The 66,475-nt window shown below is 44.5% G+C and overlaps 2 protein-coding genes across 2 annotated transcripts; both read right to left on the bottom strand.

Annotated features, from left to right (window-relative positions):
• Positions 1 to 3,523: 3,523 nt before the first annotated feature.
• On the bottom strand, positions 3,524 to 16,158 carry TMEM240 (transmembrane protein 240). The gene is made up of 4 exons (XM_043994368.1): positions 16,059 to 16,158; positions 15,261 to 15,367; positions 6,334 to 6,542; positions 3,524 to 3,806 (listed from the first exon to the last, which is right to left on the bottom strand). The coding sequence occupies exons 1-4, from the start codon at positions 16,107 to 16,109 to the stop codon at positions 3,658 to 3,660; spliced, it is 516 nt and encodes a 171-aa protein (XP_043850303.1). The 5' UTR covers positions 16,110 to 16,158; the 3' UTR covers positions 3,524 to 3,657.
• A 2,580-nt stretch (positions 16,159 to 18,738) lies between these two features.
• Positions 18,739 to 66,244, bottom strand: SSU72 (SSU72 homolog, RNA polymerase II CTD phosphatase). Its single transcript, XM_043991822.1, has 5 exons — positions 66,016 to 66,244; positions 50,504 to 50,647; positions 24,153 to 24,292; positions 22,616 to 22,734; positions 18,739 to 20,273 (listed from the first exon to the last, which is right to left on the bottom strand). The coding sequence occupies exons 1-5, from the start codon at positions 66,093 to 66,095 to the stop codon at positions 20,172 to 20,174; spliced, it is 585 nt and encodes a 194-aa protein (XP_043847757.1). The 5' UTR covers positions 66,096 to 66,244; the 3' UTR covers positions 18,739 to 20,171.
• Between the last annotated feature and the right edge of the window lie 231 nt (positions 66,245 to 66,475).

The raw sequence follows: 66,475 nt of genomic DNA, 5'->3' as shown, positions 1-66,475 counted from the left end.
GCCCAGGGGAATTCTGGCCCCATACACAGCCTTTCTAGCCAGGACCTGCTGCCGCTCCCCTCCCTACCCCCTCGTCCCTCCTGGGATCCCTGACCAGAACAGAGCCTGCCCCCCCCACTGCCCAGCCCCCTTCCTGCTGCCGTCCTCACTTCATGGGGCGCCCTCTCTATCCCTGCACATGGCTTCCTCCTCCACTGGTGCTGACAGCTCATCTCCCCTTAGTGTGCACAGGCCTCACCTCCGCCCCTCCCAGCTAAATGCCCCAAAGGCCAAACTGGTTCTCAAAGGACTTGAAAAATGATCCCCCAGGCTAGAAGATGACGGGACCCCTGACTGTGCCCCACCTCCCCCTAACTACTTGTCCTCCCTAGACCCTGCCTACATCATTCAGAGGAGGGGATGAATGGAGGGTAGATAGCGGACTCAGCCATCCCTCTGTGCTGGGGCTTAATATGGCTGGCCTAGATAAGTGCCCTTCGAGGGGCTTTGATGGTGCCCGTGATCTGCATTTTGTAAGTTCCAAATGTGTGCCCAGACATCAGGCCAGGAGGAAGAGAGGGCCTTGGTCAATGCTGGGCTGGGCCCGGCCTGGCCCAAGGCTTCCTCCGGGGACTTAGGCTTCATTATTGCCCTGTCCTGCTGTGTGGGTTGTGTTCATCAATGACCATCGGTGCAACTGAGCAAGGTGCCCCTTGCTCTGCCCTGGACTCACCTCATGGGTCATCCCATTGGAAAATTCTACAAGAAAGATTCCTGGGCCTCATCCCTTCTGTGGACATTGGTCTGGCTGGAACCTGCCTCAGGCCCTCGGTGTCCGATCTCTCAGGCTAATGATTGATGACTCTTTATTCCCCCAGGTTGGTGTCTGGGTGGGTCTGTGAAAAGCTCTGAGTCAGGGGAGAGGACGGGGGCGGGGGGCAACCTGCTACTAAAACAGAAGACCTTCCAGAAGACAGCAGGAGGGACCGACCTAGACACTCATCTGGTGTCCAGGTGTGGTGAATATGCCAAACAAGTAAGTGGGAAGATGGCAGCACCCACCTATCACCTACAACTGGGCCCAATCTCGTGGCACTCCCCTAACCAGATAGCCTTCTTCTAGGTAACTTCTAGCTTACCAAGTCTATCCTAAAATGTACACACAGAACTAAACACGATACACCAGGTTCTGGACTATCACCTTCAAGTCGGGAACACCCGAGTTCAAATCCAGCCTCAGACACTTGCTAATTGGGTGACCTTGGCCAAGTCGCTTAACTTGTCTTTCTCAGTTTCGTCATCTGTAAAGTGGCACCTACTTCCCAGAGTTCTGAGGATGAAATGAGATCTCATGAAGCACTTTGCCAACATAGTGCTGAAAATTGTCTCCCTAACTGCAGCTTAAGTTGGCATTTGGGGGGTGGGGGCTGTCACATCATCCTGTGGTTACATATCAAGGTCAGGGACCATGGAACCCCCAAATCTCAGTCAAACTGCTGCCCATCTTGTCCTTGTGATTCTTTGAACCCAAGGGTGAGGCGCCATTTATCCCTATTTGACTTCATCTCAGATCTGGCGCAGCAGTCCAGGCCAACGTGCAATCACTAAAATAGCTAAATCCTGCGAGATAAGAGTAAGCCAAGCAGAGCAAAGGTTACCCCACCTCCCACCCCCAGTCCTGGGTGCACAGGAAGCAAAGGAAGAGGCAGACTCAGGACATGCCCCAAACGTTTTTACTAACTGAGGCAACCAGGCCCAGGGAGAGGAAGGGATGAAGTCATGGCGGGCAGGCTGGTAGAGGTGATCACAGTGAAAGGCCACGGGGCCTGAGGCAGCTCTGGTCTGAGCCTATGCTAAAAAGCCTTGAGATGAGGGGATTGTCTGCGGGTTGACAGGTACTCTCCTGTGCGACCAGATCCAGGTACCCAGAAGACCCCTAGCTTGCTGATGACAAAGGGGAGAAGGCTAACCCTCCTGCCTCTCCCTTAACGTGTGCATACTCCACGTAGACCCCGTGAGGTCGTGGGCACCCATTTCATACATGTGTTCACACATGCACACATTGGCAACAGGCATCTACCCCAATGTAGATCCCAATGGAGCCCTACTCAGCCCCCATCACTCTCTCCTTTGGCACAGGACTGTGACCCTTACCTACCATGCCCCTGCCCCATTGGTGATGCACTGGCTAATGCCCTTGTCCACAAGAGGGGCCTGGGGGCTTGGAGGGCAGGGAGATGGAACTGACGCCCTGGCACTGCCTCCCCGTCCTCTAGACACCCTGTCCCCTACATCCCTCATCTTGCCTGGACAGTGGGTCTTCCCACAGACCAGGGTCCTCTCTGAGGCCCCAATACCTTCCCCTGCCAATCAGCTCCCCAGACAGCAGAACATAAATGTGGACAGGAAACACGCAGACACCGGCCATTAAAAAAAAGTAACAGCTGTGATCCCAGACAGAGGAGCTGACCAGAAACAAATTAAACCAATGGATGGAGTGGACCAGGGGCTGGCTCCACGTAGTGGGCAACCCCCAGGGCCCTGAGGGGCTTAGTGCTGGACAGAGCCCAGAGTCAGGATGGAGTATGGGGAGGAAGATGGGGACTGACCAGAAATAGACACAACCAGGTACTCACTGTAAAAACCACACCTGGGACTGAGCTGTCTCAACCCCCCTCTCCCCTCCTGCTAAGTTCCCATTCCCCTTTCCACTTACCCAGCACTCTGGAGCCAATTTTTTAAAACCTAAACACCATGGATCACCCACACATATCCTACACACACACACACACACACACACATACACACACACTCTCACACTCACACTCGCTCTCCCCTCCCCTGCCAGGGGTCCGAAGTCACCCAGCTGCCGCCCTACCCTATCTGGCTGTAGCACCTTCCTGCTTGATGTTGTACCTATGACACCCCTCTTCTCTCCACCCTCCCAGGCTTCTTCAGGGATTTGCCAGCATGGCATTCCTCACCTACTTCTAGTTTGGGAAACAGGTGCAGCATAGCAAAACAGCCTGGTTATTATCCCAGATACAAGGGAGGGATACCCCCTCCCCTGGGGTCCTACCCTATCTCTGCTGAACCATCCCCCCTCCCCAGTTTTCTTCCCTGGACTTTCTTTGACCTACAGTCAGATGACCCCAGCTCAGCACAAGCCCTAGGGGGACTCCATCCTATCCCCTCCCACCCCAAACCCTATGCCCCTAAAAAAAAGAGAAAAGACACAGCACCTTCTGGGAGCCCCACCCAAGTGCAGGATGACCACCCAGGCTGCCCAGGCAGCAGACACCCTGGGCCCAGGGGCCAGGAGAGGGCTGGGGCCCTAGAGAGGTGCTGTCCAGGGTCTGAGGGGGCAGGAGGCAGGAGGCAGGGCCATCCTGGGGTGGGGCTCTATAGCCCCCAGAGTTGGGGGAAGGGTTTATAAGCAAAGATCCTTCTTACATATGTACAGAGGTCCAGTGCAGGAGCCCAGGCAGGCCAGGGTCAGGGCCAGGCTGGCTCCTGGGCCACATGGGGTGGGCCCTGCCAGTCGTAGGTCCATAGGGCTTGGCCCCAGGCCCCCAGGAAATATAGCCATAGACACCAGGCAATGTCCACCCTGTGGTCCAATGCTCTGTCCATGTGTCCCAAGTCCCTCCATGGGCTTAGCCAAGCCAGGGCTGGGGCTCAGAGGTGCCGGGGGCTAGGATGGCCATTGTGGTAAAGCTTCTGTTTGATGTGCACCATGTTTCCTGTGGGCTCCTCATATGGCCGGTGGGGTCGTTTCCGGAAGTCCTTCAGGCTACAGAATTTGGGGAGCCAGGACCATGAATTATCTGCAGGAGGGAAAGGAGAGGGAAGGAGAAAGGGGAAAAGAGGGCCAAAAGAATTTAACAACCCATAGCTGGAATGTAATGTAATGTAACAACCCATAGTTAGAATATAATGTAACAACCCATAGAATATGACAACTGCTTCATCAAGGAAACACTCCATGTTCCTCGAAGAAACAAAGGGGGGAATGTGATAAAATAATGGAATTTGGCAGATGCCCAGGAGTCCCACCTGAATGATCTAGTATTATTTGGGAAACCAGCTAGGTGCCTACTTGGGATGATTGTATATGGGCCACACCTGGCCTGCCCTGAGTGACATATGCTGCTCATGCAGCAGGGGAACCACTCTGACATCCAGCTTGAAGGACTTCCTTTTTGGGGGACGGATAGTAAAAGTAGAAAAGGGGATGCTCCCCGAGAGGAACATTCTTGTCGGTGAGCTTCTGAGAGCAGACTACAGAGGGGCTGCACTGCTGTTTCCTATTGAAACTACAGACCCCAGGTGTTGAGTCAATAATAACGAGTCCAGCTCTTTGAATTAGCTGAGCTGGAAGCAAGTTTAGGGATTGTGTCAGTCTTTGTTAGAGCCAGGGAGCTTATCCGTTTTTCTCTTTCCCTATTTCTCTTGTCCTTGACTTAATTAATTAATTTCACATTTGATGTGTATTTTATTCCCATTAATAAAACCTGATTTGTTTGTGGAAAAGAGGCTGTTAAACTCCTTTCTTATTGGCCTGGGCGAAATAACTAAAAAGGCAGTTTGGAAGAGAGGAAACTTTGGACCTAGAGGTCCCTCATTATTTTCTGAACCCTAATATTATGGCAAGCCACCCAATTAACTCTCCCCATATTAAATTTGGCCCCTACACAACCCATAGCTAGAATGTAATGTAACAACACATAGAATATAATGTAACAACCCATAGAATGTAACATAACGACCCATAGCTAGAATGTAATGTAACAACCCATAGATAGAATGTAATGTAACAATCCATAGACTGTAAATGTAATTATGAATAGAACCTAAGCTCCTTGTAGGGGGAGGAGGTTGTTTCACATTTGTCTTTGGATCTCATAGTAAGCACTTAGCCTACGTGTTGAATAGATCCAACAGATTGGATTCAGAAGTAGCAGTTCTGACAAAATAAGACAACCTCTTTTGCCTCTGTCCCTAGAGCTGAGGTCCAAAATCTAGGGCATAATGCTACTCTGTCCATATTTCTGATGACAACCCACAGAGAAATTGAGCAGGCCACAGGCTACACCATTAAACTATGAGCTCTTTGAGAGCAGGGACTGGTGTTTTAAGGGGTTTTCCTCCCTTTCTTCATATCCCCAGCATTTAGCATAATGCCTAGCACACAGTTGGTGCTCAAGAAATGCTAAGTTGAGGGGCAGCTAGGTGGCGCAGTGGATAGAGCACCGACCCTGGAGTCAGGAGGACCTGAGTTCAAATCTGGCCTCAGACACTTAACACTTACTAGCTGTGTGACCCTGGGCCCATCACTTAATCCCAATTGCCTCACTAAAAAAAAAAAAAAGAAATGCTAAGTTGACTATTTGATCCCCTTGGGGGTGCTAGAGGATGAGAATGGCTAGGTCACATTCTGAAGTCAAGCCTGAGAACAGTCTCTCCCACTGAGGGTCAAACAGGAGATAGATGTGGCAAACATCTTAGGGCCAGAGACTTAGCCTTTCCAAACCAGACTCCAGCCCTGGATGAAGCACATCTCGGTCCCCACAATTGCCTTAGCCTCTTTGTGTGCTAAGCCTCAGCTCTTCAATCCCCTAGTCTCCTGAGTCTATCCCCTTGTATTTCTAGCCTTTTGGTTCCCCCAGGCTTCTCAGTCTCTTGGGAAGGTTGCAACCTAGCTTTCCAAACATTTCATATTGGTCCCTGTTACAAATTTCCCATTCTAGCCAAACTGGCCTGCTGGCCATTTCCCAAACCTGATATGTCATTCCCTATCTCCATGTCTTTGCACAGGCTGTGCCCACCCACTGTCACCCCTATCTAAGGCCTGGAATGTATTACCTCCTCACTTCTATTTCTTAGAATCCTTCAGCTCCTTCAAGCTTCATTCAGTTCAAGCCACCTCCTCCAGGCAGTCTTTCCTGATTCACCTACCCACCCCTCCTCAGATCATCTTGTATTTATCTGCTTGAATTCTGTGTCCTCCAGAAGATCTAAAGCTGGGAGGGAACTTGGAGGTCATCTGGTCCAACCTCATCGTTTTGCAGATGAACAAACTGAGGCTTAGGTGGTTCGACAGGTAGCAAATAGCAGGGCTGGGATGACAATCTCTGTTCTTCTCTGTGTGCCAGGTTGTTTCCATTCTGTGTTTTATTTTCATCACCTCCCCAGTGCCTAGCATGGTGCCCCAAACACAGGAGCTGCTTGATGAGTGCCTGTTACATTGACCTAAATTTATGCCCTGGGCCCCCCTGGGCCCCGGACCCTGCCTCCTGTCTCGACAGCTCCTCCCCTGAGAGCTCTGGCCCCTCGGTGTAGCCCAGTGCTCACCAAAGCGGCGACTGGCCCTCCAGGCCCGCACGGCGCAGTGCAGGACCCCATCCATCCACACCAGGAACCAGCTGATACAGAACCCCAGCAGCAGCCCCAGCATCAGGTCGATCTCCTGCTTGGTCACGTTGTCTGTCACAAAGTAGTTCTCCGAGGAGTCCACCACAGACTGGTCACCGTCGTAGGGGATCACGTAGTGGATGTGATGCCTGAGGATGGCAATGGGACAAGGGCCACAGTGAGGCATGGTGGGGGGGGAGGAGCTGCCCACTCCCCAAAGATAGGCTGGCAGGGGCCCCCACAATCCAATATGGGGCCTGGGAACAAAGGGATGGTGGGAAGGAAGGGGCTATCCATCCCCCAAAGATGGCCTGGCAGGGGCACCCCACAATTCATTATCAGGTGTGGGAACAAGGGCATCATTAAAGGAGGGGTCACCTCACACCAAAACCCCTCAGCCCTGCTCTCCCTCTGACTTCATGGGCAAAGGAAAAGGCAGGCAGTCAGTCTTTCAGCCACCAGGGATCCCTCACTGTTGTGCCCCCAAACAACTAAGACCGTCCCCCTCAGCACAGAGACCCCCCCCCACCATGCATGGACTTCCATAGTGGAGAGACAGCACCTTCACTACAGAGCTCCTCTAGACCCAGATCTGAAGGGGCCCCTTTTCTGGGAACCCCAACTGCTCGTGCCTTCACCTTTCACATGACCTTCTATCCACTTGATGTATGTACACTCTTCCCCCCTTTAGATGGGGACCTCCTAGAGAGCAAGTACCATGTTTTTGCCCTTTTTTGAACCCTCCCCTCTTAGCATGGTGCCTTACACAAAGTAAGTGACAAATGTGCATTGATTTACTACACAACAGAAAAGTCCTCTTAAAACATAGCTTGTTAGGTGGCAGCTAGGTGGTGCAGTGGATAGAGCACCAGCCCTGGAGTCAGGAGGACCTGCGTTCAAATCTGGCCTCAGACACTTAACACTTACTAGCTGTGTGACCTTAGGCAAGTCACTTAACCCCCATTGCCTCACACACACAAAAAAAAACAACAACCACAAAACAAAACATAGCTTGTTTCCAACAGAGACATTCCCAGCTGAGACCACTCAGCCCTGTTGCCCCTATCTAGGCACAACACTTTTTGAGGGGTGGGGCAGGGCAATGAAGGTTAAGTGACTTGCCCAGGGTCACACAGCTAGTAAGTGTCAAGTGTCTGAGGCCGGATTTGAACTCAGGTCCTTCTGAATCCAGAACCAGTGTTTTATCTACTGTGCCACCTAGCTGCCCCCACAATATTCTTCTTGGTACAAAGGCCCCAGCTTGGAAAACTCCAGGCCACATCAAGAGAAGCTCACTATTCCCCACAGGAGGAGCCCTTGGGGCTGCCACCGTGGCTCTTCAGGGGCAGGGGCTGCATTGAGAGGCAGGGAGAGAACTAGTCCTTCCACCACCATCCCGACTCCCACGCCAGTCCCTCTCCCCTCCAGCCCATCAGAGAGTATTCAGGATTCTCTGGTTTTTGAATAATTAAGCCCAAGAAACGTCCAAATATTGATACCAACAAATAACGCTGAAGGAGGGGATGAGGAAACAGATGCCATAGATGGGGGAGGGGAGAGAGGGAAGTTGAGCCTGTGGCGCAGATACACACATACGCACACAAACACAGCTACACAGACCCACACAGAGAGATACACAATTCCACCATACCCCAGTCCAGACTAAGTAGGTTGAGGCACACTGTCACACACAGACACCCCTCCCCCCTTGATTAGAGACACACACTGAGAGGCAGACATCCACAGTCTCCCAGAGTCCCCCAGACACCAGGCACAGCCCCAAGGAGCACTGCAGGCTTTGGGGGGGGGGGCTGGGGAGCCAGGAAGGAGCCATCGGGCTTTGGGGGAATTCTCAGAGTCACACGCCAGCTCTGAGTCACCTCCCAGCCTGGGCCTCCGGTGAGACTTTACTCTGCAGCCACCTAGGACTGAAGTCAAGAGAGACGGGACCCATGACGGTGACACCATCGAGTGCCAATGAGAAAGGAGAGCAAAGGAAGTCACTGGGACAGAAAGCAGAAGGTATCTCTCAGAGAGATCCACCCAGACACTCCCGAAAGGATGGCCCCTCCCCTTGCCCCCCCCCCCCCGCTTGGAGGACTGGAGGGAGAGACAGCACCCGCTGAGTTTCCTGGGTCTCCTGGCATCTGTCCCATTCTCTCCCATAACCCCCAGGCCCAAGGCAGCCCTTCAGCCATCATCTCTGACCTCTACCCCTACGTGCTAGAGGAGGGTGGAGGAGGAACCTGCAGGCTCTCCCCAGGCTCAAACCATGGGGAGCCTTTGCCAAAGGACTTCAACTAGCTCCCCATGGCCCCTGTGATACAATAAAAATATTCTCAGCCTGGCACTGAGCCCTCCAAAATCTGCCCCCACCCCCACCCTGCGATGACCACCCCTCCTAAACTTCCCAGCGTCCTGTCTGTTCCCTGCACATGGGATTCCATCATCTCCATTCACATCTTTCCATATTCTCTTCGTCATAACTACAATCAATGCCTTCTTCACTTCTGGTTAAGGGACTTCCTATATTCCTGAATGGGTCAGGGGAAAGAGTGCTGACTTTGACCTGGTCAAAGGATCTGGGTTCAAATCCTGTCTCTGCTGCTGTCTGTGTGACCTCGGCTTCTCACATGGTCTCTCTGGGCTTCTGTCTTCATGTGTAAAATGAGAGGGTTGGCCTACGTGGCCTCTGGTAGCTCTGTCTGTCATCTAAAGCATAACTCATCTGTCCTCTCTCATGCAAGGCCTTTACTGATCCCGCCAAATAGCTGGTGATCTCTTTTTTTATTGATTTCTTTTTTCTTTTTTTTTCTTTTTTTTTCTTTTTGTGGGGCAATGGGGGTTAAGTGACTTGCCCAGGGTCACACAGCTAGTGTCAAATGTCTGAGGCTGGATTTGAACTCAGGTCCTCCTGAATCCAGGGCTGGTGCTTTATCCACTGCTCCACCTAGCTGCCCCAGCTGGTGATCTCTTGAACTTTCCCTAGACGCTAATTCTCTCTCTCTTCTCTCCCTATCTCCATAACTACCAGAGGCAGCTTGTGGTGCAGTGGATGGAGCACTGGACCTGGAATCAGGAAGACCTGAGTTCGAATGCAGACGCAGACTTCCTAGCTATGTGACCCTGGGCATGTCGATTCACTCAGTTTCCTCATCAGTAAAAGGAGGGTGATAATAGTGTGCAGTTGGGATGATGATCAAATGAGATAATTTTTTTTTAAGTGAGGCAATTAGGGTTAAGTGACTTGCCCAGGGTCACACAGCTAGTGTCAAATGTCTGAGGCTGGATTTGAACTCAGGTCCTCCTGAATCCAGGGTCGGTGCTCTATCCACTACACCACCTAGCTGGCTCGAGCTAATATTTCTAAAGTGCCTGACACACGTTTCCATCCTTCCTGTCCTTTAGGGTCCAACCTTGTCTACAAAGACCTGACAACTCCAGCAAGAATCAACCCTTCTACAGCCCTCAAAGGGAAGGCCCGCACAGTCAAGGATTTAATTTTTTTCTAAATCATCAGAATCTCAGGGAGAGAAGTGTCCTTAGAGGTTTCCAGTCTAACCTTGAGCCCTATGCAAGAATCTCTTCTTGGAGTCAGGGGGTCATCAAAGCCTCTTCCTGAATATAGCACACACTCCATCCAGAGGCAGTCCCTTTCCAAACAACTTTCTTTTTGGGGGGGGGGGGAGGGCGGGACAATGAGGGTTAAGTGACTTGCCCAGGGTCACACAGCTAGTGTCAAGTGTGTGAGGGCAGATTTGAACTCAGGTCCTCCTTTATCCACTGTGCCACCTAGCTGCCCCCTTCCCAAACAAGTTTCACCCATTGCTGGGGCAGCTAGGTGGTTTAGTGGCTATAGCATTAGCCCTGGAATCAGGAAGACCTGAATTCAAATCCAGCCTCATACACTTACTAGCTGGGTGACCCAGGGCAAGTCACTTAACCCTGACTGCCTCCAAAACAAAACAAAAAACACTGCAAATCCTTTCATTCATTGCCACCTGTCCTCTGGGGTCAAGCCAGATGAGGTTAACCCTTCCTCCATGGGACAGCCCTGCTATACTTGAAAACAATGAGCCTGGGAACCCCTCCCCCCAAGTCTGGCCCTCCCAGTGCCTTCCACAGAGTGGCACGTGTCACGATCCCAGCTTACCACCAGCCTGGTCCCCGCGTGCCCCCAGAGCTCTCTAGAGGAGGTCTGAGCAAGGTTGAGCCTCGCAGAACCTCGGCTTCCTTATTCCTGTAGCTCCTGCTCCTTTCTCACACTGTTGAATCACCCTCCACCGAACCATCTGAATTTTTTCCTGACAATATAGGGGAGGAGGCTGGAACCAGTCACCCCGGGGGGGGGGGTTCCTTTCTTTTTCTTTTTTTTCTTTTTCTTTTTTTTTTTTTTTTAGTGAGGCAATTGGTGTTAAGTGACTTGCCCAGGGTCACACAGCTAGTAAGTGTTAAGTGTCTGAGATTGGATTTGAACTCAGGTCCTCCTGACTCCAGGGCCGGTGCTCTATCCACTGCACCATCTAGCTGCCCCCAGGGGGTCCTTTCTAACTGGGGAGTTCTTTGATTCGGTGAATCTGATAAAAATAATTCATGTTTCTCTAGAATTTTAAGACTTTCAAAATCCTTTCCTTTTCTGTGGGTTTCCAAGAGAGCTAGAAGGAAGCCCCACATTGGCAGGGGGGGGGGAACCGACAGGAACTGACATCTCTCCAGGTCAACTGAACATCACAGGTCATGAGCCCCCTCCCCCCGCCCCTGCCGACCCCTTACAATCCTGGCAGACCCTCTTGGACGTGTTTCAGCTTATGAAAGGCCTTCATAAAGTGTAGCACCCACTACTAGGAACAAGGTCTCCTTTGTTCTGGATGAGATTTATCTCAATGCAGATTGAGATCAACTCAGTTTGTGTGTGTGGGGGGGGTGTATGTGTGTGAGCATGCGCATGCATAGACGTGGTTTTGTCTTCTTTGTAACACTCAACTTGGCTTGTGGTCAACTAAAACCCTCTAAGTCTTTCTCTGCTACATGAGCTATTCCCTCAGCTTATATGTATGAAGTTGATTGTTTGAACCCAAATATGAGACTTGGCATTTATCCCTAGAGAATTTTATCTTCTTAGACTCTAGTGCTTTCTCCATCTCAATCTGCCCAGAACTTTTGGACTCAACACCTGAGATCTCAAGATGGAAGACATCACCTTAGAGGTGATCTAGTCTAGCATGCTCACTTTTTGGGGGGTGGGGAGAGAGCAATGAGGGTTAAGTGAGTTGTCCAGGGTCACACAGCTAGTGTCAAGTGTTTGAGGCCAGATTTGAACTCAGGTCCTCCTGAATCCAGGGCTGGTGCTCTATCCACTGCACCACCTAGCTGCCCCTGCTGGCATGCTCATTTGACAGATGAGACCCAGTCTGGCCAAGAGAGCCACAAAGTCAGAAAGTAAACTCGGGTCTTTTGACTCTAGATCCAGCACTGTCCACTACAACTACAATATGCCCAATTTCTAACCATTTGAAAATCTATACCTTTCTTTCTTTCTTTTTTTTTTTAGTGAGGCAATTGGGGTTAAGTGACTTGCCCAGGGTCACACATCTAGTAAGTGTCAAGTCTCTGAGGCCAGATTTGAACTCAGGTCTTCCTGATTCCAGGGCCAGTACTCTATCCACTGTGCCACCTAGCCGCCCCCATTCACCTTTATTTCAAGCATTGAGCAGAGCCAAGGCCAGATACCACCCTCACAACCTCCCCCTCAAGCTGTAACCAGAAGGCCAATCCCCCTCCAGACTGAAATCTAAGGCATTAACCAACACCCTTGGTATTGGGTTTTTCAAGCCAACTGTATTCTGGCATGGCTGTGATAGGGAGAAAGCAAAGAACAGTTGGGTCTTAGTAGGAAATGGAAGGGGAAGGGTTTGCTTTTTAAAATAGCAAATAGAAAGAGGGAAGGAGGGGCAGCTAGGTGGCACAGTGGATGAAGCACCGGCCCTGAATTCAGGAGGACCTGAGTTCAAATCCAGACTCAGACACTTGACACTTACTAGCTGTGTGACCCTGGGCAAGTCATTTAACCTTCATTGCCCTGAAGAAAAAAAGAAAAGAAAAAAAAGGAAAAAAAAGAAAGAAGGAAGGAAAGGATGGGGGCTGAGTCAAGAGGGATGAGATTGGGGAAGCAGATGGCTCATCCCCTCTACCCCTGAAGGTCCCTCCTAGCACCCAGCCTAGGCTTTCTCCCACTCCATGATGGGAGGTCTGACCTTGTCTGTTTGTCTGGGGGTGGGGGAAAGGTAAGTGGCATATCAAGTTGTTTTTGTCATGGGAGATCATACCAATTGCCTAGCAGCCAGAGGCCAAAGTCACAGATGTCGTAGGCTGGAGATGCATCCAATGCAGAGGTATGCATGAGCTTTGTGCCCATGCCTACTCAGCACACTTAGATCCTGGCTAGTCTGAGATCACACAACCAAAAGGAATAAGAGACGGCAAACTATTGTCCCCAAGAACATTGGCGAAGCTTTTTGTCCAGTAGCACGACCAAGACATATATCCCAGTAGGGAGTTTGCTCTGGTGCCTTTCACCAAGTCTGGACCACCCCCACCTCCCCAACAGATCTCAATGGGAATGAAGTGGGAATAGTCCCTTCGTTCTCCTGAAATCTATAAGCAATTAGCACCTGTATCAAACCAGGTCTTAACTCCTGGCCATCCTTCTTTGCTTTTCGCACCAAAGGTCCCCACCCTGGTCCTGGCCCTCATCACTTCTAGTCCAACCTATTATTTAGACTCTCCTAGTATCTCTCCTCCACTCTACCCCTAACATGCCATCAGTTAGCTTCCTAATATCCACTTCTCACCACGTCGTTCTGCTCAAAAAACAGGATAGGTGCCACCGGATGGATGCCAAACCTCTCAAGCCGTCATTCAAGGAAGACATTCCCAAATCTTGTACCACAATCTGGCACACCCCTTCCAGCCTCATCTCCCTCGGCTGCCGTCCATCCATCCACCCTCTGTTCTAGCCAACTAAGATAGCCGAGTGCCCTCAAAACACCCCCCATCCTCCCTCAACCCACTGCCCACAGAATGCCCAACCCCTCCTGGCTGTTCCTGCTTCAAGGTTCCAGTTCTTCTCTTCCATGAAGCTCCACTGATTTCCCAGGAAAAAGTGAAGGTGCTAAGGAGACAAAGCATCTTATGGGTAACCTTCTGTCTGTGTCCAAGTCTCATATCTCCAGCCAGACTGGAAGCTCTCTGAGGTCAGGACCTGAGTCACAGACCTCTCTGTCTTTCCTATAAGGCGCTTGCATAGTCATCTCTTGGGTAACCACAGCATCAGATTATCACCAGTTTAGAGCTGGATAGTCATTTAGACCCAACCCTCTTGTTTTACAGATAAAGAAACTGAGGCCCAGAAAGGGCAAGGTTCCCAAGGACAGTTGTGATGACTATGATGATGGCCAAGTTGTCCAGAGTGGACTACTCAAGGGTCTGAGCACCATCAGCAACACCCCGTGCTAGTCTGGGGTCTGCCTGGCCATGTGTTCACCCCTAACGCAACCTCAGCAGACCAATAGACCTGAGCTGGTGCCATGGCACAAGGCAGACTCACTTCCCAGTGACTCAGTAACCCTACGGGGGAAGACTGGTCATCAGGTCATCAACAACAATGAATAACTGGCAACCGGTCCCCAATTGTCAGTAAATGACACCCAGGGTAAACAGTAACTGACCAGCAACTCCATGAAACATAACTCAGCCAATAACCAAGAATTGATTTATTGTGACCATTTGTTAAGAAGCAATATTAATGACCATTATTAACCAATACTCAACAGCCTTGTCTACATCCTGGATCCTTCTGCCTTAGAGCCCTGGTGCCTAGCAAATGAAGCTTCCCTGGCCGGAGCCTGGCCTGGCCCGGCCCTTGATTCCGCCCAGGGTGCTCCTCGAATACACATCAGATTCTGTGTTCTGGCCACCCAAGGCAATTCTAGGAGGCTGGGGTTGGCCTCACAAGCCCTCAAGCAAACTTCAGAAGGAGGCACTGGGAGTTAGCAGCCCAATGAAAACCTGGAAAACAGTTTTCCTGGCTTGGGTAGAATGAGCCCCAGATATGGCAGTGGGCAGTGGGCAGTAAGGGACCAGGAATAAGAGGGTTACTTCCTGGCTCTTGTTAGGGCCTACTCCACTTTAGTTAATTCCCTTTAAAGTCCTACTGTCCTGGGGAGGGGGTGGCTCCCCTCCTTCAACTGGGTAAATTCTCTGTGGATGCTCCCAATTAGAGTTTGGACAGATTTTCCCCCTGCAGGCTCATCTTCCTCCCCCTCCCCTTAAGGACCCTGGCTGTACCCTTTAACCCTGGTCAAGAAGATCTTTCCCTAGGCCCTCACCCCACCTTGACCCGGAAAAGTGGTTCCGGCTAAAAGAAGCCCCCTTCCTTCCCCGGCCTCCACATTCACCCAAAGGACCAGTGTCAGCCTGCCTGCAGACGCCAGAAGCTGGGGGGCCCAGACCACCTGGCCCTGGCATCTCTGCCCACCAGTGTTTGTCCGAGGGTCTGTGTTTGTCATGACATGTCTTTTGATGGGGTGTGTTTCTGGGCACGTTGTGTGGCCGTGACTGTCAGTGTATGTCTGTATGCTTGTGTCTGTCGATGTGTTTGTATATTGTGTATGTGTCGGGGTGGTTCACGGGTCCCTGCGTGTGTAGGGTGTCTGGGCGGCCCCAGGGTCCTGCCCGAGTCTGAGCTTTGGGCCTTTAATCCTTGTCGGCTGGGGGTGGGGGTGGGCAGAGAGCAGAGGAGGGCTGGCGGGCGGGGACAGGGGCAGAAGGCAGGGAGAGACGCCCTAGCAGCCCCCGCCGGGACTTACCTCCCACAGTTGCAGTGACAGACGCGATCCTCGCCCCGCAGGTGCGGGAGGATGTAATTGTGGAATCTGTCCAGCAGCGCGTTCATGTCCATCAAGCAGGCGATGGCCTGAAAGAGCCCCGAGCCCCCCGCCCCCCGCCGGCCCGGCCCGTCAGCGCCCCCGACGCCCTCGGCCTCAGCCTCCCGGCCTCTCTCGCTCTCTCCCTCTCTCCCGGGAGTGAGGGACCGCGGGAGCCAGAGCCGGGAGCCAGGCCCGGCCCCCAGACCCGCCGAGGGGCGCCCACGGACACGGGCCCTGCGCAGAGCCAGAGGCACCCAGAGACCCAGGAAAAGAGAGAGAGAAAGAGAGAGACACCTGGAGAGACAGCCAGGGCCAGGGCCCGGCGCGCGCGCACACACAGCACAGGACACACACACACACACACACACACACACACATACGGACACGGGCATACACACACACAACACACACACACACACACACACACACACACACACACACACACACACACACACACACACACCCCGAGGCAGGCAGGCAGGCAGGCAGGCAGGCAGGCAGAGAAGAGACACGCAGGGGGAGCGGGGAGCGCGCCAGGCACGGCGGGCCGGCCACAGGGCCCGGGCGCTCGCAGGCGCAGAGACAGGCAGCCAGGCACCCAGCAGGGGACACGCAGGGACAGAGGACAGGGGCCCCCGACCGCCCGAGGGGGCAGCCATACCCGGACCCCCCACCCGCCTCCTCCCCGCGCCCCGCTCCCCCGCGCCTTCCCCCCGCGCCTACCCCCAGCGCGCTCACCATCACTACCGACGCCCCCAGAATCATGAAGATCATCGTGTTTGCGCTCATGGGCAGCCCGCAGGGCCGGCCCGGGCCGGAGCCCCCCGCGCCCACCCCCTCCCCCGCCCCCACGCCGCGGCGGGGGGAGCCCCGCAGAGGTCAGAGCCGCCGCCGCCGCCGCCGCCGCCGCGGACGCCCTCGCGGTGCCTCTGCGTCGTCCGCGGCCGTGGCGCCGGCAGTGTGAGTGAGTGTGACAGGGTGAGCGTGTGCCTGCCTCTGTGTGTGTGTGTGTGTGTGTGTGTGTGTGTGTGTATGTATGCGCGGGTGTGTGTGTGCCTCTGTGTGTGTGTGTGTGCCCGTGTGCGTGTGTGTGTGCCCGAGTGCGTGTATGTGTCTCCCTCTCCAGCCCGGTCCGCGCCGCAATCCCGCCGCCCGGGGGCGAAGGGGGGCCGGGGGGGAGGGCGGCCGGGCTGCGGGGAGGGGGCGCCCGCCTCCGGGCCCGCCAGCTGCTCGGGTCCCCCCCCCCCCAGGCCCGGGCCCGGGCCGGCAGCCGCAGCTGCGCCCCGCCCCCTCCCTCCTATCTGCCCCCTCTTCCCGGCGGTCCGTGGGCGCACAGTGCGCCAGGTGAGGTGTCCGCGCCGCACTACGCCCCCGGAGGCCCGGGGAGGGGGACGAGAGTCCCGGAGCTGTCTGGGGTTGGGCTCTCGGCCCCAGCGGCAAGCTCTTGGGGAGTAGAGGGGAAACCCCTGGAGCCCGACTATGAGTCAGCCCAGAGAGGAGGGGAGCCCCACGAAGGGGAGCCAGAGGTGAGGCGGCGGACCCCCCACCTGCTCCCGCACATCTCGGGCCGGCCCCGGTGCGGCGAGCTCACAGTCCCCGCTCCCATCTTCTCCGGTCCGACACTCCCCACTGCTACCCGGCTCCCCCCTCCCGGGCTGGGCTGCTGCCGCAGGGATGTGAGAGGTGGGTTGAAGCTGATCAGGTCCAGCAGTCCGACCCTTCGGGCTCCCTCCCGGCCGGCAGATCGGAAGCTAACCGCCCAGAGGAAGGGTCCGAGCCCCTGGAGAAGGGGCAGGAGGGGGACACCTGCTGTCTGTCCTTTGCCAACGAGGGGAGTGACCTGGTTTCGTGGTCCCAAGTAGCATCTCGGGGGAGGGCAGTGTTAGGCCCCCAGCACCTCGCCGAGGCTATGACCTTCCCCACAGCTACCTGCCTCCACCCCACAATCCGGATAATTGGGCCATCCAGGACTTTGAACACACTTGTGAAGGGACCCGGCCATATGTCTGGAGATCTGAAAGAGTCGTCAGAAGTAGGACTTGAGGGGCGGGGGAAGAGGAGAAAGGAGTTCTTTTAAAGAGGCAGGAGGGGAAAGGATGTTATTCCCAACAGGAACAGCAAGACTTCCCTCTCCTTCCAGACTCTGGGTTCACCAGCATTATGGTGCTACTTAACTGCCCCATTTCCCCTCAGGGGGTAGTGATCCAGGGCTAAAAGGTCGCTCATTTGTAGCCTAGCCCTTTTTACAGGTAAGATCAAGGTCCAGAAAAGGGAAGTGACTTGTCCGACCTTAAGCAGTAGGGACAGAGCCAGGATCGGAAACCTGACTCCGAATCCAACATGCCTTCTACTTGGGAACACGCTCATTGGTTTCTATCGGAACCGAGGCCCACCACAGCCATCATCTCTTCCCCGCCTTTTTGTTGTTGGGGCCAATAAAACGATCCTGCAGACACCAGACGCCCCCCCACCCCCTCCCCTGATGCATCCCAAACACTCCTCAGCCTTTCCTAATGAGAGCAGAGATCCCAGTCTTCAGAAGCGCTAGGTCAAGAGCAGGGCTGTGCTCAAAGACATGAGTAAAATGTTTTCGGGTGAAAAAGAGGAATCCTTCCAAAGGTGATGGAAGCAGCCAAGCTGTGAGGTAGGGGAATGGACCAGATTGACGTGATGCAGTAGAGTTTACAAAGCAGCCTGGGCGAGATTTGGTACCTCTGAGCCATGTGCTTTGTGCCTATCTCCCCATGAAAAGTCCAAGGATTTCTTTCATGGTTTCCCTCCCCTCACCCTTCCCTTCCCTTGGCCCTAAATAAACTACCACCTTATTCTAACTAAAAAAAAAAAAGCAGCCTGGGAGCTAGGGGATGCAAGTAGGTTTCAGCCCATTTTATAGACTGAAGAAGCTGAAAAGGGGAGTGGCTTCAAACTGAGTGAAGCCAGGAGAAAGTGCAGTGGCAGAGAATGGAAATGCCACCAACTGGTGGAAGAGGTTGTAGATGCTGGGCTGGCAGAGGGAGGGAGTGGGCAATGAGCTTTGTGGAGCCCACCTGTCTCACCTCCCCAAGTTGGTCTTATGCCCCTTCAAGGACAGAGACTGAACCAAGGGTCGATCTTGGAGTCGGGACACAAAGCAGTTTTGGGGAGCTGGGTTATGGGTTGGGAGCCAAGGCTGAGGTTTGGATCTGAAGATCACCTTTCAGGGGAAGAGCCAAAGCTGGGCAAGGGGGGAAGCCAGGAGAGCAGACCTGAGAAGCCCCCAACCTAGCAGGCCTATCCTCAAAGGGGTCTGCAACTCATCTTACCTCAGACTCCCAACCGTGAAGACTCTCCTACCCCAAATCCTAAAAAAGCTAGAAATGCAAGACAGAGCAAGGGTATGGCTGGGGCTTGAGCGCGCATGAATAAAAAAGGCACATGCTTATTATTTATTTAATTTATTAAGTCAGGAGTTTATTACCTCAAGAGGTAACATAGGTTGACACTCTAGACAGGAAAATAGGTGAGCTTGTATTTGACAGATCCAGCAAGGGTTAAGGAAGACAAGGCGTTCTGAAGCCCCATCCTAGACCTTTGGGAGGTGGATGCCAGAGACATGACCACCATCCCCTTCCTGTCAGGGCTCTTCAGCAAATTGCTCACATTCTCTTCTGCAGGCTTCAGAAGAGTTAGGGAGTCAGACCCCAGCATGGACCAGACCTGCCTGGGGAGAGCACCAGGGCTTTAGAATCAAGGCCATCTTCCTGACCTGTGTGGTTTCAGTAAATCATCCTACTCCGCCATCAGGCATGAGGGGAGCATCTTTGTTGCTCCCAGCAGCAAATTGGTTATATACAAAAAACGTGAAGAGAGCTGCAGCCAGAATGAAGTGAACAGAGCGGCCCATCTGTGCCCCTCCAATGAGCAGGGAGGGTGGAGCTCTCCAAGGTGCTAAGGAAGCTTTTGTGGAACAGGCACCCCACTTTCTGAATCTAAGGTGGCTCCTCCTGCTTGGAAGATTCTCTTAAGAATAATAAAACAAGGAACCTTTCTGGGAATTTGTTACTTTTTTTTTTTTAAAACCTAAAAACAAAACCAACCACAAAAAAGTTTGCTCAGAGTCTGTGCTGAACTTCCTAGTGAACCAAAACCAGATCTGTCCAGCAGCAACATCAATTAGCAAGATCTCTGAGCGAAAAGGCAGGCAGGCATCGTGAGGAGGGCCAGGGTCCCTGGGGATGGCTGGGGGCTGTGCTGGCCAGTCAGAATGGGAGCTCTGCCACTGTTCCCCTACCCACTGTCAAACTGATCCTGAATCCAGGCTTTCCATCAACAACCTCCCCTTAGTGCAACATGACTGGATCCAGGTTCAGAAAAGGGGAACAAGGAACCTTCTGTTCTGAAGTCAGACGACAGCGCCAAGTTCATACTTAGCAATATACACTCCACTGTTTCATTCAGAGCTTTGTATACTCTAGCCAATTACAGTAAAGAAAAATGCACAACTAAAGAAATGAAGAAGCTGGGGAAAAAAAGACAATATTAACCTTTTTTTCATTAAAAGAAAAAAATCCTCATTATAATTAATATCCCACTTAGAAGAAGGAAAAGTGGGATAGGAAAAAAAAAACCTTGATTTTTCTCATATGGCCTTTATGTGTATGTGTGTCTCTTCTCATTTTCTATGTACAATTTATTTGGGTAACACTGCCTCCTTGTGGCAGAATACCTGAAAGTAAAAACGAACACCAAGAAGGAAAAAGTATCAACAAAAGGAAGAGTCCAAGGTGGTCTTCAGGGAGAGCAGGGAATAGTCAAGAGAACTTGCCGCACATGCTTCCTTCACCTCCTAGGCCTGGGAAACCAGGGCGAGCTTCAGTAAAAGCAGACCGTGTGCAGGAAAGTCCTGCTGCTTTTCTCTTCAAATTCCTGTAGCAGCTCGTCTATCTCATTCTCCATGTCTTCTGTGTGTTGTATCTAAGGGAAGAGAGAAATACAGGCACACGTGCCATCTTTAGGGAGAAGCTGGAGACTGGGGGTGGGGGGACAGGCAGGCAGTTTGGGGATCATCATTTCAGACCGTGAGGCAGGAAAAGGAGATTTGGGGGCTGGGACCTGAGTTCTGTTGTCTTCCCTTGAGCACAGCCCCCTTGGGTGGGAGCAGAACAGATGGGCCCTGGGCCTGCCTGGACTAGCTAACAAGCTTGAAGTCGAACGACACCTCAGTCTGCCCATATGGACATCAAGAAGGAAGGATCCAGGTTTTTTCTCATGCACTTGGATCAGACTTCTTCCAAACGCATGGGTAAAAGGTCCTATGAATACAAATGATGCAGACAGGAGGGGCAAGAGCCCACAGACCCTATGAGTGCTGGTGCACAGCTGCCATGGGAGTTTAGAAGGCCCCTGAAAGCTATACTTTCATCTGCTAGGGAGCAACACAGCTCAGTGGCAGCATCCATAGCCATTTCCTGACCAGACACCAAAAGGGCTGATCCCAAGTCAGGAGAGCAGCAGCTTCAGGACATGCTCTGCAGACCCCAGGAGCTTTCAAAGACAGGAGAGACAGGGTAATGAGTGCTCCCTCATTTCTAGGATTCAAGGTCAGAGGAAGCCATGGGCTATGCAGAGGTCTGACCTGGAGGTCACAAGCAGCAACCAGGCCAGAGGGATGCTACACCAAGATCTATCAAAAACTGATTATGCAGTATTTCCTGCAAAGGGTGAACCCCAAAACACCAAGGAAATAAATATCTTCTTCCTCATCCTGTCCCCATTCAATGCTTTCATACTCCAGCTTTGCTTTCTAGGATCTTCTGTATAACAAACAATCCAACTGGAGATTAAAAATCTCTGGAACAAAGTACCATAAATAGTAAGAAGATGAACACCTGTTAAAGCCCAAACTGGTTCACGTCACTCTAGAAAAATGGGAAATTTTGCTATTTCCCTTTAGGACAAATGTCGGAACCCTATCAGAAACCTCCAATGTCCCTTTAAGAATCTGGTTCCATGGAGATGACCAGCAGTAGGAAAGCCCACACTGCCTTACATCCAACCCAAGTGTGTGGGTGAGAAATACTTGATCTAGAAACACACAGCAGAGAAGAACAAAATGCCTTTTTTTAGCAGCATCTTCAACTATTCCGGGGAAAAGACATAGCGAGGACAGGCAGAAAACATTTCTCCTGCTTCACAATCAAAAGTTTACAGAGCTGTTTCTGCATTGCCCTTGCTTTAGTTCAGGTAAACCCCTAGTACACCTTGTGAAAGGTACTTTTGTACCTTGTACAAAGTCAGAAACCAAAGGAAAGTCCATGGAAGGGCGACAGTATGACATGATAGTTGGCCTTGGATGTAAAAAATATCCTACCTCCCAGTCCCTGTTCCTAACAGACAGTTGTGTGTGACTAAGTAACTCCTTAAAACTATAAGAAACAAGAGGTAGTTAGGTGGCACAGTGGATAGAGCACCAGCCCTGGATTCAGGACCTGAGTTCAAATCCGACCTCAGATACTTGATACTTACTAGCTGTGTGACCCTGGGCAAGTCATTTAACCCCAACTGCCTCACCAAAAAACCCCAAAACAAACCCCAAAAAACCAAGTAAGTTGTCCATCTGAATTAGTTAAAGAATTTTCTACACTAGGAGTTACTTATACCAGTGAAATCACAGATCTGGACAAAAATGGGAAATAAAAGATGTGAACTGTACTTCTGGGCATCAGCTCTTAATTAAAGCTCAACCACAAAAAGCCAGTTCTTCCATCTGAACACTATGTGTGATATAATGATTTGTGCGTATGATGCACTCATCTGGTCTCAACCTTCCTGGGTAAACATTTGTACAGGAAGGAACCATTTCCTGGTTTTCCAGGAAAAAAACCAGACCTATTATGACTGCATAATTGGTGTCCCCCTCTACTCCAAGTACAATCCCAGAGACTGGATGTGTGAAGCATGAACATGCAGATGTGGATTTTATTTCTACTCTTATGGCTTGTTCATGACAAGAATTGCAAACCGCACTGATAAGCCTCTAAAATAAATGTGGACATGAAATCACTTGATTAAAAAGTACAAAATATCCTTGGTCCTCTAAATTGTCTTCGAACCTGTCAGGTATTTCTCACCCTGCTCGAGGTTATCGCCTGAAGCTATTTTGCCCCTAGTGTGCTGTCTGCACACAGTGGGTCCTCAGCAAAAGCCTGAAGAAAAAGACTGAATCTCTTGGACAATGGGAATGGGAATGAGAAGGTGGTTCTGGGAAATACAGGTGCCTCTGGGCATTCACAGGCCACAGCTCAAAGGACACTTACACACTGACAGAGCTCACAGATGAGAAAAGCTCCTAGGGTGGCTTCTTCATGGTTGTCCTGAATGTCCACATTAATCACATGCACTGGCTGGCAGGTCTCTTGCTCTCTAGAATTTAGATCTAAGTGGGAACACAATGATACAGAAGTGTGAGAACACTCAAGACGTCCAACAAAACAGTGGAGATTCTCCAAGGACGAGATCAGCAGCCTCCTGGCAGGTACAATCAGCTGGCAGGCTCTTGTCTCTGCATCAGGTCCTACTGCCTCACCTGCAGCCAATGACAGCTGCCCCCATGCCAACTGTCACATGAAGCCCTTCTCTGTTTCCTGAATCCTCGTGTTCATGCCCCAGAATCACCTTTTCCCTAAAAGGGGATGCAGTTCAGGACACACCAAGGATGCTCCAAGTGCTTCCTCAAGAATCATGAGCACAAGCTGCTGTTGGATGCTGTGCTTTACATATGCAGTTGTGATACCATAAGCCAGCCCAGATGAAGGGACTTCATTTTTTAAATACCAAATTTCACCATTCACTTGTTAAGTTCACTCCCACATTATCCATCCATACCACACAGAACCCCATCCCCTTAAAAGTTGGAGCTGGAAGTTTTCTGGATAATATAAAGAACACTCCTAATGGGTCAAGACTGTGCTCAGCTCTAATTTAGACACAGCCATTTTTGTATTTTCCAGAAGGAATTTGAGTTCATATGAAACAAGGCTGTTAAATTCATTTGGGTTCAATGAGGAAGTGTGCCAAATAAATACACAGTCCCAGTCCGGTCAGGTGGCACCAAAGAAAACAGACTAATTGTAAAGACTCTGGACCCAAGTCCAAAAGGGGCTTGTTAGCTTAACCTCTGAGGTCCTCCCCCCACCCCCAGCTCCAAGAGCCACAGAATCTTTTGACACTCAATTATTCAGGCCCTTGGTTTTGTTTTCCTCCCGTTTTCTAGCTCTGCATTTCTTCATTCTAGTCTTTAACATTAATTTCTATCCAACAATGAGGGAGAAGACATAGATGGCAAAGAGGAAGAAACCACTGACTAAAATTAGAGTTGAGAGTTCATTTGGCCAACAGATCCTTGGCCAGCACCATTGGTTCATCCAAGTTGAAGCTCTGTATGGATGATTCAGCCACCCTTCATCACTTTTTCTTCTTGTAGCACAACCATCAATGGACCCACAGGATTTAGCATTAGGGGAGAGAGGCAAAGTACCAGGGAATCTCAAAGCTGCCTCTGGAACCAAGAGTGTGGCTCCTTGCTATAACATGTAACTGGTTTCTAACAGCACAGAGAAACTGCAGTAAAATGACTCTAAATCAGAAAGTAGAGCAGAGAATAAATGAATCCCATTGATCTTAAAGTCTTTCAAATAGTCAAAGGAACCAATGAGGCCACTTCTGTCTTATTTTTCCCCTTCTGCTGGGATTGCTGAATATTCTTCTTCTTGGGCTCTAGAGGAGCCCATTTTGCCTCTAACCAAGAACATATATCAAATAAATGATTTGTGAGGTAGATATTAACATTCTTACCTTCTATTACCTGGTCATACACTCTCTCTTCACAGGTAAGGATGAGATCAAACAAATCTTTACAGTTTTGGAATCTCTCTGGCCGGGGCTTGATTCTCTTATTTCTGTCCAACATGTGCAAAATACCATTCTGTGTATAGCTAAGTGACTAGGGTTAAGGAACTCAGAATAAATGACTTTTCCACTTCCCTCCACCTTTGTCCTTCATTTTCATTTTATTGGAGAAATTACTGGCCTAATTTTAAGTTATTTCACATTTAAGCAGAATATTCCTGCAGAAGAGGGAATTTTAAGCACATATGTGAAATATATTTTAAAAGGGGAAGCAATAATTCACACCAGTCAATAACAATCTCTCCATCCAGGAGCCCCAAGGCACATTTCATCCCCAAACTCTTCAATGCTTTCCCTTCCAAGGGAAGCAAAGCCTTACCAGGTATTAACCCTTGGGGTGTCTGAAGGGGTTTTGAGGGAAACCATAAATTGTTTGAAAGCCAGCTTCCTGATGCGAGTACACCTGAGGCAGTATATTACAACCCACATGATGATGAGGTCACTTTCCTTCTTGGGCCTCAACTTCTTTACACGTAAAATGAGGGGACTGGGTTAAATGGGCTCCAAGCTCCCTTCCAGGTATGATCTTACGGCAGCAACGTTATCTTGCCGCATCATTCTTTCCTAACTAAAATCCTCCCATACCTCAAATGTCAGCATGAAGAACCCTAGGTTTTTACATCCTGCCTTCAGACACTTGACCAGAGGCAAGTAAACAGCCTAACATTTCAGAGACTCAAATGAGGGTAATGATAGCTATATATCTAAAAGGCTGTTATGAAGAAACTGTTCTGAAAACCAAGCATGAGACACTGGTGAATGACTATGAATATGAAGAATTCTTTGGCTCAGATATAAACACTCTTCGGGTTGCAGGGGTGGTTCTGTGCCCTGTCCTTTCCCTTTCTGGATGGGAAGATTCCCATCCATTCTCCCAAGGGAGGAAAGTCAAATAAACTGATATTGGTTTGAAGGTTGTCACCTCTGAAGGAAAGCAGCCTGGACCACTACAGGACATTCTAAGAGGAAGGTCCAAGCAAGCTTTGTCACAGAGAGAAACTAGGAATCATCAGTCAACATCTACATTCCGCATTAGGCTTTTTCGAAAAATATTCCTATTTGACTTCACAGAGATAAAGATTGTGCTGCATGGCCATCTGAAGGGACTTGGCGTGTGTCCCCTGGCACACAACCTAGATCCCACAACCTCTTTTCCAGAAAGCACACAGACCTAGTTTCTCTGACCTGCAGCATGAAGGTAAAACTCTTCATTTCCTTATAGCATCTTGCCTTGGCTAAATTATTTTTCTTCTTCCACCAGGAACCAGGAAACACCAGGAGCCAATACATAGGACTAGGGTAGGGCTCATGGACCCCTTTAGCAGAAGAGTGAAGCCTCTGAACTCTTTCAGAAAATTGTTTCTAAACACACAAAATACTTAAGGAGAAATCAAATACACAGAAAAAATTATGTATGTATATATATAATATATATATATATATATGTATATAAACAAGTTCACATTTCATAGGTTAATATCCCCTGTACAAGAGACTAAGGGGAATTTTTAAAGCTGGTTTTTCAGGCAGAGCTTAATTGAATTCTCCTGGTCAAGAGAAAAGTGACCTATATTTCCTAGTGTACATAGTAGGCATTTCATACTTGCTAAAATGAATTCCTAGAAACTAGATTTCAAAAATGACTGTCCCCTGAGCAACTTGTAGGCATGCACTGGTGAATGTTTACAGAAATATTTCATTTTTAGTGAAGATGTAAATGACAAAATAAAATGCTAATGCTACCCAAAGAACAAAAGTAGTAGAGACTAGGTACAGGGAAGGGTGAGATTTAGTTAAGAGCAAAACTGGAGGAGCAAACAGAACACGAAAACCCAAGAAGCTAGATAGAACATAAAGCTTAAAACACAGGGCGATTTTTAACTGATGGTAAACTGTTTTCCTGAGGTCTCTCATGGAGACAATATGAAAACAAGAGAACCTAGAAATGCCTGAGAGTGGGGATCCAGGGGAAAAGAAATAAGGTTCATCAAGAACCTGCCTGTTTAAGCAAGACCAATACTTAAGCAACTTAAAATATACATGCTTAGCTCTTCTCAGCAACACAATGATAGAAGACAATTCCAAAGGACTCATGATGGAAAATGGTCTCCACCTCCAGAACAAAAAACTGTAGAATGTGAATGTAGATTGAACCATACTATTTCTACTTTGTTTTGTTTTTTGAGGTCTGTCCCTCTTGTTTCAATTCTTCTTTCACAACATGACTAATATAGAAATATGTTTAATATGATTGTACATATATAACCTGTATCAGATTGCTGTCTTGGAGTAGTGGGAGGAAAGGAGAAAAATTTGGAACTCAAAATGTTATAAAAAACAAATGTTGAAAACTATCTTTACATGTAATTGGAGAATAAGATACTATTAAGAGGGGCAGCTAGGTGGCGCAGTGGATAAGCACCGGCCCTGGAGTCAGGAGTACCTGAGTTCAAATGCAGCCTCAGACACTTAACACTTACTAGCTGTGTGACCCTGGGCAAGTCACTTAACCCCAATTGCCTCACCAAAAAAAAAAAAAAAAGATACTATTAAGACTAGAAAAACACACACACATGCTTTTATAAACACAAATAACCAGGAGGAGGAAGACAAGAAGGAAGCATCTCCAGGGTTGGAGAAGCTAACTTTCATTTCACCTGTTCTTTCATTTTCCATTCCAATGAATACAGCTTCTAGAAAATGGGGAATTGAATATCCTCTATATTAGTCACTAGCTACAAGCTCATCATTAATTCTGCTTGAGAGAGATTATATTTGTTTAGGAAGTCTTAGGAAAAGTAACATAGTTCCTCCCCCTTAAATCTTAGGTATCATTACAAGTTATACTAATTTGTTTAAATTAAATCACATTTCAAATCTCATCAAGTTTCCATATTCTAGGGTAGTGGAAAAACTAGCTTTTGAAATTCTTTTCTTCTTTTTTTTTTAAACAAACTAGGATTTAATTTGGAACAACCTTTGGTACATTTTGGTCATTAACCATCCACCCTATTAGCAGCCCAGACCCCTGTGGTGAGATGAAGACGTTTCATCAGAATAGCAAATAATAAGTTTTATCAGAATTTATTAAGTTTTTAAGAACAGCATTAAGTCTCAGAAATAATATCTACAGCACAGTGCGTGGGGTGAAGGTTGTAATTTTTTTGTTGGTTAGGATGGAATCAGATAGCATACATAAATAAGACTAGGTAGGAGTTTTTGCTTCGGCCTCCTCTGACCCTCAGCCAAACAGGGGTGAGCATGGTGTGTCTGAACATCCTCCCAGGCAGGCTCCCCAGACCCAAGGGACTCAGATCTCTCTGCTGAAGCAAATGCTTGCTTTAGTCCTCACTCATGGGGTTGAGCAGCAGCTCAGTTCACATTCCCACCAAGGTCCTGGCTCTACAGGAGGTACCATTCAAATAAAGCAGGTTCAGGAGAAGTGTGATCCTGACAACACACTAGCTCAGGAGAATCAATTCTGTTTTGGTCTAAAAGTTATACCAGAAGATCCCCTCCTGGCACCTTTACCCCCCCCCCAGGAAAAAAAAACCAAAAACCAAAAACAAAACCAGCAGCAATGTCATATTATTTCTTGGTTTCAATTTTTAAAGTTTTTCACTCTACCCCTATTCTCAGGGGTGTAGAGGATCTATTAATAAAATTATTTGTCATTTTTAGGATTTCTTGACACCAAGAGACAGTCCGGGGTATTATAGAACCAGGGCTAAAGATGACCAATTTCCATCACTGGTTTAAGCTTGCTTTTTCCATTATAAATTTTAAAAAGACTGGGGGTGGGGTGGGGTACTGAGGGTTAAGTGACTTGCCCAGGGTCACACAGCTAATAAGTGTCAAGTGTCTGAGGCCAGATTTGAATTCAGGTTCTCCTGAATCCAGGGCCGGTGCTTTATCCACTGCACCACCTAGCTGCCCCTTAAAAAGATTTTTAGAAGTTCCTATAGATGGTGGAAATTGCTCATTTGGGCAAGTTGCAAACCTAAATCAGTGCCAGGTAAACGTATGTTCTCAAATATAAGCTACCTTTGTGGTATACTTTCAGAAAAGTGCAAATATGCCCATGCCACTTATTCTCCCAAGGCTAGATAAAGGTACTGAGGAAAAGAGGAAACACTACCAGCTTTCACCTGCCATAACCAAACTAAATGATGCCCTGTCACCAGGGTGGCACATTTTGATATTTTCCTAGTCAGGATGGAGCTAGTTGGGCATTTAGATCCTATCTGTGGCTCTTAAATTGAATAAACTCATTGGTTAAAAATGAATCAAACCAGAGCAGCCAGACGGCGCAGTGGATAGAGCACCAGCCCTGGATTCAGGAGTACCTGAGTTCAAATTTGGCCTCAGACACTTGACAGTTACTAGCTGTGTGACCCTTGGCAAGTCACTTAACCCTCATTGCCCCCCCCCCCAAGTAATCAAACCCAAGACACAGGTCTCAGCAATATTTCACTGAACTGGAACAGGAACCTATTAAGACAGGACTGACTTTTACTCAACCATATTTACATTGCCACTAACCAAAGAATACAGACCTTAAAGGCCACTAGGGAACGAGAACACTGTCATAGAGATCTGGAATACAGGCCTATTCAAGTCCTTTATATACCTCCTCTAGTGTGATTTTTCCCCCATTAGATTCTCAAAAGTTTGATAAGAGCTTGCGATGATCAGTATTTTTAGGTTCTATGAAATATCAATTTAAAAAAAAAAAATCAGTGAATTGTATAATTAAGGGAGAAAATTCCAGATTTTATGATTCAAAAAAAGACCAGTTAGTTTAACAGCTTGTACACAAAGACAATGGTTTCTTGGGACTACCTTCCCCAGTAAGTGCTAAAGACTAATGCTTTTATAAATAGGTTAAGAGTCCCAGAAGATTTTGGATCCTAATAGACAGACACAGACACGGCTCACGCTCACCAATTTGATTTCCAGAGACATAGAAAAGTAACATTTAAGTAAGGCTCGTTCTCATTTTAAATCAAAAAGGGCCCATAAAAATATAGGAAGTAAAGGAAGACAAAGAATATTAGGATCATTTAGCACTATGAAAATAAGGTCAATTCTTTATTAAAAGAAAAGCTCAGACCTTAATTTGAACTGGCACTTCTGCTTTGGTGATAAGGTACATCAAAGTATGGTACAGAAAAGCCAGAGTCAGGCACAGGGCAGAAGCTTATTTCAATTCAGAGCTCACATTTTAGTTAGCCTGGCACTGATTTAGGTTTTCAGCTTGCCCAAACAAGCAATTTCCACCATCTACAGGAACTTCTAAAAATCTTTTTAAGGGGCAGCTCGGTGGTGCAGTGGATAAATAACAAGATTCGAACAATTCCTTAGAGTGGCTTCAATGAAAGGAGGTAGAGGTCGGGAAAGTTACATTAGTGTGGATATAGTGTTGTATTGCATTGTTCATGAAATAAGGAAAGAAAAGGAGATGACACCCCACTCCATCCCATAGGCTATAGGACACAGAGTCCAACCTACTCAAGCTCTACTCAATCTTGACTGGCATATGCTAGCTGTGTAACTACAGAGAAGTTGCTACATTTCCCTCAGCCTTAGTTTCCTTATCAGTAAAAGTGAAATAACAACTTAGAACCTCACAAAGTTGTTAAACCGAAAAGAAACAATGATTTTTTTTAAAAGGCAAAGTAACAGAAGGCCACTTAAGTGTCCTATCATGGTTTTAAAAAGTTGAGACTGACACCTCCTACCTATCTCTTTCTCTTTGGAAGTTTGCGAGCAAAATAACTGAATTTTACAGCCCTGAAAGGTTTGGTCACAAAGAGCCAAATTCAAGTAGAGCTTTCAGTTATTTAAAAACATTTTATTCAATAGTTCCAAGAATGACAGAGGAGCATGCAACAAAAGGATCCCCTGGGGCCCAGGGCAGAATATATGAAGGTTAAAAAACCAAAGTGGAGCCTCAAGGGCAAACTCTCCAGGGCCAGGAACTAGGCAGAGGGCTAAAAGACCTAAATCTTTTTTTTTTTTAAAGTGAGGCAATTGGGGTTAAGTGACTTGCCCAGGGTCACACAGCTAGTAAGTGTTAAGTGTCTGAGGCCGGATTTGAACTCAGGTACTCCTGACTCCAAGGCCAGTGCTCTATCCACTGTGCCATCTAGCTGTCCCTTAAAAGACCTAAATCTTAACTGCTCTGGAGTTGAGACCTTCACAGCATCATTAAGAGTCTGGGACCCTTCTTCCTATTACCAACATAAACTGACTTGGAGTAGGCCTCAGCTCCAAGGGACTAAGGAAAAAAGGAGCAAAAAAAGGGAAGAGGGCATCCCAAATCTGGAAAAACAATTGAAGCCCATGAAACCTAAGCTGGACCCATGCAAAGTGGGTTCAGAAAAAAGCAGGACCCTCCTCAAGGATCAAAAGGCAATGGAACAGAGGAATACCAGAGCATCATGTCCTAAGCCTTTAGTCGGTCACTTTTTTTTTTAATTTTTGCAGGGCAATGGGGGTTAAGTGACTTGCCCAGGGTCACACAGCTAGTAAGTGTCTGAGGCCAGATTTGAACTCAGGTACTCCTGAATCCAGGGCCGGTGCTTTATCCACTGCGCCACCTAGCTGCCCCCAAGTCGGTCACTTTTTATAAAAATTTTTATCATCATTTACCTAAAGAAAAGTGGCCTAGATTAAAGTGTTACTGAGTTCACTCTTCCACCAAAAGGGAGCAAGTTATTTTATTCTGCTCAAACGGGTTTGTCATGTTGTATAGCTAGCTCCTGGACTCCATAGGAGAACAGTCTGTGGATGGGAGAAGTGGGCATAACAAGACAACTCAAAGGAGAAAGAGTACAAACTCATCAGAAGGGATGGATCCTGGTCAGGGTAGGTGTCTAGTGCGTGATATTGACAACTGAGTTTTACCTAATAATGGGAGGACAGAAGGGAGAGGCAGTCACTGCTCCAGCAGGCACTGAAAGTATGCCTGTTCCTTTAACCCTGTACTCTGCCTGCCCTGAGTGCTATTCAGACTGGACAGGACATGACTGGACCACGAACCTGTCTCCAACCTATGGCTGGACAATCTCAGCTAATTAACGAGTTCTGCCAATGTATAATCCTCAGAACATGAAATGCAGAGATTCAGAAAATGCACAACTAGAAATGCTGATTCTCCCTTAGGGGTTAAATAAACAAAATTATCTGGGGAATCAACACCAGAATTTGAGGCAAAGTAAAGAAAAACAACAGGGAGAATCAAATTAAATTAATTTGTTTAGCAGTAAAGAAGGAAACAGGCAGAAAGGAAAAGGGGAACAGCAGTGGAAGGTCTGCTCTCCAGGAAGGGGAGGATAGAATGTGAAAAGGCATTTGAAAGACACACAGCAGGGCCATTTGTGCAAAGGAAATTGAGCCTCTTCCCAAGTCCTCAACTATTTTTTCCTATTGTTCACTGTCCTTCTCTCACGGCCTCTCAAATAATCTATTAATTCTTTATGGAGATTTTAGCAGCAGGCAAGGCACCAGGCTCTAATTAATTAGCAAGAGCACTTAACTCCTATGAAAGAAGAGATCTGGTTATCCTTGGCTGGCTAAGAGGAAAGAATTTCCAACGAAAGCCTCTGGTCTTCCCAACAAATCACGTGCTATTTTATTCATTCATTCATTCACTTCCCAAGCAGCATAGCCATAGAAACAGGTGATGCAACTATAGGTCACTTGCATTCATCCCCGCTAGCTCCATTCCAAGTCCCTGTGATGAGACTTCAGCGCTGGAACACAAAACGGCATCTAATACTTAAAACATGTGACCAAATCATGTTCCTTAGATTCAGAATCCAAGGGAAGTGACTAGTCATTTAAACGGAACACACCTGACCTTCCCCCTCCACCCACTGAACTACCCAAGCCTTATTAAAAAGTCAAAAGGCTTTATTTCCTTCCCTCAAAATTTAAGGGGGTAAGGTAAGCCTGCTCTGTTCCCACTGTCACTTGTGATTCACGACAGATTCAAAAACGGGAAATTCTAAGACTATCAAGCTGGGAAGAACGGTAAATTGAAGCCACGTTACCATATACCTTAGGGGTCAGACCCCAAGAAGACTACTTGGGCACCACATTCCAGAATAGAATAGAAGCCTTGCCACTATCTGTTTTGAGGTGTTAGTCCTTATAACAATCAGGTGGGTGTCCTAGCCATTGACCAATGTCAATGAATAAGCTGTAGTTTACTCTTTAAAAATACAAAAACTGTTATGGAAATAATGGTCACAGAAGGACCAATGGCAAAAAAGAACCTGAAATCTGACCTGTAAGAGGATCATAAACGTCACAGAAACTCTCAGCTGTTTGGGAGCTACAAAGGTCACTGTACAGACAAAAACATCTTTTTCCTAGTAAAACATCTGTCAACCCTGTTAGCCATCTGAGGCTTGTATGTCTCAAGGGTTTTTACACAGTAAGCACCCTGTGCTCTTAGTGAAAGTATGCAGTTCAGCAACGAGATGCAGGCATCCTATACGCCCACCTTCTTCTTTTTCCCTAATGGGGTCCCTCACGTATAGCCTCAAACAGCTCATTTTTGGTGCGTGCTAATTCTTAACCTGTGCAGCTGTAGTAAAAAAGGAAATTTTTGTTCAATTGTCTGCAATAAATTAACCCAGCCATTAAAAAAAATTCACTATATGCATGGATGTGGTCATCATTCCTCTGCTTAAAAACTCATTGGCTTGTGGGGCAGCTAGGTAGCGCAGTGGATAGAGCACTGGCCCTGGAGTCAGGAGGACCCGAGTTCAAATCTGAACTGGACACTTGACACTGTGTGACCCTGGGCAAGTCACTCAACTCCAATTGCCTCATTTAAAAAAAAAAAAAGAAAAGAAAAAAGAATGCCACTTCCCCTGCTTTGCACTCTATACTCTCCACCTCATTACAGACTTTTGGAGCCTTCTCTGTCCCAATCCCAACTCAAAGTGAAGTGCTGTCCCTGCTTCCATCTTTGCTCCACCCCTCTGCCAGAAGCCCAATCCAAAGGCTGCCACAATCCCACCTGATACTTCATAAGGTCCTTTATTATAAAACTCCTTCATGCACTTACACGTGACCTTGATGTCTTATCCCCCTAACTAGACTATAAACTAGATGACACTACAGGTTGTTAATTACCTCAACAAGGCTTAGCCCTAAGAATAGGGCTCAGCACATATTGATTTGTACACAGTAGGTGTTTAATGTTTGCTGAATGTATCTGTATGTAAATAACCAAAAGAACATTGACTTCTGACTTGACAGTATAGAACTAAAGGCTTAAGAGCTGGGACAGGACACCCAAGGGGTTCTAGTCGTATCTGCTCATTTCACATATGAAGAAACTTAGGCTAAAGAAGTAAATTGCTTGAAGTCATCCAGGTGGTAAGTGACTGTAATCCAAATGCAGTGATCTTTACCCTGTACCACAGCTATTCTATGCAGGCCCTAGGAGGTGCCCACAAAAAAGGCAGTTCTTGACCTCAAAAAGCTCCAAGTTTTGCAGGCCTGCAGGGTGCTTTAAAAACTGCTCTAAAACCCCTTGGCATGACTCCCTCAAAGTGAAACCAACAGTACAACTGATCATTTGTGGCAAACATTCTCCACAAAAACAGCCCCAAAGTGATGGTGGTGTGCTTTTGATTAGCCTACCCTGCTTTGACTCCCCAGTTTCAGTTGGATACAAAACACATTTTTCATGCCCAAAACAGGTACCCCAAACTCATCCACAGAGACTGTCCCTTGAATGAATTTAGGCCAGTCCATGAATACAAGGATGAAAGCAGCCAAATGGTTGATGCTACCACCCCACCCTCCAAAAGAAAGAAAAAAGTCTTGCAGGTAGCAGCCACTCATCTTGGTACTTTAAAGACTGGCAAGCAATAAAGAATTTTCAAAAAATCAAGAGAGTTTGGGGAACATAGCAGAGGACAGTGAAGAGACAAGGCCCAAGTGGTGAGGGTCTTTGTGCTGGTGCTGGAATAACAATGGCCTTGTGTTTATATAGAAGTCTTGGAGTAATTGTGCAAGCCAAAGACAAATCATCTGAGGAATCCATGTTAAGCAAGATGTGGAAAGGGATAAGGCACAGAATTGTACCAAAGGATTTAAAATACCATGTAAAAAATACCCACAGACCCTATCAATGTTGTGAATTGAGTTTATACATGAAATAAAGTTGAAAATAAAATGAAATTCTATTGCAGAGTAAAGGAGGGTTGTTATCAATGGAAAAGCCTGCCCTGAACAAGGCTGTTTATAGCTACATGAAGATGGTTTTGTCAAGAAGAGGCAAAGGACAAGGTGCTCATGGTTGGAGTACCGTCCAGAACAAGTCAGGGAGCCCAGAATGGAAAACCCCCCACGGTATCTGCAGACCCCTTCCATTTGGTAAGTCAGGGCAGGTCATCCCCACACCTCCAAGTTATAGCTGCAACTGAGTGCAGTTACACATATTATCTGCCACCTCAAAGAACTGTACTTATGTGTTCTCATCAGTTAGTGGTAACTCTTGAACATACAAAAAACAAAACAAACCAAAAAAACCCCAACCCCCCACTGAATATTTCCTGTTAAAGAAATACTAGAAAAGGCACACCTCATCCCCACCCTTCCCTTTCCCCATCCCCACCTAGGATCCGGCAGAAAGACACAAAGCTTTAGGCGATCCCACGCAGCTCCTGCCCCTCTTCCCCAGGGCTGCCTCACTGACCTGCTGGACTGTTGAAGACTGAAGAGTGCCCATAATCCAGGCTGGGACCATCTCTCGCCTCCCTATCCTTCCTCCCAAAGCAGCAGCAGAGCTGCCATGAGCTTTGATCCCATCTCAACTGAAGCCAGCCCAATGTATTTCCTGTGCACTTTGGGTTATAAAACAACTGTTAGAGAGAAAATAAAAAGCTCATACTCCCTAATGTGGAAAATTTCATCAGCTGAAAAAAGACAAAAAGCAAAGGCAACTGAAGAAGTAACACCCAAGAATGCAACCTAGAGTGTCCAAGTCTTTGAGGCAAAGGTAAGCGGAACTTGTGTTAGGTCCATACAACAGGTCCCAAACGGTGGCTAAAGGATGGGCAGAGCGAGGAGCTTCCAGAGGTGGGGAAGAGAGATTAACCCACACAGAGTTACCAACAGTCTTTCTTTATTTGTCGTGTCTTTTATAAGAATGCTTCCCAGTTGGAGCATGTACACAAAAGCCCTGTGAAACTGGGAAAACGCAAGTGTTCCCCCCATTGAGTCCGAACTGTCATGAGAAGTGAAGTCGCTCAATCCCGCCAGAAAAACAGGTCTAGACACATAACTAGCTCTAATTCTCTACACTGCTGCCCAGCCAAGAGTACCAATCTACCAAACAGTACCCATAGTGTTAGGGCTAGGCTCTAGAGGGTTTTCTCTAACAGATATCTCAGCTGGAAACATGGGAAGCCTCCTGTAGTGTACATAGGAGGTTCAAATGGCTTGATAGCACTTTCAAGTTCCTCTGAAACTTGGCCCAAGTATGATTTGGCTTAGCCTGTCTAGGATGCTACCACTGCATTCCCCAACACATCCCTTCATTGCAGAGGGTTTCTGTATTGTGTGTTCTCAAATCTAAAAAGGTAATTTAAATTTTTTTAATTTTTCCATAGGAAAGCATCTTGAAATAGTGATATTATCAACACAGGTCAATACTAATGGTTAAACCAGTCTAAAACTATAAAGGATGAAACTTGACAAGCTATTGCAGCACAGACCTGACATCACACACTTCCAGAAAGGTCCCCCTCCTCTTCCTCAGTATAGTGTTGTTTGAGTTTATTTCACATGGAATCTGGCAATTTTATGGTTCCTCCTTTATTTCCTACTAGTAGTCTACCAATGGTTACAGATGTACACAGCCACTGGCTAAGTACTAATTATGTTTAATAGAAACAAAATGTCACCAAACTAAGAATAACTCATTTTAGAAGTCTCTTTGAATGACAGATTTTATTTCTCCAAAGCACCAAATTGTTCTGTACCCTGATAGTACTCTGAATTTCACTGGAGCATTTCCACTATCCTTTAAAATGAGACAGGGTCACAGTGGTTCAATAGTAAGGTATACTTAGGTCCCTCAAGGGCACCTGATCTGAAATATCCTGAAATGGACACTATCATGTGGAGGGCAAATTCTCCTTAAAACATCATTCCAGGGGCAACTAGGTGGCGCAGTGGATAGAGCACCGGTCCTAGATTCAGGAGGACCTGAGTTCAAATCTGGCCTCAGACACTTGACACTTACTAGCCGTGTGACCCTGGGCACTTGACCCCAATTGCCTTAAAAACAAAACAAAACATCATTTGGGGGAGGCTAATGAAAGGAAGACTCAGATACCTCTAAGAATATGGAACCCAGGGGTTAACCTATTTTCATTTGAAAATTGGCTACAAAAATCTGCTGGCTTAAATTGATTGCTTCAAAAACATCATTTCCTGAGTGTTTTGTTTTGTTTTTAGTGAGGCAATTGGGGTTAAGTGACTTGCCCAGGGTCACACAGCTAGTAAGTGTTAAGTGTCTGAGGCCAGATTTGAACTCAGGTACTCCTGACTCCAGGGCTGGTGCTCTATCCACTGCGCCACCTAGCTGACCCTCCTGAGTGTTTTAATGGTCTTATTGGATACAGATATATATATATAGAGAGAGAGATATATTATATATAGTATATATACATATATGAAAAACCCTGAAGATTTAAAAGCACCTGGAGAGAAGATAAGTGAAGTATCAATAGTTTGACAGTACTGAAAATGCTGGTGGTAATTCAAAAGCACAATCCTCCCTCTTTTCTTTGATGGTGAGACTGAGCTTCAGATGAACAAGAACTGGAATTCTATTTACACCATGGGATTTCTTTGAGAACTCTGAACTAAATTGCCCTGTGCCATAAAGAAATTCACTGGGTGTTTTAGATGCAAATAAGATGGACATATCCCCTCCAAAAGGTCAGGGTTTTGTTTTGTTTTTTACTACTGCCTAATCTAAAAAAGGATAAGTGGGAAATAATTTGTGTTTTTTAAAAATTGCCCAGGCTTCCAAAAATATAATTTGAGAATTCTGTAAGAGATCAAATAGTGACATAAAATTGGGCTTATACATGTCACTTAATTCATTCAACATAAGAGCAGCAGAGAGCCTAGACAAAGCCAAAGTCAAAATTTGCCTTAATTGCTCTACCACCTGCTATAGGCAGTGACCTTATATTGACTAAGAAGCCATCACTTTTCAAATCTAAATGCCCTCAGAGCAGAATACAACTCCAGCTGCTTTCTTCCAGTTCCTAAGAGCCATCATGCCCCCAACATATATTTACTCCAAAATATGCTCCCAATTTTTCAGATTGCTCATCCTGAAATGCCAGGCCAACTCTAAGAAACAGTGATTGCTAATGCCCACAGAAGCCTCAGTGGCAACTCCCTGGCACCACTGGTGAAAGTGGAAATACTGAAGCTCAAGGAGAGAAAGAAGGCACAGGAGTAGAGCCAGAGGATCCAGGTTCTAATGCTAGCCCCAAGTTACCACTGGTCTGACTTGGTTAAGTTATTTAACCTGTTGACTTGGGTCTTCTTATCTGTAAAGTGAGTGGAGGGTATAGAGATAATCACTCTGTTCTAAATCTGAGTTTAAGAAAGGAAATGTGCTATACCTTCACATGTTCAAGTGGCTGTTCTGAATTAGAAATCCACTATGAAAAGGGACTGCAAAACATAATCCCCAAAGTATTGCCAGCAGAGGATGACATTGAGTTTCTGGTGGCTAAATAGTTTCAGATCAAGAAGCAGCGAACAGAACCCAAACCCACCAAAGGAAACCAAAAAAAAGAGCCAGCCCTGTGGATAAACCATTGCATCTGACGTCAGTAAGACGCTTGTGACCCTGGGTGAGTCATTTAACCTGGATTCATACCAATTTCCTTTTCTGCAAAATAGGCCTGTGACCTAGCTCCGAGGTTTGTTGTGAGGGTCAGAGGAGGTATTTCTAGAGCGTGCTGTAAGCCTTAAGGCATTCTATAAATTCAAAGCTATAAAATCACTTTGTAACATACTATACAATTAATTTTCATTTCTCAGGTTAATAACAAAAAATGAACAGTCGACTTCATGGCGATGGTTTCTTTTGAAGGAGGTTGTATGATACAACTTTTAAAGGACATGTCCTACGCTATGGTGCTGCCAGAAGCAGCAGGGTTTACGGCTCATGTTCTCCTAAGAGTTGAACTGCATTCATGTTCATCATCCATGCCCTCACCTGGTCATCCTTGTGACACATTTGAGAACCTCCTGGTTAGGGCTGCAAATACAACCTATGATCAGAGAAGGATTTATCCAATCCCTGACAGCCTCAGTAACTAACCAAATGGCACTTGACATCCATATTACTCCACTGAAGCCACAACTCTGGCCAATTATATCTAGTGAAGTATGTTACAACAAAGTGAATTCAGATAATTTTAGGTACTTATTAATAGGTAATAATTTCTGAGCCACAACAGCTGAAAACAAAGTTAAATGTAGGACTGGGGCTGTATTAAAACACACTTGTATACACAAGAATAGTACTGAAGATTCTCATACCAAAAACTCAATTCTTATAAAGGAACCCCCCCTCCCCAATATCTTTAAGTTTCTATCCAGACAGGGAAATAGTCTCCTCTAATCTAAGTACCAAATGGGGAGAAGAGATATACGGTTTTGTCTGTGATACAAGGATTTAGTACCAGTTTTGATTAAGGGGAAAAAAAGCCTTAAATCTTTATATAACTCATTAGCAAAAAAGTTAAAGCACTGCCAAGTGTATAGCCAAGGACTTACCCATAATAGGATCTTAAGATTTAGAACTAGAAGCTCCCTTAAAGAGTATCTAATCTAACCCCTCACTTTTTTAACAGGACTCCTGAGGGCTAGAGATGTTTAGTTCATCGCTTATGAACACAGAGGTCAGCAAAGCTTGGATTTGAATTTAGGTTCTCAAACAAGGAATCCAGGGCTCCTTCCACCAAGTCATGTAGCTGCTACATATACACATACTCTGTTAAAGCTATTTGTGCTTTAAACATATTTATGTGTATATACAGAGATTACAAATTAATAAAGGACCATTTGTCAGACTGGTAAAATTGCTTTACTGTGCCAAGGCTTCTTGATTTTAAAAAAGCTAAAGCATGCGTTTTCAAAGAATAGACATGACAATATAAATGAAGCTTGACACTAGATGTTTTGAATAAAAAAGCACTTTTTTTTGGGGGGGGGGGGAGGGCAATTAGGGTTAAATGACTAGCCCAGGGTCACACAGCTAGTAAGTGTCAAGGGTCCGAGACCGGATTTGAACTCAGGTCCTCCTGAATCCAGGGCCGGTGCTCTATCCACTGTGCCACCTAGCTGCCCCGAAAGCACTTTTTAACCACTTTAATAGCTTAACAAATGAGATTCATTTATCTACACAGTGAGGAAAATAAGCTGGTTGGTTCCCAACTAAGAAACTGAAATCTTTTGAATAGCTTCTATATAAATGAGTTGGATGTATTTTGGGGTCTCTTCTCAGTAGCTATCCATTTCTCTTATTCCCTGAGATACATTTTCACATCTCCATCCAGAATAACTGTTGTGCCAATATTCTGGTATAAAACTAAGTGAAGGATGATTGTAAACTTTCCTAGGCATTTTATTCCAACAATTTGTTTTGAAAAGGAATGACATCTGTGTAGTTCTAAAACAGATCAGCACCCAGACAGCTATTACACTAGACAGAAAAGGTCATACATACAAACCAAAAGAACCAGCTGTTTCTTTATTTGGCCTTACTCATGTCTAGTCTAACTGTGAGCATGAAACAGAGCACTGGAAGCTGGATGGCCCAGTTAAACCCAAGACTTTGGCTGCTGAAATTCTTTAACAAAGCAGAAGATTGTTTCAACCTCCCAAACCTAACCTGTCTTTGAAAATAAGCTTTGGGGCTTTGGGGGGAGGGGGCATGGGGGAGAGTAAAATATTTAGTACTCTGTATCTATACACACAATCCATTTTCACTGAAATATCATGTTACAAAGAAGTTTGATATGCATTGCATAAAGCAAGGTGCCATAATTAAGAGTTCAGTAGAAGCCTGTGAACCTGCTTTTAGAGATCTCAAAATGGAAAAGCCAACAGGCTTAGTAAGATGCAGTATGTGATGAGTGGGAAAAAAAGGAAAACTGGGTATATAAAATGGTGACAGTGTAAATCAAAGCCCTATGTAATATTTTACTATTATGAATAAAACAAAAGATGGTTTCATTCTTACTGCTCATTTCTATCAATGTCAATATATCCTAATGGTGACCACAAAATGCACCGTCAAATGAGGTTATTTGAAAGAAAAAAAAAACTGTGGAAAGATGAAGCTCCTTGCAACAAACAATTTATCATTAATGTTATTAAATACAACTCTTAGGAAGAAAAGGACTTCAGTGGCAGTGCTGAAAATAGACACAAAGCTGCAAGGAGTCAGCCTTCCCTAATGCAGTGTAGACAAGTGAGTGTACACAGGGAACATCTACATTGGGCCAATGGAGGTACAGTGATGTCCAAACTGGCGAAACCTTGTGGGAAGCCTGCCTTTGTCACCGAAGGGATCTGTGGGTGGGTAGCCTGAGTCAGAGATGCAAAGTCCAGCCTGCTTTGTCCAAGTCAGGGAAGAGTCCAAATGTTGTTCTGCATACAGGACTAGAGAAAAACAACTGGAACTTTCACTTTCCAAGGCTGATTATCACTCAACCAACTGTTCAATTGTCATAAATTGAGGTGAGTGCCCCCTCAGGGGAGTGAACAACCAAAAAAAAAAAGGTATGAGGGAGCCTTCAGCTGGTTACAAAGCACGACAAACAAACGAGTACACAGCAAAAAAGATTTTTTTAAAACATCAACCAAATGAATGACTGCAAAAAAAGGTGGGCTGGTCCCTTGGTCAGAGTGAGGGAAAAATCAACAGATAGAAGCCTTGATCAACTGGTTATCCAAAATGTTTCAAGACAACTCAAAGTAAGAAAGGTGTTCAGCCTGTTCGTGAAGCAAGCACAAGGCTAAGTTTTCATCTGCCTGTGGACAAGAACACCTACACATCAATGAGGCATTATTAACGTGTAGATTACAAAACTGAGCCATAACAAATATGCTACAGATTTCAAAGATAGTGCTGCAACATAACCCACAGGTTGCCAAAGATTTGTAAGACATATGTGTGTTACTGAAATCCTTTTGTTCGGGTAGTGATGACTGAGGAATCCAAGTATGGAAGTTCTAAGCCTTAACATACTAGCAATTATAGTAGAGGTGTCCTACTAAAAGCTCATGCTAGCTTATCTTTACATTTTGTCTAAGCAACTGCTTGAGTAAATGCCAAGAAAGGACGTAAGAGCCTATCAAGTTGGTATGTGGGACATCTTGTTAGAAAACAAAAATGGGCATGGGGTACACCTAGGAAGGTCTAACCATCATACTATACAAGTTATCATAAGCAGAGATGTGAAAGATGTACCATGACACATGGAACGAAAAGGCTCGGTTCTTTTGTCTTCAGGTTGTAATGCAAAGATCCCAAGGGGTCAGCCAAAGGCAAGTTCTAGTCATTCTTTTCCTAGCAAAGCGCTGACAGTACTTATGTAAGTTCCTAATCAATGTTTACAGGTAGCTTATCACTAGAATAAAAACTGCTATTATCCAGGTCTATCAAAGTGGTGTAGCCTCTGGCCCAACAGTGCTAAAACGACAAAGGTTCTCCCCAAGTATTTAGGCCAACATTTCATCTACCTGCAAGACTGGGCTAGCCATAGATAACTTTTCTAATCTTGGTAACTTCTAGAGGCGCTGATCTAGGAAAGGAACTAACAACCTGATAGAAGTGGCCCTGGGTTACCAAAATGACCAAATAGGTAAAACACGCAGAGGGAATGCTTCTTCAGTGCTTGTCCTTAAGTTGAACTGGACACCAGCATCTTTAAATTTTCTGTCTTTTTACTATTCAAAGTGGGATGCTGGATGTCCTAGTTTTAAACAGCATTAACCTATCAGTGTCCTAGGAATGTAGATCAACTTCTTACCCAACAAGGGCCATTAATAGCCTCAACCAAACTATACCTAATATTTTTTCAGAGAAGACATCGAAGGGAGCTACAAGAGCAATTTGTAATTTGACAAAATAAAAAAACTGTCAATTCGCTAATTGGAATGAATTTTCACAGGGTCCTTTGTTGTAATTAGAACTGCTTAGGGGCGAAGTGGATAAAGCACCGGCCCTGGATTCAGGAGTTCCTGAGTTCAAATCCGGCCTCAGACACTTGACACTTAATAGCTGTGTGACCCTGGGCAAGTCACTTAACCCCATTGCCCCATTAAAAAACAAAACAAAACAAAAAAAACTGCTTTCTGCTTCAAGGTAAAGTAACCCAAAGCACCTGGATGGGTCTATATAAATTAGCAAATACTACTCCCTACAACTGACTAGTTTGAGTCCCAACCAACCATCAAATATGATGGAAATCTGCAAATCTACTGAACCAAATAATTTTGACTCATCTTTGGCAAATTAAAGCCAGAATTATACTTTCTAATGCTTAAAAAACAACAACAACAACAACAAAAAACCCCAAACCACCTAACATTTTAGAGTGCACAATATGAAAAGAGTTATCATACAAATTTAGTACTGAGTCTAAATTTAAAATGTTCATTGCAAAGCTGATTAAGTCCCTTTCCAAAATAGAAGATAACCATATTCGGGTTGGGGAAAGACTAGCTGGTTCAATATACGGTGAAAAATACTAGGGAATAGGGGCAGCTAGGTGGCACAGTGGAGAGAGCACCAGCCCTGGAGTCAGGAGTACCTGGGTTCAAATCCAGCCTCAGACACTTAACACTTACTAGCTGTGTGACCCTGGGCAAGTCACTTAACCCCAATTGCCTCACAAAAAAAAAAAAAAAAAGGATTATTGTGGAACATGGCATGGTTTAAAAATACTAGAAAAATTGCAGCATATGATTAAAGGGGACAGAGAACAGAACATCTAAGGAAATGTCGAGTCAGTGGAGTGTGGCTTAGATAAGAGAAAGGTTAAGATATGATTCAGGACACTTGAGTAACTTCAAAAATTATCATGAACAACGAGGATGACAACCAGCTCTACAGAAGAGGAAATGGGCTGACTTCTAGAAGTCTGGTCAGACTGAAGAGAAAGCCTATCATTACTAAGCGAGTTTCTAACAAGGGTTGTATAATGTCTCACTAGCATTCTTCAAAGTTGAAGTGACAACACACAACAAGAGCAGTGTATTATCCATTCAGCTTGGAACGTGGCATCTAGACCGTGGGACTCCGTCCCCCTCCTATCACTGAAGAACATACTTCCTCATCTTGTCCTTTTCTTCCTCCACTCCAGACTAAGGTGTCTGCTGAGGTAGTGAGCAGAACAGCCCAACAACCCATGTCCAGGAGCCCTTAAATAGTGAAGTTAGAAGATCAACAGCCTTGCTGCCAGACAAGAGATAATGAAGCGCCTCCCTCCTATTAAGGTGCATCACCCTGGAGCTGGAAGGAAATACAGTCAGATAATGTGTATCATCCCTAAGGTCGTCAGACGAAAAGGTCTGGTCGTAGGGGCAGAATCTAGGAAAAATTAAATACTGTTTTAAAAAATACCAACAAAATCTTCAAAAATTTTGGGTGTGGAAAGCAAATTCAAAGGACTAACATCTCACCTATCTAGATATAATCAACTTTGTAACGTGAGCCAACTGCAAACTTGTATGCTTTGTCTCTAATTACCAAGTTGAGTCATTTAGTATGGGTTCACTTATAATAGATTTCATTTATGCAGTTTTAAAAAGTTTTTTGGTCACTTCAATGTCTAATGAATTAGGCTTCTCAAACCTTAATTAGGAATCATATTAACTGTGAATTTTAAAATAAAATTTAAGTGTTTTATGTTTCATAATACTATTATACATTTTGTGATAACTACTCATTTTAAAGAAATTCTAATAACCTGTTTTTGTTTTAAATGGCTATTGAAACACTGTTTTTAAAAGGGGACACTTAAAAAATCTATTTTAAAAGAATGTGTATTCTAGAAAAGGTTTCACACCAACAGCTCCTTGGCTTAGTACCCCGATAAAGAATTATCACCATTGCTGTAGAAGCCCAGGCACTGCCCTCCATAAGCACCTCTAAGCTGAGAGGAAGCCATCTTCACTTTCAATAATCCAGCACTGGCTAACAATAATTCCTCCCCCTAACTTGACCAACAAGATGGCCATGTCTTAGCTATTCTGCTTACTATAGTCATTATGTTTACTATAAACATAAAGGAAAAAAGAGCACTGGACTAGGATTCCTAGTCCCTGCTCTGACACTCACCATCCGACCCTAGGAAAGCCCTTTAATCCTTCATATTTTTTTTCTTCATCCGTAAATAGCAATAATTCCTGCCCACCTCCAAGCTGAGGCTCAAATGAGATGTGAGATTAAGTTGAAAATGTTATAAGTGCTATGCAAATGTTTCCTAAATTCACATTTGCTAGAAAGCAGGCAACAGTAGTGGGATAAAAAGCTGGCCTCCATGCCAGATGATCTGGGTTCAACACCCAAATCTGACCCAAATGGGCTGTGTGACCCTAGGCAAGTCACTTAACATCTCAGTGCTCTTGGCAACTCTCTAAGGCTTTAAATTGCAGAGATGATGCAGACCAGCATTGAGAGGGGCCTCCTCCTCTTCCGTTCCACATACCAGGGAAATCACAGGTCCAGGCCCCATCCTTATACAAATGACAACATGATTTTTATTACTAATTCACTGTTAAGACTTTATGGCTTACAAAGCACTTTCTATCCAGGAACCCTGTGATGCAGGTAATATGAGGATTATCATTATTACCCGCATTTTAGAGAAGCTGATTCTGAGGCTGAGAGAAAATGGCTTGTCTTTGGCTGCCCAGTCAATTTAAACAGATGGCATGTAAACCCCTATCTCTAGATTCCCAGGGCACAGTAGACTCACCCGTCTACTTAATCCCAACCGCCTCTAGTCAATCCCTTTAAGATGGCTTCTGGTTCAAAGACTCATAAACCCTTACCCTCAGCTCAGCTTTGAAGGTGTTGGCTCAAAGATACTTCAACTATCCCCTGGATGACCAGCTGCTGTTGGGACTTGACAGTTCTCCTATGGCTAATCTAGCCCCTCCCCTTGTACAGATGAGTGCTATCACCCTCTCCCCTAACCTCTGTGCAATAAGTTCACCAAGCTTTTGCCAAGGGTTTAATGAGTCCATTAGGTTATGGTTCTAACTTATTTTTCCTCCCACTTATTTGAAACTGGCTATTAATTGATAGCATCACAAATATCCAAGGTTGCTCTTTATATATCTGGATTTGAAAAAGAACCTCATCTCTTTAAGTTACAAAAATAGCTAAGGTGAAGCTGGATGGAAAAAAGGACAAAGAAGATTCAGGAATTTATTCTACTAACTTTAAAAAGGCAACATTTCTACTTCTTTTTTTCCACTGCAATTAAAGAGAACCTGTTCTTTATGGGAGCCTTGAGAAGGAGAGCCATCTCTCACTTCAGCTGATTTTAAATTTGTGACAACTGAGGGTCAACACTTCAAGTTCTTAAGAGCCAATCTGAGATGTTTCCATAGTAAGGAAAAATAATTTTAAACTGTAACCCAATGGCTCATTCCAGTGACAAGATAATGTGGTATACAATTAATGCCACAAAAGTACCACCTGGATTGGTGGGACTCAGTTTGGACCTGCATTCCAATTCAACTGCAGGCACTAGCTGTGTGTTCTTGAACAAGTCTCTGTGACTCATTTCCTCACCTGGAAAACAAAATAGGTAGGTCTCTTTTCAAGCTCTAAACCTACAATTCTCATGATCTCTGTGGGGACAGGGCACTGAACCCCTCTAAACTGGTTTTCTCATTTGTAAAATGAATGACATTTACTTCATAGGTTTTATTGTGAATTAGATTAGTGTAAAAAAATTAAGTTGTAAAGCACCACGTCAACTTCTTCAGCAATGACAAGTCTTTAACCTAAAAACTCACCTTCAAAATAAATCCTGCGGCCCCCCTCCCCCCAATTCTAAAATGTAACTTAAAATCTAAATGCCAACTATTTCCACTCCAGCCATTTGGCTAATGTGTCCTTACTGAATTTAACTTCTCCATCCCCTCCCTGCCAAGTTGGGAAAAATCAACTTTGAAACAAGGAAATATAAATGTAGCTTGAAAATGATATAATCAAAGGGGAAAGGCTCTATACCTGAAAATGGAGGCAATATAAGAGCTAAAGCTATCATTCAGTATATCTGGAAAATGCTATACTTAAGGGAAATGGCTATTATTTTAGAAATGAATGTGGCATAAAAACTAAAGGTATCACTTAAAAAATTTAAAACGCCAACTGTTACTTAATTTTGGAGCTATGAGATCTCAATTCTGTACGTCTAAAGTATCGCTACAAAGATAAAGCCAGAGGGTTTTTAGTAGAATAGGAAATAATTTAAATACCTGTACTAGTAAAATCAAAATTGATTTAGTCCTGCTCATATCTCTGTCTGTTTCCTACTGAATAGATCCTTCGACTGAAATTACAGTATGAGCAATGGAAGAGATGTTTCTGATAAGCCTGGAAAGGTAACTAAGGACTTCATTTTCAGCAATTATTCTATATACACTGACCCATCTTTGTTTATGGATTCTCTGTGTTAGCTTCCTCTGAAGAAGGTAACTTGGGACCTACTGGTTCATTCAAGGTAATGTTTCCTTGGATATTTTTTCCACTAATCCTGGTTTTAATATCCTGGTTAAAAAACCACCACCTTCAAATCCTATTATCTTACTTGGCCCATTTAATTTTCCTTCCCCTTTAAAATGTAAAAAATGGGGAGGAGATGCAGCAGTGTCCCAATTAGGCCATGAACCACCTGTGCAGTGGGTCTGTTAGGACTATATCTGGAAAGCCTCTTTAGTGATTGAGAGGAGATAGAATTGTAAACACACCCTGCCATTCGAAATATGTGTCTGGTCTTGGGGTTTTTGCTTTGTTTGGTTTACCTCGGCTGCTTCCCCCATGCCATCTCAGACTGATGTCCGGCTCTGCAGCATCTCACCAAGGGCTGGAATTCTTTTCGAAGAGATGTCACTTGCTTGACTGGGTCATAGGATGTACTTGAGAGTGGTTTAGTTAAAAACCTCTCACCAAATACCAAAAATAACATCTATCAAGTCCAGTCTTACCCTTTTCTTCCTACCCATCCACCCACCTAAGAGAACAGTAATCCCATTCCCGAAGAACAGTGAATCAATGGACATTTTCCTGAGCTTAAGAAGATCCAGACAGGGATAGCAGCACCCCTAGGGTGTAAGGAGGCTACTGTGACCAGTCTCTTCACCTACTGTGGAGGGCAGGCTCCCACAAAGGCCAAGGTTGTAGCAGTGGTCCAATCGTTTGCCCACTAACCAACCCCATCATCCTACTACTCAAAGAAGCATAGAACTTTAGAGCTGGAAGGGACCTTAGAGAAAGCTAACCAAAATTCCACCCCCCCCCTTCATACAGATGAAAAAACTGAGGTCTAGTAGGGAGAAAGGACTCACCAGTGGCCACAATCCAGCTCCCTTCCCTGTTTATAGACGAGGAAACTGAGCCCCAGAGAAAGCACTTGCCAGCAATCACATAGGTAGTCAGTGCCAGCCCTTCAATGCACACCCACTTACTCTACCCCTACTTTCTGCTTTTCATGTGTGGGCCTATCCTGCTTCTCTGGGACAGCTTTTATAGGGAGTCCAAACCTATAAGGAGCTCATTTTCTGGCAGGATCCCCAAATCTGAAAGGTCCTATGCTCATTTCTTTCCGGTCACCAAGCACTTCCTCCTTGGGACAGCATAAGAGGGTACCTTGAGAACTCTCCACTTGGTCATCATAAAGCAGCAGATAGCCACCACCACTCTTCCTACCACCCAAATGTGATTATTAAAAGGTGAAGTTTTGACCTTTTAAAAAACTGTATTGATTCAAATATAAGTCGAGGTTTTTATTTGATAAGCAATAGCAATTTAAGTTTTTCTTCCAAAATTAAATTTAAAAATGAGAAGATAGGGTTCAAAATATACATATATTTGGAACAATACAGTGATTTATAATGAAGAAACACTAGTAGTGTGAAACATTGTGATTGTTGCCCATTTCTAATACTGACAGGATCAAGTTTAAAAATTTGGTGTCCATTTCATAAAAAGATGGAATATTAAAATGTGCTTAGTGCCACAGAATTTAAGCTACTAGCACCTGTAAGATGAGACCAGAGGCTCAGAGTTTATGAGAAACCCTTCCCCCAAAATAAAAATCTAAAGAAAAGCTTTATAGTTAATGCAATCTACCACGCTAAAGGGACACAAAGACCAGAATGGGCGCATATGTATTATTCACAACTAATTTGCCAACTACATTTAGTTAGTTACTAAGATGAATAAATATGGCAAATAGAATGCTGCTTCTCAGTTACAGGAGAAATGATGACTTGAAGATATGCCTCTTTTGCCCCAAGGATGTTTGGTAGTGCAGAGTGTGTGCAATTCAATGATGACCATGCTCAAGATGCCAAGTTTCAAAAAGGAGTTACCACCACATGGCTGTACAGCCCCATGTCAAAGACTGGTTGTCCTCCTGCCACTGCATAATGGCATTATCAGGTTATGTAGGGTACCCCATATGTCGATGTTGTCAACATAACATCATATCTAGTTACGTTGCACTGGTAAATGAGCTATCTGTGTACCTTAAAAAAAAGTTAAAAAAAAAAAAACACACACAGGAAAAAAAAAAAGGAAGGGAAGGAGAGGTAGGTAGGAGAGGGCACGATGCAACAAACCCCAGGATCTTGCGGTGCTCCAATCTAACACTTTAGCTAGAACGACCTTCAGGGACATACTCTCAGCCACCTAAGTAACCTACATACAAGTAGAAAACATTTTTAATTCATCCAAAGACAGCAATAGATCTGATGTCAAAAGATGATAATTTTGGGACTTGCATGTTTGTATTAGTTTCAGCTATGATTTCCCCCCAAGTTTGGGCCCCATCTCTTACACATGGCTCATAAAATGAAGAAAAGTGAACTAATAATAGTCAAGGATGGGACAGATGACTTTTTAACAAGCCAAAATTTGTGAATATGGGAGGTCAAATATCTATTAAGACAACTAAGTCTTAATGCTATACTCATAAAATCTTTTAAAAACTCACTTTTTGGCTTTCACATGAACTGAAAAGTACTAGATCGGGTCAAATCCAATTTTGCTATTCATAGAAAGTTTCCTATGAAAGGATTTCTGCCAATATTTTGCTTCTATCATGCTAAATTTGGTCTTACATTGAAGCCCTCTCCCTCTGGTCCTTTTCAGTGTACTATATATACACACACACACGTAGCTCTGCAAAAATACTATCCATGGGGTGAGGAAGTAAGGGTAGGGGTAAGACGGACCTGTGATTTCACCAGTGTGGTCAATTCCCAGTGTGGGAACTTCTTCTACCAAAGCAGATCCACAAACTCGTCGGTAACAGTTTGAGAGACTTGCTTGGGGCAGTGAGAGGTTAAATGACTTGCCCATGGTCACAAAAAGCCAGGATGTGTTAGAGGCAGAATTTGAACCCAGGTCTTCCTAACTCCAAGGTCTGCCCTCATCCATTATGTCCTGCTGCCTCTCAGCAACCTATCAGTCAATGATATAGACAATGATAATGTGAAAAGCACTTCTATTTTCTTCACCTAGGTAGTCTACTGTTTTAATTTTATGCCTAAACTTTAGGCTTTACTAAAAAAGGTAACTACGGTTTTAATTTTTTTCATGTCAGTAATATCCAATGTATCCCTTTCCTCCAAGACTGGATTTAACATAGGGGAAATCCAGCAAAGCAACCAAGAAATGATTAAGTTATGACTTGGAATTTTAAGAATTAAATATAATCATTCTGCTTTTAAAGGGGGGGGCAGGGTATTTGGATTGCATGCACTATTTAACTGCAGCAAGGTACAAAATGACTAATAAGTTCTCCCTTTTCATGTAGAATACCTCCCTACAAACTTAATATTCCATATGCTAAATAACAAATTACACCTTCCAAAGATGACCATAGTGGGTTTTTTAAAAGGGCATTCCACTGGGATACAGTTCTTTGTCTTTCCTAAGAAGATCATTGTACATCTGATCATATGTTGTTTTGAAATCATAAACATTCGGCTTGTCTGGTGCTGGTCCTGGGAGTTTCACATGAGTTCCTGTTCCAAAGGATCTGACACTGAATCCTCGTTTGCTGAAAGACACAATAAGAAAAAAAGATTTTAATTAGATTAACTGTCACAAAATTCTATTAGTCTGAACAGGGGAAGTAGTGATGAAGGAGGGAAATGTTAGTGTACTTGCATAGAAAAAGTTTTTGTCCTAGTTCTTAAGTCCTTCTAGTTTAAACATAATGTTCAATATTAGTTATGAAAAATACTATGGATTTCAAAATATCAATGTGAAAAGATTCAGAAAGACAAAGACACTATTTCACAACCTATCTTCACACACTAAATCACTTCTGAAACACTAAGGCTTTGTTTAAAACCGAAACTACTACATTCACAAGTCTTATATAGTCAGCTGACAATTATAAAAAAAAAACGACCCAACACCAATCATAGGCATAATTGAAATGTTCTAGAACCATCAAGTGCAAATAATGAGGACATCCTGGCAGGACATGTAGACACTGCCTACTTGACTTCATGTCAAGACCAATACTTACCAATGCATATTCTGAATTAAAGAAAAAAAAAACTTCCTGAAGCTTTACAACCGTTCACACCATAATCCATTCTAGTGTTTATTACCTGTTTCTTTAAATTAAACCTGTTTCTTTTATTGCTGTCTTTAATTGACCACCTTTCTTGTCAGAGCCTTTCATATACCATGGGCTCATTCTTTTTTATGACATAGCCTCGTTCAGTCTCCTTTCCAGTGTAATAGTTACTGCAATAGAACTAGAAACAAGATGGCAGCAGTCAGTGACTACTGATTACTCTTCTTCCATATCCAAATGATTTAAAGACTAACAGACAACAAAACAAGTTCTGAGTCAAGAAAAACTATGCTTAGCTCAAAAGCTTGAGCAGAAGCAGTGAAATCTAAAATCTTTATTTTGGTCAACTGTGCAATTTGTTCTTGGGATCCACACAAGCATACTTATTAATTTGATGCTATCTTTCATAGGAATTGAAGATCAGCCACCTGACCCTGGAACACCTGTTCACATTACTACTAAATTTAAACTATTACAAATTTTAATGCTAAAATTTTTAGCTTTGTTACAACTGAGAAATTCTCTTGCCATATCAGGAAAACTGAAGTTCCCCAAAAGGTTTTAGATGCTAGTCAACAGAGCCTACAGAGTCTACCTGCAATGTGCCTTTTAAAACTACAGCTTCAAAAACAAACTATGAAAAAGCAGCATCAGAAGAGAACTTAACAAGATGATAGAATGAGAGCTAGAAAGGATCAAAGTCTTGCCTCGTTTTACAAAGGGTCAAAGCAAGGTACTTCTCCAAGGCCATCCAGTCCTACCCTCTGTGAATAAGCAACTTAAGATCAAGAAACAAGGTTCTGAAAATCTAATACAAGCCAAGAACCTGGGATGGACCAATAATACTGGTACCTATTTTGCCAAAAAAAATTCACTTGAAAACTCACAATTCTTCTTCTTTTTTTTTCAGGCAATAGGGGGTTAAGTGACTTGTCCAGGTCACACAGCTAGTAAGTGTCAAGCGTCTGAGGCTTGAACTCAGGTACTCCTGAATCCAGGGCCGGTGCTTTAACCACTGAGCCACCTAGCTGCCCCCCCCCCCAAACTCACAATTCTTAAGAGCATCTTATTCCCTTTTCCCCAATTTTGACTATTTCTCCCTGATTTCTGACCTTAATAGTTCTCATCTGCTATGAACCACCTGTTTTTTTTGGTTCAGGACTTAACTTATTTGATTAAAATTTCAGCCTCTGGGGGCAGCTAGGTGGTGCAGTGGACAAAGCATTGGCCCTGGATTCAGGAGTACCTAAGTTCAAATCTGACCTAAGACACTTGACACTTATTAGCTATGTGACCCTGGGCAAATCACTTAACCCTCACTGCCCTGCAAAAAAAAAAAAGAAAAATGAAAAAAAAATTTCAGCCTCTGAGGTCAGAAAAAGTAGTACTTTGCAGATACAAGGAAATCGACATATTTAATTTCCCTCTATGCAACAGAATAAACAAACAAATAAATAATGCAACAGAACTCTCCAGAAGAGTATGCTGGGGAACACCATCAAATTAGTGATGATGAGCACTACCCCCCCCAAAAAATCAACACAAAACTAAAAAGCACCCCCTCCATGTTTAGTTATAAATCTTAAGTCCCACCTTAAATCTGGAATTATGAGCACGAGCTTCATGTCAACATGCACACAACTGGGCAAAAGCCTGCCTGTCTACTAACAGGGCCTAGCTAGACTGTGGCCAAACTACAGGCTCAAAAAGAGTGCTTTAAGCAACAAGTGTTTGAGTTGCCTGAAGAATATTTTTATAAATAAAATTCCATCCTTCCAACTAGCCTGTATTAGAAATGATTACAACCAGACTACACACTTCAGAGACAAATAATTTTTTAAAAATATCAGAGCTCTAATCTATTACACACTTCACTGTCAATATGAAAACAGAGAAGTGTGGAATAATTAAAAATGTTTTAAGTAATAGTGAATTTTGCTTATCTCTTCTTATCTATTCTACTTCCTTCCATCCATAAACAATTTTAACCCAAAGGACCCTCAGAAAATGCTTCACTTTAAATTCAGTCACCTACCTATCCTCTTTCCATGACTCACACTGTACACAAAGGTTCACTCAAAGTTGACAGTTAAGGACTTCATCAACTAATTTCTAGTAGTTCTCAGCCCTTTCTGACTTTACAATTCCAAATGTACTGCTGGTTAACAATAAACAACATCTTTAGTGAAGCAGAAACTAATGGGAAATGGTAGTATTTGGGAAGTGAGAAATCCTCTAATTTGTAGTTCCACTCTAGCCTTTCTTAAGTCATTTTTAGTAGTGCTACACAACTAGGCTAAATGCACATAAGCAGTTTTGTAGAGCAGACAAGAAAACTCAGGGCCCAAAGGGCTAAGGTAGGACCCCAGGAGACAGTGCTGGTACCATCCTGAAGTTAAAGAGCATCTCCTCTTTTCTATGTTAATTCTTTTTTTTTGGTTTTGGGGTTTTTTTTGCAGGGCAATGGGGGTTAAGTGACTTGCCCAGGGTCACATAGCTAGTAAGTGTCAAGTGTCTGAGGCCAAATTTGAACTCAGGTCCTCCTGAATCCAGGGCCAGTGCTTTATCCACTGCGCCACCTAGCTGCCCCTCTATGTTAATTCTCGATGTAAAGACATGGGAGCTGGGCTGCCTAAGCAGTATATATGAGGGCTGGCCAAAGAAGGCCTAACACAGCACAACTTTTCGTCATTAAAACAACAAAGCACTGAGAGAAGTAACAATAAGATCTTCTTAAATGAGCAAGAAAAAAAAATGAGCAAGAGTTCTCATTTTAGGATTTGGTTCAAGTGCCATGTCTTAAGATATGGTCATCTATGAAACAATGCAGCCAGAAACTGTATTTCCTTAACTAATAACAAGAAACCTTTTACATTCCTATTCTTTGCCCACCTAACACATCCAATCCCCCACAGGAAATGGCCCTTCTTCTGCAGAACTGCCCTTTCTTACATACCTGTCACATTTTATTCTTTTATAGCTCATATGTCAGTGTTTCACCTGCCACTGAGGAGTGTAAACCTGAGTTTAGGGACCATACATTTAACTTTTATGAGTACTATGTTAACTTGCTATGTTGAAAAATTCTTCAATATAGATTTGCCAAATAGAACATTATGCTTCTAGAATCTTTTCAGTAATAGATGCAAAAAAATTCCATAAACAAATGATGAGTGATTTATTTAATTCCCTTCCATTCAACAAGATTTAAGTTCAGCGCCAAGGATACAAAAACAAAATTGATAGTTTTTGCCCCCAAGGAGTTTTCTTTCTATTGTGCAAACAAACATACACACAAGCTAAGTCAGAAATATACAAGGAACTCTCTGGCAAGGGAAAAAATGAAGGGAATTCAGCAAAGAATACAGTGCATTCCAGGCCTAGGCAACAACAGCTTGTGCTAAGGCAGGGAAAAGAAACGTGCCAGATCAGGCACAGGAAACAGCAACAAGGCCACTGTGGCTGGGATACAGCATGGAAAGCAACTATAATCTGTCATAAGGGCATCAAAGCCAGGCTGTGAAAGGATTTACAAGCCAACAGTGAAGACTTTGCATTTTGATTTTAGTGGCAAGAAGGAACAAATGGAATCCATGCTTTAGGGCCTATCAATCTGACAGCTATGTAAAGGATAGTCTGGAGTGGACTGAAAGCAGGGAGACCAATGAAGAGGCTAGTCTGGGCAGGAGGTGATTACTACGCATGGATATAAATATATGAATGGGGACAGAAGAAAGCTATACATTTGTCATATAGCCAAAGATGAACTCAGTTAATCCATGAAACCGTTTCAAAATACAGTATAATTCATTCCACTAACCAATCGCCACAATTTCCTATAAGGAAATGAAAAGAAGTCTGGAGGGCAGTGACTAGTAAGGGGCTTCAGTGATACACATCACTGAAGGCGGTGCCAGCCCAAATGATTACACCCCAAGTAAGCATTCTTTACTATCCAAAAGATGGCTACACTCCAAGCATACATTAAATCAATTCTAAACCAACTGGTACCAACAGACCCTTATCTTAACACTGCCTTGATGATAGAATGGGACAGAATTCATTCCGAAAGAACATTAGAATGAGATTGGGGAGGAATGGGAGAATAATGCAGAAACACACAGGGGTTGCTTCAGAAACTGGCCCTGCCTATGACCAAATTACTCACCTCTCAGTGGGGTATACAGTACAGGGCCTTGTACAAAGCAAAAACTTAAAAAAATATATTATAACACAGCTGATTGAATATTCAAGTCTCTCTATAGTTGGGAGGGGGAGGGACAAGGCAAAGGAGGATGAGAAGCAGCTGAATTTAATATCTGATTACACAGCACAAATATCTGAAAGAGGAAGGAAATGATAGGCTAACAAGGGAAGGGTGCTCACAAAAGCAATAAATCCCATAGAAAGCTAAATTTTGCACTGTGAGAACAAAGGATGTTATTTAGTTTAAATCAAGGTTTTGTGTTCAAACCCTAAATCCAATGAAGAGGTTAAAACACTGCAGTCAACATTTTACTTTCAAATAAACTATGACCATGTACTATCTATCTCACTACTTACCTCACTCATTCTATCTGAATAATAAAGAAACTAACAATACTCTGGGGACACTGGTGAATTACCATCAATACTTGTGAACTTTATCTTCGACCCCCCCCCCAATACCATCCCTTTTCCAGTTCTGGCTTTTTGTGTATGTACATGTGTGTATACACACACATACACACTCCTCTCCCCCCCCCCCTTTCTGGAATTACTTGGGTGGTGTCATCAGAGTACAGAAAAGTTGTTAAAGGTTATTTGTATGAAATATGCTATTATGGTTCTAATAAAATACCCATCAACAAGGTGTACAATAACCACACTATCCTTTGTTTAAATGTAACATAAAAAAACCCCAACACATTCAATTTTTAAAGATCTGACAAGTCAGCCCAAAGGAAATTAAAATTCAAACAATGCAACTCAATAGTCATCTATTAAGTGCCAATCCCGTAGCCTAGCACCATTAGGCACAGCTACTGCAAATATGAATGGAAGAGAAGCTAAAATTGGTCTACAACTATTAGATAAATTAGAACATGATACTACATACTTTAGAAATGAGATGTGAGGAATTAAAAGGCTGAAGGATTTTTCAGTGGAGGGGATTAGAAATTTCCATGCGGAGGTTGTTTCTATTTGACTTTCCAATAGAGGGATTTCAACAACATTTAGGAGGATGGGGGGGGGGAGGGGAGAGAAGCTGTAGATATTGAAAGGAGTGGGATGAGTCTGAAGAATAATGAGCATAATTAGTCCCAAGAAATGAGAGTGTGGTGACAATTTGTTTATATTAAATTCTCCAATGATCCTATTTATGACTTGAGCAGTCATCATGATAAAGTTTGGTTTATAATGTTATTGAGAAACTGGGTTGGCAGGGGAAATGTTGCTTAGGGTGTGTCTTGAGCCTGGAAGATGGAGTGTAAGAGGAGCAACAGTATAAGATGAAGATGACAAATTGGGTTGTAGTCAGATGCCAGGGTTGTTTAATACCAGGCTAAGCAGTCTGTACTTTATTGGGTAGGCAATGAGAAAGTACTTCATGACAACAGGTATCAGAAAGAATACTTTGGAACACTGGGCTGGATGGAGAGCGGGGCACCTGGAACACAAACATGAAACAACAAAGGACTGTAAAAATCTAGCCCAATTCCCTCAATTTGTAGATGGAAACCAGATAGACCAAGAGACACATTTAAATTTATACAGTCGGTAAGGGCTATCAAAATTTGGAATTAGGTCTTCTGAGTTCAGTCATGTATGTTCCACACAGCCCACCTCAATATACAACACACATGTAATAAGTTTCTCCAAAAAGCTGAGGTTGACTCCACTTTAAATATATACGGCGCAGTTCCTGAAGAGGGAGGTGTAAATCATTTTTCTCCCCAAGTTTTGTAAAGGTCTTATGCGAGTCTTACCCTTAAGGTAAGAAACAAGGATAGGACCTAATCTATGCAAACAGAAGGAATATGCTCATGGAGATTAAATGGGTTTGGGAAAGACTGCAGTATTGGGGGAAGGTGTGCTACTAAAAGAATTTTTTACATCTGAGGTGCCAAGACCAACACCACGTGCCCAGTCCACCTGAACGAGATTAAAAAAAATGTCACTGGGAAATAATTAACAAATTAAATAAAGATACAATAGAGAATGTTAATATGGGGTTTTCCAAGTCAATATGCAGCCACAGCTTTATGGCATAGCTTCAGTTCGAGTTTGTACACACCTGGTATCCAGCATCCTAAAAACAATCATAATCAATTTCTAAAAAAACAAAAACAAAAAACCTCAGTTCATTTTCACAGATCAGGTTGGCTTAAAGCTAAGTATGTGTTAAGTAGTATGCAAAATCCAGGCAGAAATTTGTCAGTCTGCAAACGGAAATAAACCAACAACTCATGAAAAACCCTATACCTCCCCTAACTCAAAACCGATTTTTTCCTTTCTAAAACAGCCTAGATCTGTGTATACTTAGAAAACCACAAATTACCATTACCCAGGTTTTATTCTATTTTTATTTATCTTGTTAAACATTTCCCAATTCCACAGTAATACTTACATTTACTAAAAACATTTGCATTTTCTAAATAACAATTTCCACTTCCTGAACTGTTGACAACATATAAATTTAAAAAAAAATAACATTCATAATTCCTATTTCACAAAACCCTGCCAAGAAAAATACAAGACAGTAAAGTATTGATGTCATAAAGAATCCTATTTTGTGTTAAGTCTATATGTGTATTTGACTCCACCCAATAATTAGAAAACCAATTCTATGATAGAGAATTACAGGTGGTCAATAACGAAAATTCAGAAAAGATTAAGTCATGATATGCTACAAGAACTTGTTTACTGGTAATTTTAACTTTACTAATAAAACCACAGAAGATGCCCAGTATCTCGTGCTGAGATGTGACATACTGTTTTCTTTCTGCCTCTTTAACCCAATGGAATTTTCCAGTGATAAAATCGAGTCAACATTTGTTGGAGGATGAGCCTCTGATATCATACAACGATGCAAATTATATGAAATTGCATATGCTATTTGGGTAAAATGTCATTTACAAAGAACAATTAAGCATTATTACATTCTTGATGGGTGGAGAAATACAAAAGGGCAGAGATTATGTCTAACTATTTCCTCTAGCCAAATATTAATTTCAATTCCTGAATGCTTTGAACAAGTCAAATTTAAGACCACATTCAAGATGGCAAGAATATTCATCCTAGGAACTGTAACTGCTTTTAATTCAAAAATTAAAAGTCAAATGGTAGAAGTCATAGACTCTGCCCTCTTTGCTCCCCCTTCCCACTCCCACCTCTTTCTTTGCAGAGGGGAAGTAAACTCTAGATGGCATCATGTAAAATCACAACTTTTTCCATGTGTTGCCTTGCTAAACTATTGTTTTCTCTTTTTCTTTGTTTAAGGAATGGTGGGAGGGGAATGTTATATTTTGGGAAATATAGGTGACATGAAAATATTCATGAAAGTTAAACTTTAAAATTCATTCAATAAGAAGTTAATTTTTTAATTGTCCTATGTTAGTAACATCAGAAAGGTTAACTATGTTATTCTTTGTAGAGGTTTTATCTAGGTGATTTCACAATCCCAGAGCATAAAAGGTTCTTTTGCAAACATGAGCAAGAATTTGAACACTATAATTGCATTTAAAATAAGCACAATTTGAAAAAGGGAGAGAAGTAGAACCTGGCCCTTCCAAAATAGCTTGACCCACAACTATAAGCACCTTAGAAAAACAAATCAGAAAGTGCTTTGACACCCAGGTCCCACCATTTTGCCAAGCTTTTAGCAGGACCAGAGAGACATCTGTGGGTCAATCTGCAGTAAACTATGGCAAAGGGGAGAACCCTCTTTTTCTGGTAACACTTACATTATGTAATCAGCATGGTGCAGCAGAACTGAGGCAACTTAATCTAGAGTCAGAGACCTAGACTGGAATCTGGCCTTTGTCATCTGCCACCTTGAGACAGTGACAGTGAGCAAGTCCCTTAACTTTGGTCCTTTTTCCAGAACATGAGGGAGCTGACCCAGATTGACTCAAAATCTATGATCCTTTAAATTCACTATAACCCAGTAAAATGTTTATTATCCAATTTACACATTAATCTTCCTCTCTCCAGCCAATCTAAGTTTTTAGTCTGACATTAGACTTACTCTTCTGCTGTTACACTACAGTTAGTTCATCTTTCCTCCCCAAATGCTGTATAGTTAATATTAAAAGAGAAATATTCTCAATTTATCAAATTAAGACATCATATATTGAAGAAAATATCCTGGGCCATTACAAATGCAAAAATATCTTCATTTTCACTATCTTCTGAAAAATAGCATTACTTAAAAATTAAGAGTTAACTAATAGGGGGCACCTAGGTGGCACAGTGGATAGAGCACGGGCCCTGGATTCAGGAGTACCTTAGTTCAAATCTGGCCTCAGACACTTGACACTTACTAGCCGTGTGACCCTGGGCAAGTCACTTAACCCCCATTGCCCCGTGCAAAAAAAAAAAGAAAAAGAAAAAGAAAAAAAAAGAGTTAACCAATAATCCCTTTATAAAGGGAGTCTTTCAGCACCCAAGTAAAAGTCAAATTAATGAGCTTCAAAGGGAGAGTTTCAGTCTCCAAGGACAATATAGAATATGAGTTTCTAAGGAAACAGGCCATACCTGGACTTGGTCTCTGAATCAATTTAGCCCCCAAATCCAAATATTCAACAAAGAATGCCTTCTATGTGTGCATGGCAGTGGTAGACACTGGGTTACAAAGATTAAAATGTAGTCCCTACCCTCAAAGAGCTTAAAATGTAGTAGGGGAGGGAAAAGGGAAGGAAATGGAAGGTCTACAACCTAATCAAAGACAGAAAAAAAAAAAATCAACGTGCACACATAAAGTATAAGACTGGGTTTGGCGATGAGCAGGAGGAGTTCAAAGAAACCTGGAGGGTCTTGCGTGGGCTGATGATGAGTGAGATGAGCAGAACCAGAAGAACATTGCACACAGTATCACCAACATTGAGTGTTGATCTACTGTGATGGACTATATTCTTCTCACCAATGCAATGGTACAGAAGAGTTCCAGGGAACTCATGATAGAAGAGGATCTCCAAATCCAGGAAAAAAAAAATAACTGTGGAGTATGGATGCTGAATGAACCATACTATTTCTTTTGTTTTTTTGTTTTTTGGCTGATGTTTTTCTATTTTGAAGTTTTTCATCATTGCTCTGATTTTTCTTATAACATGACTAATGCAGAAATATGTTTAATGTTGTTATGTGTATATATATTATATATATATGACCTATATCAGATTACCTGCTGTATAGGGGATGAGGGAGGGAGAAATTGTAAAGCTTGTATAAATGAAAGTTGAGAACTATCTTTACATGTAACGGGAAAAAAAAATAAAATACTTTATTAATTTAAAAAAAAAGATTGGGTTTGGAAGGCAGTCACAAGGTGGCACCCCAGCTGGGACCTAAATATTTCAACTAGCTCCAGATTTCAGAGACCTTCCAGATATGGGGGAGGCAAATCAAATAAACAGCTGAGGCAAGAGAAGGCAGGAATTTTCCATAGAAGATAGTTGTGTAAAGAATAGTGGAGGGGTGGCTAGGTGGCTCAGTGGATAAAGCACCGGCCCTGGATTCAGGAGGATCTGAGTTCAAATCTGGCCTCAAACACTTGACACTTACTAGCTGTGTGACCCTGGGCAAGTCACTTAACCCCCAATGCTCCGCAAAAAACAAAAACAAAAGAAAACTAGTGTAAAATAAGACAGAAAAGGTAGGCCAGAGAAAGAAGAGGCCACACATCTAGGGAGTCTTTATGAATGAACACACCTGTCATGGATGATGTTCAAGGTCAGGTGCACTTGCTGATGGCTAATCTCTGTTCAGACCATGTTCTAATGGGGGGGGGGGGGGAAAGAGGCAATTGAGGTTAAGTGACTTGCCCAGGGTCACACAGCCATTAAGTGTTAGGTGTCTGAGGGTGGATTTGAACTCAGGTCCTCCTGACTCCAGGGCTGGTGCTCTATCCACTGAGCCACCTAGCTGCCCCCCATACTCCAATTTTTAATGTAATTGAATCCAAGATTATAAGCTTTACATTCCAACTGATACTGGCTTGGTGAGATGGAAGGCAATCTCCTAAATCCACAAACTCAGTAATTCCCAGTGTACTGGGTGCTAGGGATTCACAGATCAAGACAGAACAGCCTCAGAACTCAAGGTACTTCTTGTCTACGGGGGAAAGCAGGCACCCAGGTAAGAAAACACTGAAGATACAACTAACTCATACCTGGAGGCAGGAAATAGGATAATTTTGTCCAGAGAAACAGGAAGAGGCCTAGTCAGCAGGACCCAGCTCAGTGGGGGAGGGGCCTGAAGTCAACAGGCTAGAAAGAGGGTGGTGCCAGACATCCAAAGGCTGTAAATGTCAGTGCTAGGAGGACCCAAAGCTTTGACTTTGTCCTCTAAAGGGTACAATCACCCATCTGCAAAATGCCTTGTACATACCATTCTTAATTACTACTACTTTAAAATATTTAAAGCACTCTCCAAATATAAGACTCACACACTTGAGTAATTACATTCTTGTGTCTAAAATTATACCAGCTAAGCTAGATAAAATCAACTTCAAATTTATGGACATAATATTGGCTACCAGTCTGAATTTTTATTTTAAGCATTTTCCTCCTGAATTTTGGGGAGAATAAAGTTTCCCTCTAAATTATTTTTAGTGGTTTTTAATCTGTTAAAAGGAGTTATGTATATCTCTCCCCAGAAATGACTGGTGTAAAAACAAGACATCAAATAATATTCACCTTAATATTATAATGTAGGCCCAAAGGACAAGCTAGTCATATAAAATGTTACCATGCTTTACACAATCCCACTGTTACAGCATAACACTATAAAATCTCTAAAGAATCCACAGGGGTTACACTTTGCAAAAGAAATTTTAAAATAAAAATTTTAGAGGGATTAAAGAAGCACTACGACATTTATATATAATATATAATGTATATAATATATATTATATATAAAAACATACATACATATGAGCTCCATGCAGCTCCCAAACATCCTTACCCAACTGGGAGAGCACATGCCTTTGAATGAGAGGTTAAAGTTGTTAGCAAATATGAAATATTTAGTAATTTTGTATTATTATAAAGTTCAGTGTAGACCTCTTGAAAAAATGTTAATTTTAAGTTTCAAACTGAACCATGTGTTAGGAAAAATGAAGTGCAGCAAACTGCTTTGAAATAGGGTCTTCGAAACAGGGGGCTATCTATATAGACACGATCTAGTCAAAGAAATGATATTCAACCCTGTGATCACTTCTGATAATCATTTATAGGATTAAATTTCATTGTCTTAAATCCAAACATATATTTTGTCCCCTAAATGAAGCTTATAAGCTTTGACTATTTAAATGTAGTAACTGTACAACTTTGAAATCACAGCCAAGTGTGACAATTTGGTAGATTTTTAACTTTACATCTACTCATTCATTTCAAAATATCCTGCTGAAATACACACACACACACACACACACACACACACTTTTTAAATGGATTTTATGCAGAGTATGAATAAGATTCTTCAATCTCTCGTCAAATTCCCTCTCTGGAGACTTAAAAATGTTTCTTTTAGAAATTACAACACACCCTACAGATGCAGTAATTTTGGAAATTCCCAGTAAGACAACACATAGAAAGCACCTCGATGTCCAATTTATTTGAGGAAAAAAGAGGGGCGTTTTTCTCCTATATGAAACATGTATATTTAATACAAATAGACCAAAAATCTGTAGATTACTTCCATCAATGTTGATTGCAACTACCCATGAATTAACTAGGATACTAGCAAATTGCCTAAGATCCACAAATTTGCCTAGGGACACAACTAGTAATTGTCTAATAGTAAGACTCATACCCAACTCCTCTTCAGAACTCTCAAGCCATCATCAATTCCCTAATGACCCTTTTTAGGTAAATAAAATGTTATGTTTTTAATCCTATGCTGCTACACTAGGTGGATCCCTCAGGTTCCTTCCAGATCTAATACTGTGAGAAAAAATGTGATCAATACCAAAATCTTATCAGCAATGAGGAGAATATCCCATTTATTTTGTAAACAGGTTTCTGAAGCAGTAAGACTTTGTTCAGAGGGTAGTAAGGATATAGTACACTAAGTACAGAGGGGCTTTGGTGATAGTTTCTGACAGGAAGACCTGGACTCAGAACATGCCTCTGAAGTACCTAGGTGAATGGTCAAATTAAGTCATTTAACCAACAGTACTCCAAAAGCAACTCTGAGCACTAAGTTACAGAGCAGCCCACCTAGAAAGCTAAGTAAGGAAGGGAGTTTCCTTTCCCATACTCATGAGACCACAGGTACAGACCCTGCTAAAAAATATTTGCAAGAAGAAACTACTGAACCTGTTCTCAACTTTTATTAAACATGCAGCACCTGGGTCACAAGATCGGTGAAGCTGGAATGCTAATCAGTAACCCAAGTACAAATACAAATATTTCTCCCAGTAATTATCACTTGATAGATATGCCATATTTGGAAAAGAATGAAATTAGTTTACTTTGTACAAGGGATCCGAAAAATGTGAAGATGTTACATAACAAAATTGAATAAGAAAGCTATTTAAAATTCAGATTCTTATTGTAGGCCTTTGTTTTTAAATGGAAGCTTTTCACACCATCTGGTTCCTGCCTGCCTTTCCCCAAGCTTTCACATGACTCCCCTTCCTGCACTAGACTACAGCCTAATTGACTTGCTCTTCCACTAAAATGGCATTCAACTTTCCACCTGAGTCCCTGCCCTGCCCCGCCCTGCCCCCTCCCTTGACTGAACAATTGATTCCCTTTCTCATCTCCTGCCCTGAGAATCCCAGCTTCAGTCAAGGATTCTGTGTGTGGTCTTCTCTGACCCATAGTAGTCAGCACTCTGGCTCTTATGTGTTTCCAGGAGTGCACCCTCCCACAGCAGGATCCAAGTACCACTAAAGCCAGGATTGTTTTCTAGTTGTCTTTACTTCCCCAGCTCAATGATTTCTTGAGTGCTGGGTACTCCCTGTATGGAAACTCCTACCATATAGATACTACCCAACCCTCTACAATGAACCTTAGATTGGTCAATGGCACTGTAGATATAAGCCTAGTCACACAGTGTCAGAGGCAAGTCTGGAACCCAGGGCTTATAAATTCCCAAAGCCAGTTCTGAATCCACTATGCTTCCCGGCTCCCCCCTTTTATGGTTTGTGGTAGGCTGTTGTTTTGAAAAGTAAAGATCTGTGATTCCACACCGGTACAGTGAGCTGCCTTTACTGGTAGAGATATGAAACCCATCTTGGAAAGCGGCCTTCCCAACCTGACTTCTAATCTACCTTTTTGGTATTCTAACACCTTCCTTCCCCCCTCCCCCCAGAACTTGAATCCAATGACACCAGTCCTCCTGGATTTTCCAGACCCACCCCCAAGCTTGGCATTGTCTCCTTCCTCATCCCCATCTTCTGCCCTCCCAGGCTTCCCTTAAAGTCCCAGCTAAAAATCCCACCTTCTATGAGGAGCCTTTTAACTCTTGCTGCCTTACTGTCTGGTCCCCGCCCCCCAAAGATGGTTTACCTAGGGCTCACTGCTGTTTGGTCAACAAACATTTATTAAGCTTGGGGGTTTTCTTCACTTCTGGCTTATTTTTAAAAAATATTTTGATTACCTTGGATCAACACCATTCTTTTTAATAATCCTATGACTTTCTAAATGCATTAAAAAGCATTAGCCTGAGAAAGGGCCGAGGTTTACAAAAATAAGGTTGCGATTTAAGCCATTAGTGTGTGAGGGACCGTGTGCTAATCCAAAAGGAGCCAGAACCCGGCCCACAAGTGTCAACAAGCATTTACTAAGCGCCCAGCACCGTACTAAGTATTGGGAGTACAGACCAGCAAAATGACAGTCCCTGCCCTCAAGGAGCTTACAGTCTAATAACCCTAGATCCTCCTAGACTCCCAAAGTAACCACGTTCAGATCCGTACCCAGAAATCTGGCCACCACCCCCCCCATTTAAAAACAAAAAACTGCTTGGCGTGGAGTGGGACAGCTCTCTTAAGCATCTGCATTTCATCCTGGCTTTATCTTGCGGGGAGCTTGTTTGGTTTTGTTGGGGGGGCGGGGTGTGCCCTCTTTCGTGCCCCCGTGCGGGGCACTCAAAGCTGTCTGCACAGGCTGCCGGTTCCGTACGTTCCTCCCAGTTTGGGCCAAGCCCCACCTCGCACGGCCTCTCCCCTCAATCCCGCCGCCCGCCGCCATCCCCTCCCGCCCCGTGGGTGCGCAGCGGTGGCCGGCTGGTGGTCTCCTCTGACCCCGAGCTCCTCGGCTTCTCTGCGCGCTCAGCCCGGCGCCTGGCACAGTCCGCGCTTAATCGGCGTTTGTCACCGCCGGGCAGACGCGCAGGCCGAGGCCGAGGGGCCGACCCCCCCCCAGCTCCCCGCGCCCTCTACGACCCGGTCTGAGGGGAGGCGGGGCCCCGGAAACAAGCGGAGTCGTGGTTTGGGAGACCCCCCACCCTCCCCCAGGCCGGCGAGAGGCCGAAGGGGCCGACAAGTCAGTACGCCCCCCCCCCAACGCTGGCCATTTGGGCGGCCGGGGGCACCGGGGCCTGTTCACGGCAGGGTGGGGTGGGGGCGGCGGTTGGTTCCGGGGGACGGGCCGGGGCCGGGGCCGGGGCGGAGGCCCTAGCAGGGCTACCTGAGGATGTTGTGCGCCTCCATGCTTCGGTTCTGGTTACTCGAGCACACCACGGCCACTCGCAGCGGCGACGAAGGCATGATGGCGGCGTCGACGGGGGTGGCGGCGACAAGTGGACACCGCCCTCGGCGAAGGCCTCGAGCGTCTCTCCCGTACAGGGCACCGGCGGACGTCGCCTCAGCAGCCGCCTCAGCTCGGCGCGAGCAAAATGGCGGCAGCGCCCACGGCCAGCCCGACCCAAACGACGCGGCGACGTAGGGGACGTCGAGGGGAGGAAGGCGGTGACGTCACGCGCCGAGGCGTGACGCTGCCCGCGTGGCTCAACCCTGAAGGCGAGGGGTTGGAGGGAACCGGTCCCTGCGCAAGCGCAGTGGAGGCTAAAAGCGAACTCCGCCCTCCGCCGCTCACCCGCCCCCTGAGGAGAAGAGAGCCGCGCCGAGGCGCCTCCGCCCACTCCCCA

Source organism: Dromiciops gliroides, chromosome 3, assembly GCF_019393635.1.
Source record: "Dromiciops gliroides isolate mDroGli1 chromosome 3, mDroGli1.pri, whole genome shotgun sequence".
In the NCBI taxonomy this organism is placed as follows: domain Eukaryota; kingdom Metazoa; phylum Chordata; class Mammalia; order Microbiotheria; family Microbiotheriidae; genus Dromiciops; species Dromiciops gliroides.
The sequence above is the reverse complement of the archived record's forward strand: the minus strand, read 5'-3'. Positions and strand labels throughout refer to the sequence as shown.

What these genes read in the sequence shown, in the direction of transcription:
- TMEM240 (XM_043994368.1), bottom strand. Translation starts at nt 16,109, where the DNA reads ATGAGCGCAAACACGATGATCTTCATGATTCTGGGGGCGTCGGTAGTG. An exon ending in TGGGGGCGTCGGTAGTGATG is followed by an intron (nt 15,368 to 16,058) that starts GTGAGCGCGCTG and finishes GGGCTCTTTCAG; the next exon opens with GCCATCGCCTGCTTGATGGA. An exon ending in GAGGGCCAGTCGCCGCTTTG is followed by an intron (nt 3,807 to 6,333) that starts GTGAGCACTGGG and finishes TCCCTCCTGCAG; the next exon opens with ATAATTCATGGTCCTGGCTC.
- SSU72 (XM_043991822.1), bottom strand. Translation starts at nt 66,095, where the DNA reads ATGCCTTCGTCGCCGCTGCGAGTGGCCGTGGTGTGCTCGAGTAACCAG. An exon ending in CTTAGGAAAGACAAAGAACT is followed by an intron (nt 24,293 to 50,503) that starts GTATCCCAGTGG and finishes CTAGTCACTTAG; the next exon opens with CTATACACAGAATGGTATTT. An exon ending in GTATGACCAGGTAATAGAAG is followed by an intron (nt 22,735 to 24,152) that starts GTAAGAATGTTA and finishes GTTCCCACTTAG; the next exon opens with ATCTAAATTCTAGAGAGCAA.